Genomic DNA, 71,240 nt, shown 5'->3' on the forward strand with positions numbered 1-71,240 from the left:
AAGAGGCTCGGCGATAGCAGGCGTCAGCAATAGCGATCGGACGCTGAGGACTAAAAGTGATCAGACGTACCGATGGCACTATTCATCATCCTGGCAACACACTCAGCATAGACCGGACGTTGGCGACAAATCGACTGGACATAGGAACTGCAGCGTCTGATCCACTCTAGAGAGGTTCTAGAGTGGCAAAGTTGTGACCAGACGCGTCCGATGGCATATGACCAAACGCCATCAGCGTCCGATCAGTTGATCGCGTGCTCTAACGGTCAGGACGAAAGCAGCGTCCAGTCAGTAGCAGAAAAGCAGGATTTCATCCCCAACGGCTACTTTCTCAGTGGGGCTTATAAATACACCCCCAACTAGCCATTTGATGTGTGTGGAGCTGAGGAAACATACCAAGGGTGTTGCTACACCATTTTAGTGATCTCCACTTGCATAGTGCTTAGTGATTTATTAGGTGAATAGCGTAGGTGCTTTGCAAAGTGCTTAGTTTGATTAGACTACCGCTTATGCACTTGCTCTAGGTTTAGGTCTAGTGTTTAGTGAGGTTTGCATATCTCTTATCACTCGGTGCTTGCGTGCACCATTGTTGTACATCGGAGGGGCTTGTAGTCTTGTGAGATCACACCAACCACGTTTGTGGTGTGGCCACCACCGTGTACCAAAGGGAACAAGGCCCGCGGCGGTTTAGCCAGAAGCTTGATAGTGAATACAGCGGGGAGTGGTCTGGGAGAGGCATACTAGAGACCCACTTGTGCATGGTGAAGGCCCAGGGCTATCCATGGAGTTACCTGACTAGGAGCTTGGCCCTTGCGAGGGGCACCAATGAGGACTAGGGGGAAGCTTGTGCGCTTCTCGGTACCTCGATAAAAATATCAGAGTCATCGATGAGAGTTTGCATATCTCTACCTTACTCTTTAGCTTTCACATTTATATTGTTTGCATAACTCCTTTTTTACGGTAGAGATAGCAACACACTAGCAAAACCATAGTTGTACATTTAGATAGTTTATCTTTTGCATAAGTTTTGCTAAGGTTAGAAAAAGAGGCCATAGTTTAGAGTTAGAATTTTAAGTTGGCTAATTCACCTCCCCCCGTCACCCTTCAATTGGTATCAGAGCCAGTTGGCTCAATTTGGATCTTTGGCTTCACCGCCGTTGAGCCGACGCTATTTAGAGTGGTTAGGATGGATACCTCTAGGCCTCCGCACATTGATGGCACTAACTTCCCCTACTATAAGGCTAGAATGGCTTGTCACCTTGAGGCGGTAGATTTAGGTGTTTGGAGAGTCACTCGTGATGGGATGAAACCCATTAAGAATTCTGATAAACCCACAAAGAGTGAGAAAAAAGAAATTCATTTCAATGCTAGAGCTAAAAAAATGCTTGTTTGAATCTTTTAGCATGGATGTGTTTAACTAAGTGTTCACCTTAAATACGGCTCATGAAATTTGGTTAAAACTCCAAGAGCTCCTTGACGGCACAACTAATGTCTGTGAGCAAAAATATTGGCTAGCTAAACAAAACTATAATTCCTTTAAAATGAATGATGATGAGCTTGTTTGTGATATATATTCTTGTTTGATTCTAATTATCAATGAGCTCCATTCAATAGGATTAACAAAGCTAGATGATGCGAACATCGTGAGGAAGATCATCTCCGTGCTACCACAAAAGAAATATGCAAGCATCACACCATCCTTCACAATATGGAGGACTTGAGCACCATGACTCCGGCCATAGTCATTGGCAAGATAGTGACATTTGAAATGTCACGCAAGATGGGTCAAGAAGAAGCCTCTTCATCAAGCATAGGCAAAGCTCTTGCATGTAGTGAGAAAAATAAGATGAAGGGCAAGCGAGTTGAGACCAGCTCAAGCTCCTCAAGTGAAGATGAAGAAGAAGATGAGGTTGATGATGATGATGATTCAAGTGATAATGATCAATCTTCCTCTTCCACCTTCGACCTTGATGAAGAATCAATCAAACTTATCAACAAGGTGGAGAAGATGATCCAAAGGCTCAATGTCAAGGGTGTGCCCATCCAAATTCAAGATTTCATTTTCACCAATCAAAGAAATGAGCAAAGAAAGAGAGGATGCTATGGATACGGCGAGTTGGGCACTTTGTTGAAGTTTGTCCAAACAAGCCCACACCCAAGACAAAGAAGAAGGCGTGCAAAGACAAAGCCCTCACATCAATAAGGTCATGTGATGATTCTTCAAGTGAAGAAGAAGACCATCACTGGAGGCGAGGGCACATGCACTCATCATCAAGCACCTCACATGTGTGCCTTATGGCACGAGGTAACAAAAAGTCTATCCCTAGTGATAGTGACAATAATAGTGATAGTGATGATGAGCTACCTTCTTATGATGAAATTGTACAAGAAAATCTTAACTTTGCTAAAGTTTGCACTAGTTAACAAAAGAAGCTTGAAAAATTAAAAGAAAAACTAGATAGCTCACAACAAGCTTATGCTACTTTGCTTGAACAATATGAAACTTTTGCCATTCTTAATATGGAGCTATCAACTAAAATTGAGCAACTTGAGACTAGTGCAAACACAAATAATTGCACAATCAATGATGAGCAACTTGTAAAGAAAAATAAAAAATTAAAGAAAAAGTTAGCTAGCTCACAAGATACTTATAAAAGTTTGCTTGCTAAAATGGAAACTATGTGCAAACATTGTGATGAGCTAACTAATAAAGTTGCTAATCTTGAAGCCATCGGTTCTACCCCCACCGAGGCACCTAAAAATAAAGGTTCAATTTTTGACATGCCTAAAAAGGATGTCTCTACTTCTTGCAATGATTTATGTTTAGACTCATCCTCGTGCAACCAAGTTTGTGATGAGAAAGTTGTTGTAGATACATGCACACAAGAGGTTGCAGTGGAGAATGAGCAACTCAAGCAAGAAGTGGCTCGCCTCACCAAGGACTTGACTCAAGTGAAAGGCAAGAAGAAGCAAGCCCAACTTCATCAAGATAACACTGTCAAGGGAGTGAAGAAGCTTGATGAAGGATAAACCGTGGTTTGCTACGTATGCCACAAGGAAGGCCACAAGTCCTATGAGTGCAAGGTGAAGAATGGGGGAGGAGCAAAGAAGAAAGGGAAAAAGCAAACAAGCTAGCTCTCCAACACCTACACTAACAAGGTGGACAAGAAGGCCTCCACACCATACTTGTTAAAGAAGAAGAAAAATGATAAGGTGGTGGCTATCAAGGTGAACAAGCAAGCCAACAATGGGGTCAAATGCTTTTGGGTGCCAAAAGAGATTATTTCAAATGTGAAGAGCACCAAGAAGGTTTGGATCTCGAAAGAGAAGTGAAAAGTCCAATGGACTTCGGGGAATTTGGAGACTTGGCAAAGTATGGGTGCATTTCATGGGGTGCATCACATTGGATCATGTCAATTGCCAAGTGGGTTAGTGAATACTATGGACCCAAATTCCCCTTCCCATGTTATGTAACTAGATTTAATTTCTTGCACTTTCAATTAGCATCTAGTTCCTTTTCATGCCTAGGTTTGCATTTGCATGTTTAAATCCTTTCAATTGGTATGCATACACTAGGTATATCTTATGGTAGGCTTGCTCGGTTTCACTCTTAACCCTTGGAGCAAACCTACATGGTTTAAATTGTTTAGGAGCATGGCACATAGCTTGTTTTACAATTGTTTATCTAATATGTGCCCAAGTTCAAATTGTAGATAATCTCTCCCAAATATTACTTTCGAAAATGATTCTCACATTCATGCGATATCATCTTTCAAGTGGTATTTTTTATTCTAAAATCAATGTGCATGTCTCCTACAAGTATTCCATACTTATGTGCACAAATTTAGGGGGAGGTTACCCTACAAGTTGGATGCTTTGAGACTAACACCTTTTCAAGCTTATCATGTGTGTAGTAGTCTCATTACAAGGAAAATGGAGTCCCTGGAGTTAAGCATCATACTTCAAATATCCACCACCTATTGCAAGTGGTATAAATTAAATTGGTTTCCACATGTGGTTTTTCTAAACCGATATCATCATGTTGATTTCACTTTGGTATTTATATGCTTTCTCCATGCATTATATAGATTAAACTCCCTTGAGCATTAATTTGCCAATTATGCATAAACTACATTCTCCATCATATGTATGCATATATTTAGGGGGAGCTTAGTCTATGTAATGTGAGAGTCAAATTTTGTGACCTATTCCACTCCACATATAAAGGATCATAAAGTTTGACCCTCCCTTGTGCTACTAATGTCTTCCTTTTTGGTGTTTGATTCCATAGGGGGAGAATTTGTAGGACCAAAAGCAAGCATTAATTTGTAGGACCAAGTCCATGGTCCGAGAAAGGGAGGATAGTGGATTATGGAGTTAAGGGGAGGCTTAAATCCATAATGCCACATGGGGACATTTGCAAGGGCAAGATAAGTTTCCAACGATGTTTACATGTGATACCTTTTAGCTTTACAATTGGTATCTTCAATTGGTATTTTTTTAGTCTTACAATTGGTATCTTTTAGCATCATATAACCTTGCCCTTTGTATTGCATCCTAGCAAGTAAATAGTTTTTAAATTCCAAAATTTTTATTATTTGCTTATTTTGGTCGTGTTGTCATCAATCACCAAAAGGGGGAAATTGTAAGGAAAATGGACCCTAGGCCCATTTACTTTGGATTTTGGTGTTTGATGACCAACACAACCAAATTGGACTAATGAATTTGCAAGTGATTATTTTGTAGTTCAATAGGGTGCGAGACATGACTTGGACGAAGGCGACATGGTGATCCCACGATCAACACCATAAGCAAGAGCCTAAAAGCATCAGAGAAGACCTAAGATATCAAGCAAAGTCCAAGCACAAAGATAGGAACCAAGCCGGACGCAAGATCGTAAAGAAACGAGCTTCACAGTAGTGACCGGACGCTAGCGGCATAGCGACCGGACGCTCCGATCAAGAGGCTCGGCAATAGCAGGCATCAGCAATAGCGACCGGATACTGAGAACTAAAAGTGACCAGATGCACCAATGGTAGTGTTCATCATCCCAGCAACACACTCAGCACAAACCAGATGCTAGCGGCAAATTGACTAGACGTAGGAACTACAGTGTCCGATCGACTCCCGAGAGGTTCTAGAGCGGCGAAGTTGTGACCGGACACGTCTGGAGGCATGTGATCGGATGCCATCAGCGTCTGATCAGTTGATCATGTGCTCGAACAGTTGGGATGACCGAACGCTTCCGGTCAGGACGAAAGCAGCATCCGGTCAGTAGCAGAAAAGCGGGATTTCATCCCCGACGGCTACTTTCACCATGGGGCTTATAAATAGACCCCCCAACCATCCACTTGATGTGTGTGGAGCTGAGGAAACATACCAAGGGTGTTGCTACACCATTTTAGTGATCTCCACTTGCATAGTGCTTAGTGATTTATTAGATGATTAGCGTATGTGCTTTGCGAAGTGCTTAGGTTGATTAGACCATCGCTTATGCGCTTGCTCTAGGTTTAGGCCTAGTGTTTAGTGAGGTTTGCATACCTCTTACCACTTTATGCTTGCGCGCACCATTGTTATACATTAGAGGGGCTTATAGTCTTATGAGATCACACCTACCGCGTTTGTGGTGTGGCCACCACTGTGTACCAAAGGGAACAAGGTCCACGGCGGTTCAGCCGTGAAAGGATCAAGATGCCCAAGAGGGGGGTGAATTGGGCTAATTCTAAAATTCTTTGCAATAATTAAACCTTACACTTAGCCCACTTCACCCCTTGTGCTTAGAAAGTGTTTCTAATGTTCTACCGCACAAAAGTTTTGCAACCTAAGTTCTAATCTTACTCTTGCATGACAATTCTATGAATGCAAAGACAACAATTGAATTGCTCAAAGTAAATGCTTAAAGTAAAGAGAGAAGGAGGAACGCGATGATGTTTTACCGAGGTATCGGAGAGTCGCCACTCCCCACTAGTCCTCGTTGGAGCACCCACGCAAGGGTGTAGCTCCCCCTTGATCCGCGCAAGGATCAAGTGCTCTCTATGGGTTGATTCTTTGACACTCCGTCATGGTGAATCATCCACAACCACTCACAACTTGAGTTGGGTCATCTACAAGCTCCGTTGGATGATCACCAAGCCGTCTAGGTGATGGCGATCACCAGAGTAACAAGCACGGACTCTCGCTTGACCATGCCAAGCCTAATGAGAAGGGTGGATGCACACTTTGCTACTCATGCTTTCACTAATGAGGCCTTAATCTTGGATTCTCAAATCTCAATCACCTCACTAGGACCTTGCTCTCCTTGGCACTCTCAGGGGTGTTTCTCAGCTATTGAAATGAGCTAAAGTAATCTCTTGAGTGAATAGAGGAAGTATTTATAACCCCTCATTTAAAACAAACTGTTATGTGCCACTACGGGGTGACCGGACGCTCCGGTCAAGTTGACCGGACGCTCCGGTCAGTTCTCCCTGACACCAAGCAGTTAAGTTGTGACCGAACACTGACCTGCGTCCGATCAGCACTGACCGGACATGTCCGGTCATGAAAATTGTTCTCTAGAACCTTACTGATGTTGACCGGACTCTAGCACCCAGCGTCCGGTCACTTTGCTGCTCAGCGTCCGGTCAGTAGCCGGAACCTGACCAACGCCCGATTAGCACTGACTGGACATGTCCGATCAGGATTCTCCCTCTCTGGAACCTTACTGGTGTTGACCAGACTCTGGCACCCAGCCTTCGATCACATTTCTCTCAGTGTCCGGTCACAACCAGATGACTTCACCCTAATCAAATGAACTGACCGGACTCTGCGCCAGTGTCCGGTCACACCAGAACCAGTGTCCGATCAACATTTGACCCTCCATTCACTTCCAACTCGAAATCATATGTGAATGAAGTTTGCTCCAATTGATCTAAGGGCTACTTCAGAGCTACCTAGTGCTAGTTTTGACAAGTGTGCACCATACCTAACCCACTAGACTCACCTAGGTTAAGCTACTCGTCCATACCCCCCTTAATAGTACGGCCAAAGGAAAAATAAAGTCCTAAACTACTCTAAGTGTCTCTTCAACACCAAACGACACTTAGAACTAGTCCATCCTTAACCTTGTCGTCCATCCTTTGAAAACCAAAACGATTTCCATCATAGGGGCATGACAACCATGATTGCCCAATCAATTGTCATTACCATGACCTAACTTAATTGCATCTGCAAAACACACGTTAGTCACAATAATCTCGTATTGTCATTAATCACTAAAACCCAACTAGAGGCCTAGATGCTTTCAGACCGTAAGCTTGATAGTGAACACGGCGGGGAGTGGTCTAGGAGAGGCACACTGGAGACTCACTTACGCATGGGGAAGGCCTAGGGCTATCCACAGAGTTACCTGACCAAGAGCTTGGCTCTTGTGAGGGGCTCCAATGAGGACTAGGGGGAAGCTTGTGGGTTTCTCGATACCTTGATAAAAATACCAGAGTCATCGATGGGAGTTTGCATATCTCTACCTTACTTTTTAGCTTCCGCATTTATATTATTTGCATAACTCCTTTTTTGCGGTAGAGATAGCAATACACTAGCAAAACCGTAGTTGCACATTTAGATAGTTTATCTTTTGCATAGGTTTTGCTAAGGTTAGAAAAGAGGCCATAGTTTAGAGTTAGAATTTTATGTTGCCTAATTCACCCCCCCCCCCTCTTAGGCGTCACGGTCACCCATCAAGAGCGAGGGAGAGGAAAACTCATAGATTCATTCATAAATCTGAGGTGTGATGTTGAACTAGAGGCCTTCCAATGTGGATAAGGAGGTGTTAGCTACCTTCACCGAGAAGGGGTTGCTCCCATCAAAGGAGGTGGCGCATTGGAGGGCTCCTGCTCTACGGGAGGTTGTTCCGCAACCCTAGGCTGACAAGGTCATCTCCTTCCTTGCCTTCCATGAGCGCAGGCTTAGGTATCCCATGCACTGGTTCCTACGTGGGCTCCTCAACGAGTGAGGCCTAGAGTTGCAGCACCTCAACCTGACTGGGGTACTACACATCACTAGTTTTATCACTGTCTGTGAGGCCTTCCTCGGGATGGATCCGCATGTGGACCTCTTCTAGCGGATTTTCAGCGGGCAAGCCCTGTTCGAGGGGAAGCCGCCTAGAATCACACCGGTTGGGGGGTTTGCCCTATAGAAGAGGCCAAACTTGTTAATCCCCTACCCCGCATACTCCCCCTATGACTCCAATCGGGGGCAGCATGGTGAGTGGTTCTACATTAGGAACCCGGCGGAGATGCCATTCCCGATGTTCACCGAGTAGAGGCCAGAGAGGAGAGAAAGCTGGTCTTGGGGTCCCACCCATCGGGAGAACAAGCTAGAGATTATCGAGACAGAGCTTTGGAGGCTCATGAGGCATGGCCTTGATGGGTTGTGAGTCTTCCATACTTTCTTCCACCGTCAGGTCACCCCATTGGCAGAGAGAACACGGCCAATGTGGGAATACTCTGGCCTGGTGGATCTCGACCGCGCATTGCCAGAGGAGTCACCAAAGGATGAAGTCTAGAGTCATCTTGATCAGGTGCTGTAGTTGAGGGATGAAGACTCCCTCGAAGGGACGCCCAGTCCCCTTCATGCCGTGAAGCTGTCCAATTTGGTATGCTTTTTTTCCCATGACCTTTTCCTTCTTGTTTTGATGTTTTGATTAATTTTGAGTTGTCCATTTTGAAGGTACTCATGGGCTATAAATCCCGACCACATCTTCCGAGAGGGCCAGAAGGTGGGGTTTGACAATCTGTATAGAGGGAGCACACGCTTGCTAAAAAGAAGAAAAAAGCCGAGAAGGTATAGAGGAGATTCGATAAGGAGAAGGAGATCAACCAGCGGGTCTAGGGGGTGAGAGCTAGAGAAACATGGAGGCAGAGCTCGAGTCAAAGGAGCCCATGGAGATGGGTGACGACACAAGTGCCTTGGAGGACGAAGGAGACAGAGGCGCTTCTATGACCTTGATGGAGCACTATGAGCCCACGGCCGCATCTATCGGTGGCAGGCATGATACAGAGATGCACAGCGATGTTCCTAAGTCGAGGAAGCACCCCATGAGCGAAGACACCATCCTTGAACAAGAGGCAAAGCAGGTGCAGTCACTGTGCCCTTCGGAGGCATTGTCGGCTCTATGGCCCCCTGCTCTGAGTGTGGCATAGCATGCCAGTCGGTCGGGGAGACATGAGTGTTCCCCTATGTCTTTGGGGTTGACACATGTGCATGACCCCTAATGGGGAGATACCTCGCTAGTTGCTTTGGTGGTTTCACCATGAGCTGGCAGTCGTGGCTGTTCGTGGGCCGATTGGGGACCAACCGGGTCACGTCCTCCCTTGGCCGATGCGAGGGGGCGTGGGTCTTGACCCACGAGCGATCCTCGTTTGGTTGACTCATCGTCAGCCAGTTGGGGCTTCAGGGCTCTACCGCTTTCGTCTAGGTATGAAATCATGCTCCCTTTTGTTCTCATAGTTGAGTTTTTGAGTGTGACTAACCTGCGCTTGTTTGACAGCGGCCAAGGGTTTTCGGTACTAGGAATCTCCCCACCTCCCATGTGAGAAGAGTGGAGACCCAGCCTATAGTGGGTCACAACAAGTAGTGGAGGAAGCAGGTTGGTGGCCACGCGCCCGTCCTTAATGGGGGTTGAGTCTTCCTGATCGGTCGTGAGCTTGGTGGCAGCGGCAGCGGTGGTGATGACGGCGATCCTCATGGTGACGGCAGAGGCTAGGTCAAAGGTGACTCTCGCGGTCCCTCCCCAAATGGTTGTGGAGGAGGAGAGGAGGGAAACTAGGCTCCCTATCTCGCCTAGCGGAGGAGCGCACGGTTCACCTGCCTAGTCAGAGCTGGAGGGGTTCAGATGAACCATGGCTAGGCTAGAGGTAGAGCAGCCATTGGCGAGCCATGGAGTCCTAGTGGTGGACATCCCCTTCTCTGGCGAGGAAGACACTAGGGTGAAGCCACCAGCCATCCTGCCATCCCGTGAGTTGGTGATGATCCGATCATCGCATGATACTGCGATGCTGGATCTTCCAGCTAGTCAGGGGCAACCCACGAGCTGGTGTGTCCTTGCCTCGATGAGCCGAGAAAGGCCTAGTTCATCCTTCATGATGAGGAGGAGGTGAAGCTCTAGCACCTACTCAGGAATAGAGGACCAACGATGGAATCTGATCTCACCCTTACCAAGGCAAGGCTCGAGGAGGCCTTAGAGAGGGTTGAGCTCGTCCATTAGGCCATGACAGTCGACCTACCATGCGTTGCAAAGGTGAGTTTTCTACATTCTTGGTGTTATCTTTGATACCTGGGCTTTTAAATGTTTCTCAGCACACCGGCTTCTTGTCTTGCAGGACCTAGAGATGATGTTGATTCGTAAGTCTTGATTTCTTTAGGAGGAGCATGGTCGATTGGAGCAAGAAGCGATGGTGTCATGATAGGTTGACGAGCTTAGGCACTAGCTAGAGTCCACCCACCGTGAGTCTCCAGACCGGGTGACCGAGGCAATGGGAGCATGGGCGGTGGAGCTACATGCGGTTGAGTGGGCGACTGCTGCTGAGCAGGAACTTGACACGGCGAAGGCCCAGTTAGCGAAGACCGAGGCAGCACTCTAGAAGTCTAGAGGTAGAGCAGAAGGCCCAGTCAGACGTTGAGGAAGAAGTGGTCGCACTTTGGGGGTAGATGCTTGGGGCAGAGGAGTCGAACGCTCAACTACTCGAGAGGGTGACCCAGCGAGAGGAAGGGCTCTCTATTCTCAAAAGCACCCACCTTGGTACGTATCTGATGCTATCGGGGGCCATAATAGAGTTAGAGTAGAAATTGTTAGTTCATGTAAAAGATGAGTTCATGGGGAGCCCCTGTGTGAACAATTTTACATTCATGAATATTTTAAGTTTGTTTTGTGATGAAATCACTCATAAGGGGAAGCTTGTCCCATCCGTCCTTGTTTTTACCCTTGCGTAGCTTTGTTTTTTGTCCTTTCCTTTTCGCACCTACCCGTTGACCCATAGGCTGCAACCTTAAGAACCCAAGCATGGCCCACAAGGTTTAGCTGCTCGTAACCATAGGTCGTGGCAGGGTGTGATCGGCCGGGAGGTTGCATGTGTTGGTGAGAACCTTAAGAAACAACATAATCGTTCGACGTTCCATGTGTTGGTGAGAACATTGCCGTTGTCGTCCTTTTGCCAGTAGGCGCCTAGTCAGATCACCTTGGTCACCATGTAGGGTCCTTCCCATGGTGGAGAGAGCTTATGTTTCTCTTTGGTTGACTGGGTCCTCCAAAGTATGAGATCACCGACCTCAAGGATCCTCCCCTTGATTTTTCTTTCATGGTACCTATGGAGAGTTTGCTGGTAATGAGCAGAGCGGATGACGGTCATCTCATGAGCCTCCTTGAGTAGGTTGACCGCGTCCTACTGAGCCTCCATGGCTTGGTCTTGGTCAGAGGCCTTTACTCTTAGGGTGCCGTGATCGAGGTCGGAGGGCAACACTGCTTTGGCTCCGTATCTAAGGAAGAAAGGGGTGAACCCTATGGACTAGTTTAGAGTCATTCTTAGGCTCTAGAGGATTGTTGGGACCTCTACAACCCATCACCTAGCATACTTTTTGAGTTGGTCAAAGATATAGGGCTTGAGTCCTTAGAGGACCATGCCATTGGCTCACTCGACCTGACCGTTAGTACATGGGTGTCCGACCGAGGCCCAATCGATCTTGATGCCGTATCCATCACAGAAGTCTAGGAACTTCTTCCTAGTGAAGTTTGTTCCATGGTCAGTGATGATATAGTTAGGAACACCAAACCGATAGATGATGTCGAGGAAGAACTTGACCGTCTCTTCCGAGTGGATATTGGTGATGGGCTTCGCCTCTATCCAATTGGTGAACTTGTCCATTGCTACGAGTAGGTGAGTGAAGCTGTCTGGGGCCTTTTTGAAGGGTCCAACCATGTTGAGGCCCCAGACCACGAATGGCTAGGTGATGGGGATGGTCTGAAGCTCCTACGCCGGTAGATGAGTTTGCCAAGCGTAGAACTAGCATTCTTCACACCTGTAGATAACCTCCTCTACATCTAGGAGTGTAGTGGGATAGTAGAAACCTTAGCGAAAGGCTTTCCTAACCAGTGACCTTAGGGCTCCATGATGTTCGTAGATTCTAGCATGGACTTTGAGGAGGAGTTGTTCCCCCTGGTCGGTCGAGATGCACTTCATGAGTACTCCCGATGAACTCTGTTTGTAAAGTTCATCGTCGATGGCAATGAACGTCTTGGCACATCTAGCGATTCATCGCACTTTAGTCCTTTTCTAGTGGGAGAACCTCCTAGAGGAGGTAGATGAGCAGTGGTGCTCTCTAGTCGACCGGATCGAGTGCCATCATGGTGATGTTGGCGGGCGATGTTGCCATGGAGGCACCAAGGTTGGAGCCCCTGAGCATTTGGTTGGGGTCAGGGCACATCAGGGGGTCAAAGCCCCTGGGTACTAGATTTGTGTTAGAGTGGGTCTAGGTCAGATCCTTCAAAACACAGGCAGACGACTCATGAAGATCATTGATGAAGACCCCATCTGGAGATAGAACCCGCTTGGCAGCCAATTTTGACAGGAAGTCGGCGGCATCATTATCCTTTCAAGGGACATGATGCAGTTCGATCCCTCAAAACTTGTCCTCAAGCTTACGCACCTCCTAGTAGTATGCTACCATGAGAGGGCTCTTATAGGAGGACTCCTTCATGACTTGGTCAATGACCAGCTTCGAGTCACCGTGGACATATAGCCACGTGGCGCCGAGCTCGATGGCAATGCACAGTCCGTTGATGAGGGCTTCATACTCCACGGCATTGTTCAAGGCTAAAAAATAAAGATGGATCACGTAGCAGAGCATGCTCCCATCTAGGGAGATCAGAACTACTCCAGCCCTTGAGCCAGATGCCATGATCGACCCGTCGAAGTACATCGTCCAGTACTCATGGATGACATCCGGGGTCGGGAGCTAGACTTCTGTCCATTCAGCGATGAAGTCGGCGAGAGCCTGAGACTTAATAGTGGTATGGGGGATGTACCTGATGTCGTGGCCCATGAGCTCAAGAGCCCATTTGGAGATTCATCCCGCGACGTCGTGGTTGCGGATGATGTCTCCCAGTGGGTACAAAGTGACAACGATGACTTCATGATTGGTGAAGTAGTGTAGGAGCCTCTAGGTCGCCATCAAAATGGTGTATAGAAGCTTCTAGGCCTAGGGGTAGCGAACCTTGGCGTCGACGAGTATCTCACCAACAAAGTACACCGGTCGTTGGACTGTTAGGGGGTTTCCTAGCTACTCCCTCTTGACGATGAGGGCGACGCTCACAACACGGTTGCTCGCCATGATGTAGAGGAGGAAGGATTCTCCCCATTCGAGAGCGACAAGGACTGGTGCCAATGTTAGCGATGCTTTGAGGCTTTCCAAAGCCTATTGTGCCTCCTTTGTCTAGACGAATACGTTTGTCTTCTTGAGAAGTTTGTAGAGAGGCATCCCTCGTTCGCCTAGTCGGGAGATGAACCGGCTCAGGGCAGCCAAACAGCCGATAAGTCTTTGCATGCCCTTGACGTTGCGTATCAGGCCCATGTTGGAGATGGCCATGATTTTTTTGGGGTTGGCTTCGATGCCATGCTTAGACACGATGTATCCGAGCAGCTTCCCCTTCGAAACTCCAAAAACATATTTTTTGGGATTCAATTTGACGTTGAACCTTTAGAGGTTCGTGAATGTTGTGGCCAGGTTTACGACCAGGTCGCTAGCTTGAGCCATTTTTACCACTATATCATCTACATAGACAGCGATTGTTGGTTTTGGCCGCTTGACTTGGTCAAGTTGGTCCGATGGGTTGATTTGGTCAGCGAAGCTTTGCTGCATGCACCGTTGATAGGTGGCACCAGCGTTCTTTAGACCAAAAGGTATGGTTACGTAGCAGTACAAACCATATGGGGTGATGAATGAATTCATGACTTGGTCGGACTCTTTCATTGCGACCTGGTGGTAGCCTGAGTAGGCATCTAGAAAGGAGAGGATTTCACATCTTGAGGTGGAGTCGACTATCTAGTCTATGCGTGGTAAAGGAAAATGGTCCTTTGGACATGCCTTGTTGAGGTCAGTATAATCAACACACATTCTCCATTTCCGATTCTTTTTTCACAAGAATATGATTAGCTAGCCAGTCGGAGTGGTATACCTCTTTAATGAATCCGGTTGCTAGGAGTTTGTAGTGCATGCTCGGTGACCTCCCTTGGTATGCCTAGCATGTCAGAAGGTTTCCACGTGAAGACATCATGATTGGCGCGTAGAAAGTCGGCGAGCTCGCTTTCCTATTTGGCCGGGAGCTTGGTCCCGATCCGCACCGTCTTAGTTAGGTCAGTGGGGTCGATCCCTACTACCTTGGTTTCCTCAATCGGATGGATGGCACTTGAGGAGGTTGGCTCATTGCAGTCAAGGGCTGCTGGAGTCAACGAATTCCCAAGCTCCAGGAGCTCGGTGGAGTTGATGACGGCAGTGGAGAGCTCATAATGCTTGCAGTCGCATGTATAGGCATGAGAAAAGGTGCTACCCACAATGATGACACCGTTTGGTCCCAGCATCTTTAGCTTGAGATAGGTGTAGTTGGGGATCACCATGAACTTGGCGTAGCATGGTCGCCCCAAGATGGCATGGTAGGACCTCAGAAAGTCCACCACCTTGAAGATTAGGACCTTCGAGCAGAAGTTGGCTCGGTCGCCAAACGTGACGGGCAAGTCGATCTTCCCGAGTGGGTATGCCTGTGTCCCTGGGATCATGCTGTGGAAGGGAGAGCTCACTGGGCAGCGCTCCGACCGGGGGATGCACATAGCATCGAGGGTGTCGTCGTAGAGAATGTTGAGGCCACTACCTCCATCCATCAGCACCTTGGTGAGGCACTTCTTGCGGACGATGGGGTCGACGATGAGCGGGTAGTGACCTAGTCGGGCGATATGGGAAGGATGGTCTCTCTGATCAAAAGTGATCGGGGAGTCCGACCAGCTAAGGAAAGAGGGGATGGCCTACTCGGTGGCGCTTGCCTCTCTATAGCGTACCTTGTGCTGGCGCTTGGAGTGGATGGCGTCGGATCCCCCAAAGATCATGAGGCATTCCTCGAAGTCGGGGAAGCCATCTTCATCCTTGCCTACCATGCCTCCTTTCTTGGCCGCCTCCTCCTTGCCTTCAGTCACAGACCCAAGATCTGAGACCAGGGTAGTCCTAGTAAAAAAATTTCATGTGTAATACTATAAAATCCAAACAAAAAGTTAAGCAAACATAGCTATAAATTAACCAAATTATGATAATACATTTAAAAGGTTCGAAACTTACATAAATACTCCCTCCATACTGGTAAAGAAAGTCGTTTAGGATATGATTTAGCATACCAAGGTGTGATTAATTAAGGGGTATTTTCCCCTTATTAAAGGGGTATTTTTCCCTCCATACTATAAACTTTCATAGCTAGACTGGTAAGCGTGCTGCAGCCTGAGACAGGAGGTCCCTGGTTCGATCCATCTCGGGCGTGTTATTTTTTTGAAGAGCTTGTGGATTTGCAGTGTCTTTGGCCTAGGCTAAGATGAGAGTGACTGTGGGCTAGTTTCTGAAGAGTAGTAATAGAATTTTTGGCTAAATTTGTGGGTAGCTGTGGGGTGTACGACCCCGGATACCCACGGCAGACCACATGGGCTGTGCCCCTAGGGGTGGCCCAGCCCACAAGACAAAGCCTTGTAGGGCACGACTCTGTTCGGTGGCTCCCGCAAGACACCGGGAAGATATCCTGAAGATACTACGAGATCTGTTAGGATATGTATGATCCTAAGATTCCTATAATCGGTTATTACTTTTTGGTTATCTCTCAGATCTAATCGACTTGTAACCCTACTCCCCGGACTATATAAGGTGGGTAGGGACCCTCTTCAAACTCACACAATATCATACGATAGCTAATATAAACCAACAGACCACAGGAGTAGGGTATTACATCATACTGACGGTCTGAACCTATCTAACTCGTGTGTCTCTGTTGACTTCTTGTTCTTGATCTCACACTCCTCTACCGATCAATCTACCTTTGTGGGATACCCCTCAGAGGACTGCCGATGATATTCTATCGATAGTAGTCCTGGGCCTACCTAGACTACCCACTGGGTCCACCACCGCTTGCCTTTCCCCTCCTTTGGCTTGCTAGCTTGCCATAGAAAGCGCTTGAGGTGCTCACAGTCCTTGTAGAGGTGCTTGATGGGGTAGGCATGGTTGGTGCATGGAGTCTCCATGAGCTTGTCGAAGTGGTTGGGCTAGCCCTGCTAGGGCTGCTTGCCCACTCGGTCGACCGCAGCGACCAAAGCTAGGTTGGCCGGTCGGCGCTGATCCTTCTTGTTCTTCTTGCCCCTTTGTGTGGAGGGGCATTCACCTTGGTCCTCGCGCTTGGCCTTGCCCCCTGTCTCGACCACCACTGAAGATCGCCCCGACCGCCTCCTTGCCGGAGGCGTGGTTCATGGCGATGTCAAGCGGGTCATGGGTGGTACGAGGCTTCACACAACCGAGCTTATGGATCAAGGACTCGTAGGTTGTCCCAGAGAGGAACGCGCTGATGACGTCCACATCGATGACATCAGGGAGGGAGTTGCACCACTTTGAGAACCTACGGATATAATCCCATAGGAACTCATTGAGCTCCTGATGATAGCTCTTGAGGTCCTAGGAATTCCCAGGACGGACATATGTCCCCTGGAAATTTCCAACGAAGACCCTCTTGAGATCCGCCTAGTTGCGGATGCTATCGGGGGGAAGAAATTTGAGCCATGCTCGAACATGCTCCCCCATATAGATGGGGAGGTACTACATGATGAAGTGGTCATCATCCACTCCTCTGGCTCAGCAGGCGAGCTAGAAGTCTTTGAGCCATATACCGGGGTTTGTTTCCCTAGTGTATCCTAGTGATGTTGGTGGGCAGTCAGAAGCGTTGTGGGAACAGCGCTTTCTAGATGTGATGACCAAAGGCCCATGGCCTCGGGCCATCCAGGCTAGGGCTCAAATTGTTTGCTCGACCACCATGCATGGGGTGCATGTCCCCACACTCCTCGATGGTCAGGCCAGGGCCCGCATCGCCTGGTCTCACCGCCATTCGAGAGGCGTTATCATCGTGCCAGGCATGGCATCGATTATTGATGATGCTGCGCACATCATGGTTCGACCAGAGCCGTTCGTGCATAGGTGGTCGGTGTGGAGTGGGCACCGGATTGGGCTATGGTGCAGCCATGGCTTCCTGCTCCACGCTCGGCAACTGCTGTGGTGAGTGGATAGAGTGATTCAACTATGTAGCCCTAGTCCCTCGGTTGGGCAAGAGGTCACGAGCCGATGTCGTGATGTAGAGCTCTCCGCTTGCTGAACGGTGGTAGTCTCCACCAACGCTCGGAGGTTGTGGTGGATTGCCTATTCCTAGGGGTCGACAAGCTCAGGGAGGCCACACAGAAGCATCGCCGCAGTAGCGATGTTCTGGCTAGCCCAAGCAAACTGAGGGGGGTCATCCCCTCTGTCTAGTATGTTACGCTGGACCTGATGGGCATGACCCCGAGCACCGCTCACCGAGTTACAAGCATGTGGCGCAGTGTGCTACGCCGAGCATGCCAGCGCAGGTGGCGGTTGGCTCTGCCGCCTTTGTCGTAACTCCTCACCGTGCTCTTGCACACACACGAGGGCCTTTGCACAGAGGTCCAAAGGGGTGTGAGTTTATAGAGACTCCGCTACCATCGGTGGCTATCCTGGGGCATCAGCCATAGCACACTCCCAGGACAGAGGGTGGACAGGTGCCATGACATCGCCGATGCTAGAGCCATCGCTTTTGACCTCGTCATCGTCAAGGTCGTGAAAGGAGGCGGGACCATAGCTCGCCATCCCCATGAACTCAGACATGAGAGGGGGCGGCATCAACATCCTTTAGAGTCCTCACGCGCATGCGTCCATGGGGGACGCAAAGCCGTAGGGGAACCGATCGCATAGCGGTCACGGTGAGGACAATGGGGTCCCTCCGGAGAGTCAGCAGAAGGTGTTAAATAGTGAGTAAAGAACGATATGTACATCACTTACTGTCGGGTTTGAGCCCAGCATGGGCTTGAGGCAAAGTGTGGGTGTCTCAACGTTGAGGTCGTCGAGTGGCCCATTGCAGTTAGGGGAGGGCGCTCCTCCTCTAGTGGGCGCTAGGACAAGCGCCTCTTCACGAAGGCAAAGTACACTGAGCTAGTTAGCAACAAAGTCTAGACTCCCGAAGAGGAAGGTCTAGAGTAGCACAAAGACGGGAGGAACTCACATCCCATCAAGTGGGAGCGTGGGAAACTCTAGCGAGCCAAAGCGAATCGTATCGCTCAAGCCCGCCATGCCAAAGATGGTGGAAAGGTGGGCCATCTGATGACCAAAGGCATGAACGCATGGCGTCCTCCCCACGGACGACGCCAACTGTTGGTGCAAAAAGTGACCAACAAGTAAATATTTGTAGTTTTGCTGTGCATTGTGATCGGATGTAGCCTAGTACTCAATGACATAGGATTTATACTGGTTCAGGCAACATGCCCTACGCCCAGTTTCAGTCGATCGGTGACTTTATTCCTAAGCCTAGGTGCTCAAAGTTTATTGTGGGGTTACAAACGAGTAGGAATGAGAAGGGGTGTAAGAGGTCCGGTCGGACTCCGATCTGAGTGGCCGAGAGTGACGGATGCTCTAACGTGCGCTAAGTATTAGAGCATATGCTCTGTGTAGCTATCGAGTTCTAGAGCTATTGAGCTGTTCGAGTCCTCAGGTCGTCGAGTCCTCGAGTTGTCTAGCCCTTTCTTTTCTTTTTTTTAAGAGAGCTTTTAGGAGAGAGCTCATCCCCTTTTATAGTTTGAAGGGGATGGCCTTACAAGTCAGAGAAAGAGAGAGAGTGTATACGTATGCTACCTAGTCTTGTTGCCCACGCTGTCGGATGCGAGACGGTTATCGGTGCCCACAATATTGTTTATGTTCAGACGCATCTGGCAGGTTCTACCGTGTTCGCCTGGTACAGCAAATGTTTGTGTTCCGACACGTCTGGAAGGTTGTATAGTGCCCATCAGGCATGGCCTGGTGGCACCATCCTGCAGGTGCGTAGGGCATGGCAGGGTACGGTCCTCGGTATTACAGTTGACTTGAGCGCCTTACCTTATCTGCTCCGCCTGATCCCTGGTCCCTCACCGAATGGGCGTCCCTGGTCAGTCGTTCCCAGTCGGTCCCGACCGTGTAGGTCGGAAAAGAGCAACGAGCAGAGGTATGACGTATCCTCGGTCGGAGAAGGAGGTCGGAGTAGGACTACGGTCCCACCTTGGCCAGGCCTTTCGGCCGGGGACCGAATTGTTGTCCCGGCCTGTCATTATGTACACGGGCCGGCCCAGGCGTGCGTTGTCGTTGCGCCACCTGCTGGGCCGGGTTTTACAGGGAAGCAGGTCCATTGGGGACCCTGAGTTTATGAACCCGATAGAGTCACTCTAGTTTTTTTGTTCGGTTGAAAGGATTTAGTGAGATGAAGTGGATGCGAGTTTTAACACCATTAGACACAGTAATCTGTGGACCTGCTTTCCATCGTCTAGATGCATTTAATCAGAAATCGCCATTCGTCGCCAAGAGCCCGCCATGTCTCATTGAAGATCTCACTTAGCTTGTGGTGCCATCGGGGAGCTTGTGTCGGGCTAGGGAGCCTTCGGGGCGCTAACCGCCATCACAGAGCTTGGGGCACTGTTGGGGAGCTCGTGGGCTAGAGAGCTTCATGCCCGGAGAAGCCCGTGTCGGGCTAGGTAGCTCGCCTACGTCGGGGAGCTCCACGCCAGAGGAGCCTGCGCCCGAGGAGCTCCGTGTTAAGGAGCTCGCCCGCGTCCAACCATCTCCTGCCAATGGCCTACCCAGCCTCACCACGCCCCATTGTCGCCACATGAGAGCTCGGCCGCCTAGTAGTAGCGGAGAGGAAACAGAGAAGGATGTCGTGAGGGTGGAACGAGCTAGTCCAGATTATATGAAATATTCTAGGTAAGACGTTTCTGACTCTGCGAGTCTTCCAACCAAACACCTGTAATAGTGGGCTAGTCTGGTTATGTACCAAATACTACCCTAAAATACTAGCACTCACCATTTCCCAGCAAGTACCTTTTTCAGATAAACCCATATAACAATACATATCGTTTTAAAACATTAAATCTCAATATACGAAATTAGTAGTGATCAAAGTTTCAATGAATTGACTGCTGGCATCCAAAAATATCTTAGCCTTCCAGTTTCACATTATTCCAATTCGCAAAAAAAATTCACAGTATCCCACCTTCTGTCCACGGTCAACCTTGGAGCTGGTTAACTTTTTTTTTTTACCCGTCATAACCTTTTGTGAACACACACGACTACAGGACTCACTGTTTCTCAACTTAAGCGTAACCTGTTTCAAAAAAAAAAACTTACACGTAACCGCGCTGCTGCGTGAATCTTTTCCTGAGCAGGGAGGCCTGGATCCGGCACGCGCGCCCGCCTAACCACGGTTTTACGTTTCAACGCACGCTAATCACTCGCTCAAACCTTTGTTTATCCCGCCCTGGTTAGCATTCAACCTACTCTGCCGATCCACGTCTGCAAACGCACCGAGAGCTCAACCACCGCCCGCCTTTCGGCCGAGGCCGGCTCGCGTCGCTGTCCAGAGTCCAGCCCGGGCCAGCCCGCGGCCCCGTTTCCGCCCCCGGCGTGGCGCCGCCACCGCCCTCCTCAGCGCCGCCACCACCTCGACCCGCTTGCGTTTTTGGCTCCTTCCGCGAAGAGGGAATCGATCAAACATTTCCCCTATATAGAGAGAGATGGGAACAAGGCGGGAGGCAACTGGTCGGTGCTCGCCACGCCACCTTTAATTTCCGCCTCTGCTGCTACTAGCTCGCTAGCTTGCTCAGACACCTTTTTGGACGCTCGCTGCTCCCGACAAGACCGCCCGCCATCCTGCTGCCATCACAGATCGGGATCTCGCGGGGCTGCGATTCATTCGCCAATCGCCAGGTGCGTTCTTGCTCATCCTTGACTGACTCCATGCGACCATGCCAGGTTCTCGGCTCGTGAGCTTCTTTGTTGTTTCAGTTCCTTCTGCTGGTGGATTGGATGGTGGTGCTATTGATTAGCTACTCGAATATTTTGTTGGTAACTTGGAGTCCCCGTTATGTTGGCTAGAACTGTCCACTGTCCAGGTTCTAGATTTGGTTATGTTAGCTCAGTCAGTCAGTCTAGTTGGTTTTGTGGAAAGAATAGCTTTGAATTCCCTGCCATCTTTAATCCAATTCTCATGCTCCGTGGCGTTGTCCTTACAGCAAACTTCTGATGTGTTCGTTAGGTACTACTTCCTGTTCCAAGTATTCATGTGGCATGATTGGTGCGCGTTTATTTGAATTTATGCTTTCCAATATTCTCTCGGTGGTCGGTATCTGTCAATTGCCACTAAGTTTGGTGCGGGGCGCTTTTAGTTTATGTATATCTAGTGGTTTCCAGCCTGGTGTTTGGGCTCCCTGCCTTTTATCCATCTATGATTAGCTTTAATAGTTCACCAAAAATATTCTCAAGGCAGTAGCCGTACTGAGCTTTGATACCAATTGCTCACATAGGTTCTTGTCAGTTTTTATCACGCAGTAGATGTCACATACTTCTAACATCATACCGCACACTTCAATTTGTTCGTTAACTTGGTTTGGTTCCTTGCAGCCATCCTACTCCAAAGCCACTGTTCTGAAGATTTGAGACACTTCTGGAGATGGGTACAAGGATGCCAATCTTGCCCCGACTACCGAGCGCACTGTCCACGGCGTTGCTGGAGTGGATCCTGATGCTCCTGTTGTTCATCGATGCGGTTTACAGCTTCTTGGTCACTAGATTCGCCCGTCTCTGCAGATTACCAGCGCCATGCCCTTTCTGCTCAAGGCTTGATCACATCCTGGGCAATGAGAAACCATGCTTCTATAGGGAGTTGATCTGCAAAACCCACAAGTCGGAGATTTCATCCTTGGCCTTCTGCAGCCTCCACCAGAAGCTCACGGGAGCCCAAAATATGTGTGAAAGGTGCTGTGGGAAAGTCCCCGATGATGATAAAACAGATGAGACTGTGATGGATGCCAATATACTTGATAGCAAACAAAGAATTGATGATGCTTTGAATTCCCCTCGTGAAAAAGTTTGCTCGTGCTGTGGACAGCATTTTAAGCAACGGAGTGTAGCTTTGTCCTCTAGAAAGAATGCAGAACTAGAGCTTACTGGAGCGTTTGGCTCACCAAAAACTTACACAGAGTACTCTGTAGTATGTCAAGTGGACGAGCCTTTGGAGCCTAAAGATATATACCACCAAACTGACTACAGGTCTAATGAGCGAGACGGTCTGCTACAGATGACATCTGACTCTGAGATTGAGGTCCCTTGTGCCAATGATGTGAAAAGTTCACAATCTCGTGAAGCCAGTGTTATGGACGAAGACTTACAAGAAGATACAGCTTGTGAGCAACCCATTCTTCCTTCCCCTGTGGTGATCAAGGAATCTGAAATAATTGTCAAGAAGGAGCCCAGTGTTGAAGACACCTGCAATACATCTTTGGCGTGTCCTGCTGTGGATGATCATCCAAATAGCGGAGGTGATGTGGACCAGACGGGAGAAAAAGAAAGCCAATCCAGAAAATGGGCACACCGGCACGATCCTGTACTTGTTATAGAAAATTCAGGTTTAGAAGGTAAATTTTGCTTCACAAACTGGAATGATTGCCTCTACTGCCACTTCTTTTCAAATGATAAATTATATGATTGGGTGAATAATCATGCAGATGCTGGCATTTCACAAATTCCAGTTTTGCCAAGTGATGAGCTACCACAGGTTCCTGGTGAGATTGAACCATCTCAGAGCACAAATGAAGGCAACGCTGATCCATATACATCTCAGTTCACAATCCTAGAGGAGCACTATGCTGTTTCAGAAGAAGGAAATATAAAATGTATGTTTTCTTGATTCTTGATTACAAATGAAATGGTGTTTAGCATTTCTCCACTTACAGCAAAAATTTGCTAGGTATTCTGGAACAAGTTCATGTGCCAGAAATTACTGGAAGATCAAGTGGTGAGTTTCATCAGAGAAGTGCGTCAGCAGCTGATCCACATACGAATGAACTGGTGCTAGAGAATGCTCACCATGGTGCTTCAGAAGACGCAAATCAGAAAGGTTTAGCTTTTATTTCCCATTGGCTTTATACACCTTTGATAATTAAACCTAAATAAAGGACTTCATGTTTCCTCTGTTAGATAATTGCGGGGATATCCATGTTTCACAAGTTGGTTCTGGTTCCAAAACGTGTGGTGAAGTTAAAGATTGTACTAAGAAAATTGAACCCACTGGTGACATGGGGGCACACGAACTGATAGTCCAAGCTCCTTTTGATAGTGCTCCCAAAGATTTAATAGATAAAGGTTAGTAAAAAAATGATTTATGTCCAACACAAACATTAATAAAATTGGCCCTTTCATTAAGCTATTTTGCTCAGATTATGTGGACGAACCTCATATATCAGCAACTACTGTAGGATCAAGTGGTGAAGTACCTCAAGATCATAGTGCCACCGAGGAATACCCAAAAACAAGTGACAGCATTGTTGAAAGGAGACCATCTCTAAGCACTCAGATTAGCATGAATGAAGCCTATAGACTTGCCATTGGCAACAAGGGTAGCTTGCCATCCCCTACCTTGACGGATGTAATCCTTGGAAAGGACTCTACTTCTAGCATAAACGAAGAACTGAGGCTACTGCTATCTCAGCTCTCAGCTTCCAGGGGGCTTGAGGCACCATGGGTCGATCCAGGCCCTAGCCCACGTGCATATGGACGTGGTGATGAGTTGGTGGTACAGAACATTACCAATAGAATTTCACTTGAGAGGAATGCTTCCGGTTTGGAGTCTCTAGATGGAAGCATTGTCAGTGAGATGGAAGGTGAGAGCACCATTGACCGGTTGAGACGACAGATTGATCTTGACCGGAAATCAATACACCTACTCTGCAGGGAACTGGAAGAAGAGAGGAACGCCTCAGCCATTGCTGCAAGTCAAGCTCTGGCTATGATCACCAAGTTGCAGGATGAGAAGGCTGCAATGCAGATGGAAGCTTCGCATTACCAAAGGATGATGGAAGAGCAAGCTGAATATGACAGTGAAGCGCTGGCGAAAACTAACGAATTACTCGCTGAAAGAGAACAACAAATAGAGGAACTGGAAATTGAGCTCGAAAACTATAGGAGACAGTATGGAGGTGGAGCAATAGAGGAACGAGGCAATCAAGCGGCTTTTAAACAAGAAAATAGGGATACAGCTATGCTTGACGTTAGTGATCTTGAAGATCCTTTGATTAACACACAGCAGGGCATAAATTCCTTGGTGAGTTTGGAAGAGGAGAGGGCATATATAGCAAGTGGTTTGAGAAAATTGGAGCAAAAGCTCCAATTCTACTCCAACAACAGTGTTTCTGTTGATTTACCCAGTCCAGATGTTAAGGATGACCTCTCCGACAAAGTATATGTCATAGAAGACTTCTCGTTACACCGCCAGAAAAGCTCAATAGAGAGCAAGGAAGCTGGCTCATCGACAACTAGTGGGGAGGTTGATCTAGTTGCAGTGCAGGAAGAAATTGCAAAGTTGAACAGAAGACTGAAGACACTAGAAGGAGATCGCAGTTTTCTTGAACATAGCATCAACTCCCTCAGGAATGGCGACGAAGGTTTGATGTTTATACAGGAAATTGCTTGCAATCTGAGAGAACTGCGAGCAATTGCTATTGACAAGAAGTAGAATTCCCAAATGTGTATAATAGTCATTTTCTCAAAACTTATTTGTGCAATAGATATCGAATCAACATATGAATTGTGCATCATGTGTGTATCATCTTAATGAAAAGAAATTCTTCTTGTAAGTAGGCACCAGATACTGTTGTAATTATCTTGAAGGAAATTCATGGAAACGAATCTTCGATGCATAGAAGGCATATAATTTTTCAATCATAATTGTGTGTCACAAACAAAACCGGATAGGCTGAGACGTTCCGTAAGTACCTGGTTGTGGACATGACCTGGTAATCCGGTAGGTGCATCCTTTGTTCCAAGATGTTTGTTTTAACTTCTCTAACTTCAACTTAGTTTATATAAAAAAAAAATTCAAATGTACTCACTCCATTCCAAATTATAGACGTTTTAAGTTTTCTAGATATATTATTGCTATGCACTTAAATATACACTATGTCTAAAAACATAATAAAAGAAATATATCTAGAAAAATCAAAACGTTTTATAATTTAAAACGAAAGGATTATAAATTAAGTTATTTATAAATTTCATTAAACTTAAATAAGTTTGACTTATGACAAAACTATAATAATAACGGTATACGCTTTAAAACGTCTCTAGCCTCCAATTTTGCAGCAAAGGCGGACTGAAAATGTCTCTCGTCCTGTAGTTATCAGACGCAGATGCCGTAAAAATAATCGCATCAAGCTTCTTTCCCAAGGAGCCAATCATGTCATTATGTCAAAACACTTTTTCAAGACACATTAATAGAAAGCAAGCACTATAAAATTCCGCGAACAATAGGCGACAGGGCTGCGATATATACGCTTGGCTTGTTAGCTGCAGTTATATGCTCTTCGAACCACATAAATTAACATACAATCACAAGATAGTCTGAATGCAGGTACAATTTTACATGGTGTATTCCTTCTTTCCTATTTTGAACTTAAAACAATTCAAATTAAAGGACATGGCGAACTTTAGACTTGGCACCATGGTTTGTTACAAGTATTATTATGGGTCGTATACAGGCATCACCATTGCCCATTGGCAAGGCGATACATATAATCTGAATATTCCCCATTCACCCTCCCACTAGCTAAATTAGTATACTCTCCCATCTGCTGTGGAACTACATTAGGATTATTTGCAAGGTTCACAGCTGGATTTGGATGGCTATATGGCCAACGCTGTGGTGCAGTTGAGTCCAACCTTCCGTTGGGGTAAGCATCCAACCTATGCGGAGCATTGTGTGTGTCATCATAGGCCCTCCTGTAACCCTCATCATAGTAAGGGTCAGTCAAGTCAAACCGGACAGAACTACTTACGGAAGCTATTTCTGAGTCTGCCATATTGCCTCCTGAAGAAAATGGCAAACCAAATGTATGATACTCATGGAGGGGAGAGACTGCCATATGTGCATTGCTTTGGTCTTCATCAAGCAAGTCATTTATAATATCAATGTGAGGGAATTCTTCGGCCACTGACCCATACTGCTGGCGTGAAACAAAGCTTGCAGCAGGTATCTCCCTCTGGAGCTCCCTACTCTGTAGTTCACCCAATCTGCGCTGTTCTGTCCCACTGCTGCTTAATTGCTGATAAGAAATATTTTTCGACTGGTGCACATGCACATCACAATTGGTCATTTGCTGGTTAGGAACATCATCCTTCCACATATGTCTGTTAACATCACTGTTACCTTTCCATGAGTGCCGGTTATCAAGGGCTTCTGCCCTGCTAGGTCCAAACATGAAGCCTTGCTTACCTGGTAATTGGTCATTCCTTTCGAAAGGAGGAGCCATGACCGATGTTGCCATCGCATATGCTGACCATGGCTGTGAAACTGCAGTATTTGGGCAAACAGAAGTTGATTGCTCAAGACTTGCTGGAGTTGTATCAAGATGGCCCTTACCAAGGATTGCATTTCGATATGTCTGTGTTACATAAATTGGGGCCGGAGGTGAAGGCTCATTGTTTGGCCGTTCAGACACAGTCAGTGAACGTGAAAGCAACGGAGAAACTTGAGCTGACGGTGTAGGTGGCATAGTTGATCTTTGTACCTGTAGCAGAGGTGCATTTGTAGGCCTTGACATTGGCGTAGGAGTTCCAGGTACAGAAACAACTGAAGCCCTCTCAGAAACCGTATCTTCTCGAGTCTTGGAGATAGATGTGGACATAATCTGTCGCGATACTGAGTTATGTGAGGCAACTTCATCAGCTTGGGGTGCAGGTGATTTGGGGGCAGCTTGTATGTTAGCAACTTTATCAAGCTGTGATGTAGAAGATTTTGTGGGAGCTGCAGCTTTAGCGACTGTATCAATCTGAGGCAATGGTGATTTGGGTGGAGCTGGAGTAGCTTTAACAACTGTATCAGCCTGTGGCACAGGTGATTTTGGGGGAGTTGGGTTAGCCTTATTATCAACTAGTGGTGATCTTGAGGGCGTTAGAGGAGCTTTATTGATTTGCTGGCTTGAACTTGATACATGTTCTTCACACAAAACTTGCTCAAGTTTACTTGGAGTGGGACTGACAAGCACAGATTTGGTGTTCATGGTGGATGTTGTCGTTGCTGGAACAGCTCCATTGCTGTCGTCACTTATGGCTACAGGTACAGCCTTTGGAAGTGGTGCATTATTTGCATCATTAACAATTACCGAGGATTGCTCTGGCCCCTTCAGAACCTGGGGGGTCTTTTCTGAGTTAGATGAGGATGCTAAGGATGAACCCACTGTGGCCTCAGCAGCTGCCTTCTTTTCCAAGTGAGCCTTGAGCAGTTCCCTGCCCTCAATTTCTTTCTGAAACAAACATAAATGCAAACAAACTAATTAACTTTTTACTGGCAGCTAAATAAAGCAGCAGGATAGCTGATAGATAGAAGTGCTACAGAATATGTATAATCTTAGTAGAAGATTAAATAAGCTTTGAACTCAGGAAATGAATCACCAAATTCTTTTGTAGGACATCTACCAAGTAATATGCTACAAATATAGTCACCAAATATACGTTTTCAGAAGAAACAAAACATTTAGAATGCAATCTTCATGTATCCAGCTACAGCGTATTCACAGAGCTGGAGGTGGTTTGTGCTTTCTGTACATATACAACAGAAAAGGGAGAATTGTTGCTCTGCCAATTAGATCATGATAATCAAGTGATATATGCTATCTCGCCAAAACATATCCACAGTATTAGAGCAACAGCTCTGGTGTTTGTCCCTGCAATTGAACTATGTAGCAATCGCAATCAAATTCCAAAGCATTGTATTTATAGCATCATAGATCTGCATCTTACATTTTGTTGATTTCCCACAAAAATCCTTGAGTTTTCTACAAGTACTATAATTCAGTCAAATACAATGAAAATCTTAGCCAGAAACCATGAAGTAATGTTTTTAGCGAAAAAAAGTATCTAAAAAAGATGATCTAAAATTCCAAATTGAAAATCGGCAGCTATATCTTGAGTATATCAACAATGCAAACCAGACTCAGGGGTATAAAATTGTGATAAAGCTAAAATAAACTTAAAGAGTGCGCTCGAGTAAGGCAGATCTGTCCTTAATTAAAGTGAACATTCAATAATAATTAAAGCATAATTATAAATAGTGCCCAATACTTTTTGAGAACAGCTGCTTCACCTCATGTAGTCGTTGCCCAAGCTCACGAAGCCGATCTTTTAAGGTGAGTAGAGCGGTCTCCTGGTCACGCCTTGGAGCTGGACCACAGGCAGACATGTTGCGGTCTGAGCAGCTAGATGAGGGAAGGTCATCTTCATACTGGGAAATGATTATACTGCTGATGCCCCTGTTGCGCCGACTTCTTCCTCTGTTGCGCCAAATTGCGATTCAGTTATGATAGATTATTAAATCCAAGCTGCCAAGAGAAATATCGCAAAGTTTGGATGAAATGCTAACTGACCTATTAGGCGTTATAAGACTTGTACTGTCTAGCAAATTATTTATTTTGCCTCGTATGCTGTTCACAGCAGCAGACACAGATGTTACCAGTGTCTCGATGTCCACAGTAGAATCGTCATCTTTAGATGTCTGTGAATTGTTCATCTCAATACCAACATCATTCATTGCATTCACAGGTATAATCTTGTCACACGTGTCAGTTTGGCATACCTCTGTTGATCCACTTAGTTTGTCTGATAAATCTGAAGCACCTTCTCCAAAGTTATCAGCTTTCACAGCAGATTGCCCTACCTGCTTAGAGTCCTCCCTGTCATGATTTGTGCTTCCATCCTGACGCCTTTCTAGAAAATTTGAATCAGATTTCTCTTCTCTTTCCTTGTCCTTAACCTTACGATTGTTCTTCTTTTGTTTGGCCTGAAATTGTTAGTGTAAGCAAACAAATTTATAAAATGGCACTTAATGCAAAAGAAATGATGAACTGGGCATTAATAAGAAAGATGCCAGTAAAGTAGAGGATCAAAAAATCACTAGTTCAACATGTATTATGGTACCACCAAAAAATGAGTTCTTGACGTGCAAAGCTTCCTGGTAACTTGATAGAAGCATCTCATGATAACTTGACCTTGAGAGCTCAGAATTTAGAAATAATGTATTTTACGGATACAAATAAAAACTTAATCCAAATTACATGGTACTTGATGTGTTATGGGGCCATGGGCTTAGGGCCATCGGCTACACGGCAAGGTAGAAGCAGCATACAGAAGCAGTGCACCAACCAAAAGCAGCTCGCGTCCAGGAACTAGCAAGCTGGATTAGCATGCACACATGATTTACATGATAGTTGGCTTCAATGCATGGTTAGCTAATTATAGTTTACTAGATCCACACCCATCTGTTAGCCTTTTTTTATGAAACTTTTTTTTTACGAAACCCCATCTGTTAGCCTTATCAGTCTGTTAGTACACATGTTACAGATAGATCTATATATACAAAGCATGTCATTTCCTTTAGAATAGGCAAGAAATAAACTAGTCTCAGGACGATCAGAGCCTCCTGCCACAGGGATGAATCAGCTGCTGACAAGAGATCTCGCCATTATTCCGTACCCCTGGCGGTTCAGGGCTTCCAAATTCCCCTGGAGAGCGAATTTGCCCCCACCCTCAGTCCTCGGACCCTGACCTGAACCCAGTCCATACCATCATGGTTTTTATTCACCTTTACAACTCATTCGCCAGAAGAACAGTTGTCTTCTGTGGCTTCATTAATTTAACTATATATAAAGCAAAAGTATGAACTTTGCTTAAAGAACCCAAAAAAAAAATCTAGGAGTCACTAATCAGAGGGGCCTGTGTAGGTATTGGCTAAGCAGAGCAGTTTAAACTTGACCAAATATCCCTGAGTCGACACTGGAATTTATATGTGCTTAAAACATGATGATTCTAGTCAAAGGAAATGTGTAAAATGCAGCAGCAGTCACTTTCAGCCCCCATATTTTTTTTTCTTTTCTCGGCCACCCACTGAGAAAATTGATTGGTTTCAATCAATTAACACCAGGAAGTCATCACAGTAAATTGTCAGTAACAAAGTCGATGGCGAACCAATCTAGGCTTGAAACTCTAGACAACGACTAGGAAACTTGCCATGCATCAAGTCATCAAAACAAGACAAGACACATCGGTCATTAAGAATTCTAGCAGGAAAATAATAGTTCCATAATGCACAGATTCAAGTAGCTGGATGTTCTTCCAGTTAGGGAGCGTTCGGTTGGATGATATCCCTGGATGGGATATGGCCATCCATAGATAGGTGCTGTTTGGTTCATGGGCAAGTTGGATATGGATATCCCTGACAGGAGAATATTATCCCAGATGCTTGATAACCTTGCCACCAAAAATTTGCCGAGCGAGCACATCCATGTTTTCTAATCTTTGTCTTTAGTAAATAAATTAAGGATTATTAGTATATTATATTATTACTTAGTAATTATGATGAAGGGCGGGCCTGGTGCAAGCGGTAGAGTCTTACCGCCTGTGACCGGAAGGTCCCGGATGGAGTCGCGGTCTCCTCGCATTGCATAGGCGAGGGTAAGGCTTGCCACTGACACCCTTCCCCAGACCCCGCACAGAGCGAGAGCTCTCTGCATTGGGTACGCCCTTTTACTTGGTAATTATGATGACAAGATTAACTTTGATAAGTGTTAATATGGTGATTAGTGTATGTTTTCGGTGCCAATTAAGGTAGTAGTAGTGCTTATTAACATATTCTATGTTTAATTAGATATTATCATGACAAAATTAGTGTTAGTGTATATTTAATAGTGTATAATTAGTTGCCATTATTTTAAAATAATAGATACAATTAGTTAGCTATTCTCATCCCATCCACTTTCATCCATCCAACCAAACAGAAAAATGGCTCGCCCCATCCATCCAACCAAACAACAAGCATTGATAAACCCACCCCCAGATCCATGGATGGCCATATCCCATCTAACTTCGTCCTCAAACCAAATGCACCCAACAAACTTGTTCAAGCAAACTACAGCAGGTCAGCAGCAATGATTTCATCAAGTCACCCTGATGCCAACCACATTATATTGAATCAGGAATTAAAAAACAAGACTGGGTGCACAGAACCACATCAAGAACGCAACCTGTTTTTTCTTTGAACGCTTATCCTTTTCAGTGGCACTGCCACGCTTCCCCTTCATCTCATTTTCAAGGAGCTCCTCTTCACGAATAAGCTCCTCTTGCCTCTTCAAAGCAACAGCTTCTTGATAGGCAACCTCAATCCCACTAACATGAAAGCAAAATGTAACAAAGCAATGCATGAAATAGTAGTCAGGGCATGTCAAGATACTGGAACAGAATGAATCAAATTTTGTGTATAAAAACATTGGTAAACAAAGAACGTAAAGAACACACTTTGATGCAGAAAAGCAAAAGTTCATTAAACAATTTCTAGATAATCGGCGGCATAAACCTTCTGGTTGACGATGTCTAAACATGAGATGATACCAGAAGAAACAAAATGGTTGAAAACGTTCATAGTCTGACCAATAAACCAACCATGTGGAGCTAAGAAGATAGTAAAAACCAAAAAAAATACCTAAATATATGAGATAGAACAAATATTTCAAGTATCTTCTGACCAATCTCAGTTAGGCACCTTTCTTCACGCTCGATAGAAACTTTGTTAATTTCTCCAGTACCACCATCCTGGAAGGATGAGAATGAGAAGGGAAAAAAAACTAAGCAGCAAAACAATAATTATATTCTGCAAAATAATGCTAGCAATTTCAAGACACAAAGACCACAAGCAGAACAGTTGACAATTCGATTTATACTGCCACTTATATTACTGGAAAATGGTTTCATTTTTGCCTTCCACCATCAGAGGTAGAACTTCCAGGACTGATTGTGAAATGTAGATTACATGATTTTGGTGTTCTAGAAAGTGAAGAATTCAAGGGGAATAAGCAAGCTTGTAACAAATCTGTTTGTGAAGCAAATATTGCATTTATTTGAGTACAACCACCTGGAGAGTGACTAATTTAAGTGAGTAATTAGCTTTGAGAAATCAAAATTAATAATACAAGAAATTATACTATGATGCTTTCAATTGACACCAGTCTCTTTAGGTTATGAACTTATTAGACATCACAACTACCTAGTGTGGCCACACTTGCGACGGGTGTTCTAGCTAGCAAGTAAAATAGATTAAATGCTGGATGAGAAACAGGTGGATAAATTTTGATCAAAACAAAGTTAATTCATATCAATGTGATGAAACTAAACAGATGCTAATGTTGTGGAATCATGATAGAATTCACTTGGGGGAAGAAAATCCAATCTCAATGATAAAACTAAGGGATCGGATTAATCATATAACAATACCTACCTTGGCACGGGTTTGGGAACATTTGTCATCTTTTGGTGACAGAGATTGACAAGACAAGGGCTCTAAAGCTGCCCTCTCAAGCAAAGCTATGAAGTCACCAGCCAAAACAAACATGTCCATATCAACATGGACCATAGGTGCTGATAGCTCCTCCAAGTCCATTGAAGTTACCATTCCTTTCTTGCCATTGCTACAGCCCTCAAGTGCCTTCAAACCTGTATACAGAGCATCCATAACTAATGTTGAGGTCACGTCTTTCTCGACAAAAAAATGCTTCACCACTATTTTCAATATGATGTTGCTCTTCTCTCTGGACATGCGATGTTTTGTTGTTGGGTCAATCGCAAGCCAGAAAGCACGGAAACTGCAACAGAAAGAAGGGTCAGCATACATTATAGATTATATACAAAAAAAAATAAAATGGCAAGTATTAAACCATTCTGCGTTCACAATATTCAAAGGCCCATTATCTGACCTGGACCACCTCATGTCGTCATCAATAAGCCTGACAAGTTTCCTTCTGCGTTCGTGAACAAAACGTCGGTAAATTTGCTCTATGTTTGTCATGTAGACACGGAGCAGTTCTCGACGATAAGGGCGATCAAGGCAACGAAATGGTCTGTCTGCTTTCTCTCTCCAGTATCCAAAAACAAAAGAGATAACAGTTACAATTTGTTTTTGTGATCAATTGATGAGAACTCAACATCTCTCTTTTTAAGATCTTTGAGAAGTAAAATATCATATCAAGAAGGGTTTTTTTAACTCAGTATCAAGAAGCAAAATTCTCAAACCTAGCTGAGAACATAATATTGGTTTATACAATAGTAAACATGTAAAGAGAGGACCTCAAACATAAGGAAATCTCAAATCTGGATGAAATGCAACAGAATAAAGCTTATTGCGACTAAAAAAAGTTTGAAAGAAAGTTACTACTAAATGAGCAATTACACCTTGTAGTAATAAAGTTAGAATTTTTAATAGGACAAGATGACACAAGAAATCCATGTTTGAATTATCAAGAAGAGCACAAATTACCCCAACAAGATCATATCAACTCCAAGTGCATCATATGAACATCACTGGTATTTTAAAAGCATGGTAATCAGATTTCTTTAAGAATCGTTATGAAACTAACTACCTGATAACTTGAACTTGAGCTATGATTTCAAGAACATCGTCAACAAGAAAACCATCTTGAATCTTTGATAGCTCCATAAACTTTTTCCACCCCCAATCATGTTCCTTCTTCCAGAATTTGTGCAAGGTGTCTGCAAAGTTACTTCGTCAACTTCTGAAGCTGGCTATTTTTCTCAGAAGGAAGAAAACATCAGTTCAGCTCACCTGAATATTTAACTTTCTTTGGATCAAGGTTGCCTACAGCTATAGTAAACTGTGCAAAATGGCTCCATCCTTAAAGCATCAAGACCATGATTAGAATCAAGACCATGATTAGAAGGCAAAAGATATGTGGAGGACAAAGGAAAGGATAGGCAACATAGTAGTATCAAACCTGGGAGAAGTTTTTCATGATTAGCAACGCAAAGAAACAATGACAAGTGATTGGAGACATCGCATCCTTGAGGGTAAACTAGAATATACCTGCAAAATGAGCAAGAGATAAACTTATAGAGCATCCAAGCAGTGCGCATTACAAACTGAGCTGCTCAACAATTTATAATCCCAAATACAGAAAAAGCACAACTACTGGAAAACGATAGCAATTGTTAAGGTATAATAGTAAAGGGTTTTTTCCTTTTGTGTCTTCCATGTACTCTATATATAGTCCCTATTGGGCCTCAATAGTATGATCCAGTTTAATTCGCAGCAACTCCAGTCTGCGTGATTCCTCTGCACGCCATTCGACGGGGAAGCGTGTGTCGTCCGCGCATGCCTCCGCCCACCGCGGACGCCCGGCTCGTCGTCACCCTTCGCGGACAGCTACGCCCGCTTCCGCCCGACATTGCTATGCGAGGCCTGCTCGTCGAGGTTCCCCATCGAATTGATGCGGCCCCGCGGGGGCCATCTGTCTTCGTCCATCCGTCTCCGCCCACTCTGACTGGAATTGCTGCAGCTTTTCACCCGCCCCTGGTTGGTCAAGCGATCTGCTCTGCTCCGCTTGTGCTCTACTGCTCTACTTTGTTCTGCTCTGCATTGTGCTGCTGCTCTGATCTCAAGGATTTCTCTGTTCCGGTTTGCTATCATCGGTGCTGCTGCTAGTGTGTTGAGGCCCTCTCCTAAATTCCGCTGCATCGCTGCATCAGTTGCATCGGTGTCCATCCAAATCCAATTTTACACATCACAGTTCGTCTAAGCCGTGCGTGTCCACATATTTTGTCAGATCAGCCAACTTTTTTTTCTTTTCTTTGCGTAGCTGAGTCCCGTTGATTTAGCTAATCATCATCATCATTGATGCGACTATGCCCTCTTGTCTCTTTCGTAACCATTTTGCTACACTTCATGATCAAAGTCCATTTTTTTGTCGTCGTCGTCATCATTCTATGCTACTGCTTGCCGTTTTGCAGCAGTGATCTCTCTATTCTTCCTTTGGCTTGATTTGACACATCTCTTTTTTCTTGTCGAGTTTAAAAGTCTCCAAAGTAAGGTTCATATATGAAGAGTTGAAGAACTGTGTTGTGAAGACTCAAAGTATTTGTTGAAGCACTAGTTGTGAAGGCAGTACCCTCTTGTGGAGGAGATCATTTTCTACATCGACAGTGTTCAAGAGTTGCACGCTTCGACGACATCTTCTATTTTGGATTTTGGTGTAATTCGTCTCTTTTTTTTTCAAGTGTAATGCATCGTGTCAACTCTCCAAATGCAACGACATTGCATTCACGTTGCATTTGAGAGGGGGAATTAAGGTATAATAGTCAAGGGTTTTTCCCTCTTGTGTCTCCCATGTACTCTATATATAGTCCCTATTGGGCCTCAATAGTACGATCCAGTTCAGTCTCCCTTTATTCGTAACAGCGATAACAGCATGGCATGCGGAAATAAGATGATTTGCACTTTACATAGTGTCGGGTTCATAAACCCGGGGTCCCTCGCGGACCGACTTCCCAACAGAGGCTCGGCCCAGCAGGCAACGTTGCGGACAACGCGCAACTCATGGGCCGGCCCAAGTACCTAAACGACAGGCCAGAAGGGCGATCCAATCACCGACCGGAAGGCCTGGCCGAGGAGGAACGGTGCCCGTTTCCGACTCCGGCCCACCTCTCGGACCGGAGCGCTCACTTCGGTCTCCAGCCCACCTCCGGACGGCCTCTCCGACCGGAAGGCCTAGCCAAAGCACTACTTCCGACTCCGACCCACGTCTCCGACTGGGGATGCACCAAACCCCTGCTCACTGCTTTTCTCCAATTGGCGCATTCAGAGCCGACTGGGACTAACCGACCGGGGACGCCAGCTCGGTAAGGACCAGGGAACGGACGGAGAAAGTAAGGCAGGGCGCACAAGTCAAACCACAATACCGGGGACCGTACCCTGTACACCTGCAGGAACAATACTCTGCGACCTTCCTGGCACGACAGAACCCAAGCAGTGTTGTAGGCGCCGACATTTTCCCCTACAGTATTGTGGGCGCCATTAACTCAACTCTCATACGGTAAGGCTCACCCCACATGCCTCTGGGCATCGACAGTGTTGTGGGCGCCGGCATTTAGCGTACCAGGTGAACATGGTAAAACCCCTTGCATACCTCCAGGTATCAACAGTGTAGCAGGCGTCGACGTCTGCCATACCCGAAGAAGACAACACAACCTCCTACGTGCATCTGACATTCAACAGTATTGTGGACGCCTACCATCATCCTGTACCCGCCGACGTGGGCAACAAGGCTTAGTAGCATACGTACTCTCTCCCTCTCACTTGTAAGGCTATCTCCTTCATTTATAAAAGGAGATGCGCTCTCTCCCAACAGGTAGATTCATTAGATCGATCAAGTTCACTAATACACAACAGCAGAACCACCAGGTTCAAACCACGAGCACACACTCAAACACTTAGCTCATAGCGGAGCTCCCGTCGCTCTCGGCCCTTCCGATCGGAGTCCGACCGAACCTCTTGTACCCCCCATCTTTCTCCTTCTCGTTTGTAACCCCACTGCAAACTTCGAGCACCTGGACTCAGGAATAAAGTCACCGACCGACACAAACTGGACGTAGGGCACCCTGCCTGAACCAGTATAAACCCTATGTCATTGAGTGCTAGGCCACCTCCGATCACAACGTACGGCAAAACTACAAATATTTACGTGTTGGTCAATTTCTGCACCGACACATAGACTAACTGGTTCAAGGATCATAGAAATATGGTGGAACTAGAGTGAAGAAGAAAAGTTCTAGGGACTAAAAGGTGACCTAATAGCATGCTTTGCGCCCTAATTTAAGTTTTAAAGCAGTAGACAAAATCATTGGAAGGATACCAAGAATGCAATAAAACCAAGTAGAGAAAATCCACGATATTCCAGCAAAGGTCAACATATCACATATCAGCAAGACAAATATAGAAAAAAATCATAAATATAAGGATTTATGTTATTCTGAAAAGGTTGAAGAAGCAACCAAAACTCCATGGAAGCTGATAAAGGCCAAAAATTAGTGACAATACATAACTAATAGCAAAAGCATCCCTTCTTAACAGTGACTGAAACTTAGGCTTCTGAGTTTGTAGCAGCACTTTCTCAGAACAAAAGCGGTACAGAATAGTGGTATACACATAACTCATGCTGTGATACATTTCAACTTAATGGTTTTAACACCTCTATAGTTCCATCACCAAAAATTCATAAATAATAAAATAATATAATGGCCAGATCCTAGTAAGGCCCTGGTTACATCACCAGAATGAAAGCTAATTTGTGGTTAGTATGGAACTTCCATGTCGTCCTCAAAGGTTGTGGCCTTGTGGGAAGAGCATATGGTGTTAGCTTGCTTTGTAGCAAATCATAAAGGAATGCAATCTATGGCATTTTAAGACACTGATTTACCCAATTGCGCAGAATAGTTGTTAGGCCCATAGAATAGCAAATATAAAAATCAGTGTGATAACTGTGTATGGAAACATGGAGTGAATATTACGGCTCCAAAAACTGAACGACAAGGAATGTTTCAAGTAACAGGACAGCTATTGGTAATGATGTTGTAGATCATCAAACAGGTTCTCAACCATTTTTGAAATTTCTATAAGACAAGGTAATCAAAATAACAATTATATAGAGCCAATTCTTTCCAGTTTGCAGAGATTCATGATTCCTATCACAATTTAATGTTTAACACTAACAGTGAGGGCACTAGAGTTTTAAAACCATTATGAAAACATGTGATAGTCACACAAAACAGTGAAGAAACATGAGCCAGAGAGCACTGTACCGCAATAATAGCAATGATTGACACATGATAGGCCACATGTAATGAAGTACAACTAAGAAAAGCATGTTAATATAGACTAATAGCATATAAAAACAAAGCTAAAACACAGACATTTCAAAGTGCATTCATCACCAAACCAATAAGAAAAGTAGAAATGAGGAATGCAGAATGCCGCAGCAGCATTGGGAATATTTAATCTTACCACTTGTAGCCACCAGCTTCAAATGGTTCACTTTTCATTTCTCTCTTCTTCTCCTTTGAAAAGTTTTCAATTTTCCAAGTATATCTCCCAAATAAATCTGAAGGTCTAGGCCCTGAGATCATACAGATATGCGCAAAATGAAATGACACTGCAACATCCACTCTACTAGTAAATTAAAACAATTCTAAATGCCACAAAAGGGGAAAAGAAACACATGTGAGGAAGTGATAACAGCAAGCAGTGTGTCAAGATCTGAACTAAGAACAAGCACCTATGTTTGTCCTTTAATCAACCAGGCACAAATACTGATGCAAAAATGCTGAAGCTAACCACAGACATTGTTGGAAACAAAATCACTTTGATTCTCTCTTCAATAACACAAGTAGCTAGTAACACAAGTTTGTACTATACTGATCTTAAAGCTTCACACTACAAGCTTACACACCTTGCTTGATCTTCACAACCAAGCTATACTATCACACATACACACAAGCTTACTACACACCATACGCTAGCTTGATCTTCACAACCAAGCTCTATCTTCTCTATATCTCAAACTTTCTACTACACAGGGGGGTTCCTGCCCCTTTTATGGTTTCAGGGTTGGTTACTACAGCACTGCTACAGGAACCGACCTAATAGTACACAGCTGACATTACCCTACTTGCTAGCTAAGCAAACAACTGTTACAGCTAGAAGTAAAAGCCAATTTGCCCTATTTTTCACCCCCAGCAATTTGCTTGTTGCTTCCTGCAGTGGTAACCTTCAAGTCGACTAAATCAACTAACAACTAGCTAGTACTAGAAACTTCAGAGCTGCTGTTTTCATGTAGCTCTCTCATCCAGGAACCATCTAGGCCTACACAAGCATGTCTAGCACTAATATGCCTTATGACAAGATTAATCCTAACAGACATGATTATATGTAAGGGATCACGTTATAAATAATAACATCCTACATCAATAGGTAATTAGATTATATATGGGCATTGGAAAAGAGTTCTCAGGAAGTTAAATGTAATAACTTCGTGATTTCTTCATCACATGGATGGGAAAAAACTGCATGTAGCAATTACCCAAATGGTATACAGGTTACCGCATAAAGTATTTGAGCTAGTACCCATGGGATTACAATTTGAGACAACTGTACATGAGCACAAGCACAATGCACAATTCTAATAACACTTGTAAACCAAACCAAATCCCATAGCATACTGAGCAGCCCCATCAAGGTTTTGGCCGGTACTAATAAATTACACAATATTCAGTAACTTGCAAACCTCTCAAATATAAAGGTAACAATAAAGTAATCTAAAATATATACTTTGCAGCATCATTTCTAGGGCATTCAGTATCAGTTTTAACCAAGAGAACGGCCATCTTTAGAAGCTCCAGCGATATGCAAGACTAATGTTAAACTAACACTAAGTGCTGAGTAGCTAATTTACCATCTGACTTATCAGCTCTTATAGAATTGAATAGTGTGCACTATTCCAAGATGTAACATGAGAAAACCCCCAATTAAAGTGGAGTGAACAGAGTTAAGCATTTAGGATTTGCCAGCAGCTTTCCTGTTCTGCCATCTGAAGTTCTGGTATCAAACATTTCAAAATTTAAGTTTGTGTTTGATAAAGGGTTACGAGCGAATTGGATGCTTAACCACACAAAAGTTGTGGATTCAAAAGAGTTAACTGAATTAAGGTTGAAGTGTTATATCATAATCCAAGATTAAGCTGACCCACAAAAAGGGAAAACAATACTTTATACAAACTATACTTCCTGCAAGATGCAGAAAATAGGCCAAGTTAACCTAGCTAAGTTAGGATAGGTAACCTAGTTATTTAGTCCCGAGACACCCCTTAAGATCGGGACAGTACAAAAACCCAAAGTGCAATACTCAACGGGAAGACTGTATTGTACTGGTAAACTCTTGACATTAGAAGTGGAGCATAGGAACAAATTTTGCAAACAAAAGAAGTAAACCATGATGTTATTTTATGCTTTCTTCAAACATCAAGAAACTTATAAACCTTTCAGTTCAGAGGTTTGAATCTATGCCCATACTGACATACTGTACCATAATTTCCAGGCATATTCTGACAGCTCTGCATCTATGGATCATAAGCAACCAGTATAGACTCCAGTCCTCAGAGAAGGGTATCTGTTTTCTTTGTTGTGATGATGATATTCTACTTTTTATGGATTTAATATGTTAGACTGTGATGCCAGCAACAGGTAACATCAGAAAACTCAAAGGCAGGTATCACGCACCAGGATCATCGTCTGCACTATCGGTGTCCCAAAAGGGAGGGGATGTTGAAGGGATCCCATTATCAACATGCTCGCAGGAGCGCCACTGAGAAAGGGAATCAGCAGAGACACTGTGATCCTTGTCCCCCAACCCACTGGTGCTTGCAGCAGAATCATCCATTATGCTAGCATCAGCCATCAGCAAATCCTCGGTGTTCCAACAATTGCCTAAAGTCACAGCTGCATATAGAAACAACAAGGACAAACTCACACTAAATATAGTATAATTACAGTTTGAAATCAACAAATTCAAATGTATGATGACCTCTCAAAACTCACACTGAATAAGCTCCATAATTGCAAATTAAGCAACAGCATCCCATAAACGTGGCATAGGATTTGCGACAAGGCTAATAAAAGGACCTTCCGTTTCATATGCAAGCCCACTGAGTTTTACAGGAATAAACTGGGTAGAGAATCATCATCAAGCTAAAGTTACTCCAGCCAGGGGTGGACTTGGTGTGGGCAGGGCCGTCCCTTGGCACGTGCAACGTGTGCGACGGTACAGGGCCTCCACTTTTCAGGGGCCTCCAAATATATATAGAGTATATATACGTATATATGTATTGCTTGGTAAATAAGAACGTACAGCAGTAGCTTTGGCCTTTGGCCCATTAGCAAAGCGACGTGTACAACAATTGACCAAAGCCCAATAAACAATGGCTTGTTGCCCGGCCGCTGTTCAGTTGGCAATGTTGCCGATCCCAATTCCCCAACTGAATCAGATCGCAAATCTTAGGTCTCACGTACTACCTCTCGACGTCTCGTCTCGTGTCGCCGCCATCGCCTGACGCCGTACCGGCCGCCGGCAGCGTTTCGCGAGTGACAGGGCGTGAGCCGTGACGATCTAGCTGCAACCGCAACAGCGAGAGCGAGGCGCTAAGGCCCTGAAGGTAATATAAATCATTCATATTTATTTTTCAATTCATTCACTGGTAGCCGCGAACAATAATAAGTAGTTGATCGATCTCTAAATTTTGTTTTTTTTTATCTTTTGATCTAGACACCTACTGGAATAGCATTCAAAGATTGAAGCCATGTCTTCTACAAATCGTTCTAGAAAATTTGAATCAGGTTTTCAAAAGCGTAAGAAGAAACAAAGAATAGAGGAATTAGTCCAATCTCAGCAAGGAGCTATGGATAGATTTGTTACAAAACAGTCACAAGTGTCGTCTGATAATCCAACACTTGAGGCAGGGGCCCTGCTTGAGGAGGGGCAGGCGATTGACAATAATATTGATAATGATCCTATAGATCCTCCAGAAAATAATGTTGAAGTTGAGGAATATAGGTATGTAATATAGGTATCATTCTTGAATCTTGATATATATTTTATTGCAACATACTGCATGCTTTATAATATCGTATATTTAGTTTTTTTTTCTAGGCTAATAGGCCTCATTTCTTAGTATCGTACAGGGCCTCTAATTTTCCCGGGACGGCCCTGGTGTGGGGCATAAAGGTTCCACGGGAAACCCTTTTTTTGGAAACCAAGCTACACTGGCACTGACTTCGGCAACGAGAAGTCATGCGGTGTCAAGGGGGGGCAACTGATGTTGAATTTAACCAAATCCACGGATCGACAATGATGGATTGGATTAGTCGGCCACCACGCAGCAACACATCAATTCACAGCAAACCTAATGGAGATTGGGGGAGGATACGAAGATTCGATTGAAGATGGAACCAACTCATCCGAGCAAGCTTAGGATTACTTCCAAATCCGCGTCGGCATGGATCTCCACACCACTAGCACGATAAGGGAGCAGCGCTACGGAGGCGGCGGCGGACTGAGCTGCGGCAGGCGTAGGATCCCTCAGAGGGATGAGAGGGACCGGCGGCCTAGAGCCGCTCGGCTGCGCCGAGCTGTGTTGGTAGCCTAGGTCTACACCTGTGAAGCCTAGAGAGTAGAGCTATACCTGCGTCCACGGCGAGACGGAGCTGAGGCGGTGGTTCTCCCGCAGGGCGAGGGGAGGAGAAAGGTAGTAGACAGGGGAGAGAGAAAGGAGAGTATAGTATTTGGATTAGGAGCTTAGGGTGGTGTGATGTGTTTCTTCCTCCCGCGGTCAGCTTGCTGCCGCCGAGATGCGCGCACCCGTGCGGCGGACCGCGACGGATGGCCGGATGGGGACTACCGCAGCAGAAGGTAGCAGCGAAAGTACACACGCAAACAGCCGGGGCCGTCAAGGCATCTCTGGAATTCTGGTGTCTGCAGCACATTTTTTGTCCATGCCGACATGAAGTCCATGGCAGTAAATTTTATTACAAAATGAAATTACCATAACAACTACTACCACTATCCCAAAAAAATATAATTATAGATTTATAATAACAAGTCAAACTTACTTGATCTTAAGTTTGACCAAATTTATATAAAACAACATTAATATTTATATTTCTAAGTAGATTTACTATAAAAATATTTTTTATAATTAACCTAATGATACTTATTTGACATCATAAATATGAATACTTTATATAAATTAAATTAAATTTGAATTTATTTGACTTCTCATAAATTGAAGATTTGCATTCCTTCTAAAATAGAGAGTATTGATTTAAAAAATTCATAGAATAAAGTGCCACGGTAGGAGAAAGCTACAAATTTGATAATTTTATATGGGTTGTGATACATAGTATCGCAAAACTATGTGTATGCTCGAATTTGTATGGGATGTGAATGTGTGATGCATTAGTTTTCCATATATTTATATGAGATATAGAGTTTTCGTGATAAATATTTTTTATCAAATCCACACTATCATGATATTTTTAGTGTGTTAGATCCACAATTGTGTTATATATATGACACTTCCTATGCTTCAACTATAGTTCACTTTAATTTTTTCTCCAGATTATTTTTTAACTTTGATCAAATGATTAAAAATATACTAACATCTACATCATCAAATTAGTTTCATTAAAATTTATAAGAAATGCATAAATCTTATTGTATTTGTTGTAAGAACTTGGATCAGAAATGTAGGAATTTAGCTTATGGTAAAACTGAAATAAAACACTCCAAACCTAACTTTTTAGATTAAACAACTATGGAGAGACGCAGTGAGTATAGTTTAGCCGGTTAGATTTTTGTGGGAACCGGTCCCCACCTATTTGAAGGTCGACTTCATATGAGTGTTTATATTTTTTTAGATTTATTTTAAGATTTAATATTGTTATTCTGTAGTGCTCAAGATTTAGTTTTTTTAAGATATTCATAGATGTAGTGTGTTTATGTACTCTCTGTCCCAAAAAAATATACAATTTTAGAACAATGTCATATTTTAGTGTGCTATGTTATATAAAAATATTGATATTTATAGTATAGATGTCATTAAATTTGTATAAAATATATTTCTATAACATACTTATTTATGTATATTATTTTTTACCTATACATTTGGTTAAATTTCAGACAGTAATCGAGAATGCACCTAAATTATATTTATTTGGACGGAGTTAGTATATTTATATTTATAGGGATGAATGTATGTATATACTAGGATCGTGCCCGTGCGTTGCAACGGATAAAAAAAGATTATCATGAGATAATATATAATGACATTAACATCTAATTGCCTAAGGATCAATTATTGTTGTTCTAGGCCATAACCTTAAAACCTTTGGTCATCACTCAAATCAACAACGAACCTGACGAACAACAAACTAGTGAAGGTTCACTACAAGTGACCCGACCTGATATCAACGGTTTGAATCAAGGTTTTTTCTCCCTGCAGGGGCACTATTTATACACTTCTATAGCACTTTACATGGACAAAATTACCCCTGCAACTGCCCCGATCTAGGGAATATTCCTATTCGCCGAGGTAATCCGGTCTTCTCCATCTTCACCTCCCTCGGGTTCCAACCACCCTCGCCACAGGGCGGTGGTCCCGTCGGCCAGCTGTAGCTGCTCGGGCCACGTACCGCCCCTTCCTTAGCGATGAACAGGTGGAGAGTTCCTGCAATGCCAAAGAAAATTGCCCTGTGAAAATGCTCAACTGACCCTGTGTGTTTGCCCGATGGCCAAGCTTTCGCCCGATTGGGCGCAAGCTCCTTCTCAGCTACCCGCTCTCGCGTCGTGTGAAAGCACGTGCGACGACCGAACGCTCCCTTTCGCTCTCAATAGGACGTGAAAGGCGTCGACCACTGTACGAATCCCCCTTTCCCCAGCAAGGGGTGCGAAAGCAGATGAGTGTAGCCCAATAGTAGCCCCTCACCGCCGCCGTAGGACTTTGGTGATGGTGGCGGTGGCACATCTTCCCTTCTCGGGCCCCTGCGCCGTCCCCTTGAGGTGCGAAAAGGAGTGCAGTCCCGCTTTGGTGTGCACCATCTTTTCGCAACTCTATGCTACAGTTCTGATCTCCAGTAACATTTATGTATATTTTATTATTGTCATCGTTCATTGTTTTTTAGGCGAATCGTCGCATCGCCCATGGTCATTGGCCTTGTTTCGAAAATTGTGCCTTTTGGGGATTCGCACCTGCGATGGTTCGAAGCGCCTGAGGGGCACCAATAAGTACCCCCCTTCATATTGAAGAGCCGTGTTGCCCTTTGCCTCCTCCTCCTCAGAGCCCAGTTTCTTCTGCCCTTTCGCCTCAACAAGCGCTTGCCTTCCATTTGAGTTGCTTCGTCAAATGCTTTCACTCCAGGTTTGTTCTTTTTAACTCTTGATTTATGCTTTCGCCATTTATGTTTGGTGTGCGCACGTCTTTTCCTTCCTTTTGTCTTCCCCTTTGTTAATTTCGCCGCCACTTTAGATGGCGCCTTCGGTAGAGAGCTCATCATTTGCGTCCTTGCCTTCCGAGTCATTGAGTGGGAGCAAAAGTTCTACTAGTTCCCGTGTTGAGCGAAAAGGTCAAGATTTGCCTGCCGAGAGGGAAGACAACACTGACTGGGCGAAAGGGCAATGAGGAGGATGAGCCATCATGCCCATCTGTCTTCGCCCAATCAGAGCATGTTTCTATTGTTGATTCTAAGGAGACTCCCCCAATTGTGCTGCCTACAAATTGCTTGTTTTATCTTGGGCGGTCTAAGGTTACTCATAATTTAATCTAGGAGTATGTAAACAAGGACTATCTGTGGGCCTTGATTGCTAGCTCCTTTCGCCCTCCTGGCGATGAGGTGATACCACAACCAAGACCCTATGATACCACAACCAAGACCCTATGAGGCTATGGGCCTCGAAGAAGCGGGTCGGCAAGCAGGAGCTGAGCGTGCCGATGGGATGTGCCAGCATTCACCTACGCAACAACTAGGCGAATGACTACCCGTTGATGCGTCTATCGACCTCCAACAAGGGGTGGCATTCGCAGTGGTTTTACGTCAAGGATGACGTGGCTGCCCCCTTGCCGGCGCATTCACCTTATCGGGGTTGTGGAAGTGGGGTGTCCTAGATAAGGACAAGAAGAGGATCAAGGACCATCTCGCCGCCCTCCAAATTCTGAAGGAGAGGGGTGTTAAGGGATCGGGGATCATCGGCGCCTACCACACGTGGAGGGTGGCGCCACTGATGAGCCACGTGCTTCCCCTGTACCTGATGGCACTCGGGGCATCGCCTAAAGGGACGGCACTCACTGACGAAGCGCTCCCCCACCAAAGTGGTGTAGTGGATCAAGGAGGCGATGGAGCCTTCGAAGGACACCGCCGGTGTTGTCCTTGACTTTGTATATCCGGTGCCAGGACATCCTCCAATGCGGTCGAAACCGGGGTTCATTGATTTCATAAGTTCCCCTTTCCCATGCCTTTTCTTTACTTAAATTTCCGACCCCTTAACGCTAACCTCTAGATAGCGGGACCAGCCAAAGAGACTCGTCCTCGGGGATAGCCTGGCTCCACTACCGAAGGACCGGATCCTAGCGGCAGCGAATCGCACCACGCCCGAGTGGGATAAGAGGATGAGGGAGCTCAAGAAGAAGGAGATGCTATAGAAGCAACAAGCATGGGATCAAGGAGAGGAGACAGGCAGTGACAACGACGACGATGACGAGTTTGATGAGGTAGTTGTCGACATGGATTGGGATGTCCTGGAGGGCGAAGATTCACTGACAGACACCCAATTATCCACGCAGGGACCCTTCCTGTTCCACATGGGGGAAGTGAGTCCATGAGGCTGGTGGAGGTGGGCCAAACCAGCGGCCCATCCTCGAGGCCGGTGGGAGCCGGTGGATCCGCCGCTACACCCGGGGTGCTGGTGAAGGATCAGTGGACAGGGGGAGGCAGATCTACCGCTGCCCCCAAGGTGTTGATGGAAGGGGGGTGGCTCTGCTGTCGTGCCCCATGAGCTGATGGGGGTGGGTGGATTTGCCGCCAGGCCCGAGGTATTGACAAAGAGGGACAACTCCATTGCTGCGCCCTTGGTGATAAGGGAGACGAGCCCCCCTACCTAGGAGCAGGGGGTAGGCTTGAAACGTTCTTGCCCAAACAAGTTGGAGCAAGGATCTGGGGGTTCGTCCCCAAAACGTTCTCGTCGCCCAAAAGCGCTAGAGTAGGACACCGATTCCCCTATTTTTTCCCCTTCTTTTTTTGTTTTTCTGTTCTAACCTTATGCCTTTTACCTCTTGTAGATTCTTGTGATGGGGCCATTCTTTGGTGCTGGCGCCCAACAAGAGCGTTGCTCTTTAGGCAGGAGGGACACTGTTGCCCGACGTCGCCCCTATTTTGGGCAAGAGCGGAACCGACGTTGCGGCCTCATTGGTCGGTCAGTTGCCGCCTATGGTGGCGCCCATGCCCTCGATGGGTTAAGCAGGCGTCGGGGCTGAAGAGGCACCCTCAAGGGTTGCCGAGCAGATGACGGTGGAGGTGACACCGCTACCTACGTTGGAGCAGATGGGGTTGCCGCTCGTGCTTGTGGCATCCTCTACGGTGGGCGCGGCGCCACAAGCCAAGGCCTCGGTGCTACAAGCGGAGGTTGCCACGATCGCGCCAAGTCAGGAGCAGCCGGACACAGCCACAGTGGTGTCTAAGGGGGCGGCACAATCTGTGCCTCAGGCGGCCCAGGTGATAGAGCCCAAGGTGGGTTGGACTGAGGGGGACACGGCCGGAGGGTCCTCGAGTGCCGTGGTGGTGGTGGAGAGGACCAGCGGGGGGTCGCCCTCGGCCCTGATGTCGGGGGGCATCCGCTTGCCCAAGCGGGGTGAGCCTCCGCTCTAGTGGATGGATCCTCAAGACCCAACAACGACTCTCTTCTCACTCGATGATGATGCTGAGAGCATGGAGCAGGAGAGTCTCAATATTGGGTTTTTAGCTATGATGGCTGCCTTAAGCTAGGCCAGGGGCATCCTGCGTGATGTCATTATTCCCAATGGCTGGGTATTCGCTTGATCTTCTCCCTTGCTTTCTTCTTTCTCCACGTATTTTTGTATTTTCGTATTTTTGATACCGGTCTTCTTTTCAGTCCCTCATTGCTCATAGTCGGGACAAATCCCGGTTCCTCTATGAGCAAAAGGTGGAATGGGGCTACCTCACCGAGGAGGCTCGACTACAAGGAGACATGGGTGCGCAGCTTGCTGCCGCCTAGCAGCGGGAAGCCGAGGCATGTCGGGACGCGAAGGAGATCCATGGGATGTTTGAGGACCTATCGGCGAGGGTGAAGCAGGACAAAGAGGCGGCCACCAGGGTCCGAAAGGGAGTGGGACAAGCTGCTCTAGAAGGACACCGAGGCTAGCCAATGGGCCGCTGAGCTCCTAGTGGAGCTAGAGACGGAGCGGGATCTCAAGCTAAAAGCTAAGGACAGGTCCACGGCGCTGTAGCGGAGGGTGGATCAGGATGCCGAGGCAATTGCCTAGCTACACAGGGAGCAAGATGAGCTGCTCTAGACTGTAGAAAGGCTCCACTCAAAGCGTGGCACGGCCCACGAGGAGCACGACTAGGCCATCTAAGAGCACGACGAGGCATATCAGGTGGTCAACTCCCTCTGGGTGGATCTTGGAGTCATGGTGACCCAAAGATTGGAGGTCGAGAGCATCTCTACTGGGCTAGGTAAGGAGCTCACTGAAGTGCGGGCGATTCTTTAGGCCGAGAGTGATGAGCATGATCTTCTGCGCACCATCGTCGGGGTGGTCTTTGATGACCTAGGGGTGGCGCAGTCGGAGGAAACTAGCTCTCTTGTGGCTCGTGCCATGGGTATCACGACATAGGTGGGCTAGCTCGAGGAGGATGCCTTTCATGCTAGGATCACCCAAGCCTTCACTATTGCCTGCTCTCATTATGATCAGGAGATCAACTTGGAGGTATTGAGCCTCACGCCTGGCTATGAAGACTCCAAGCTGAATGAGATTGAGAAGGCGGTGACTTCCATTGCGTGGAACCTGGTGAACAGGCTGAAAGACATGGTTCTCCCTTCGAGGAAGTAGTTGGTTGAATAAGTTTGATAAACATTAACCTGTAATATGTGGACAAGTGTCGGTACTTTCGTGTCCAAAAATAGATTCATGATTTCGTTTTGCAATTTTGTTCCATTCATTTGAGCTTACTTTTTTCCCCTTTTGCATTCAAAAAAAGGTTTATGCGATCTGATCTTTCCATTCGTTAAGACTTGTAGGGCCCAAGGTGTTTCGAAGGAAATTTTGATTGTGCTGGTGAGCAAAATTACCATAGCCGTCTGGGCATAGGCTTTTTGCAGTCTTACCTATCTGTTCCTCCGAACCTTGTCGCCAGTCTCAATGTGAGGAAAAGGTCTGATGTAATGACTGTTTTAAACAAAGAAAGGAGGTATCCGTACCTTTATCAACCCCTGAGTGAGATCTGAACCCTTGTGGTCGCTGGGGCCAGATGTTACTAGAGATCGGAGCAAGGGTAGCGAACTTACTCTTGCATTCATGCGCACCCCTTACTTAGGATTTTGGCGATCGCTGCGTGACCGTGCGTTTGGTCTCATTGTTGGCCTAACCTTCCCCAAGCCCTCACGAGTGGTGGGAGTTCAGTCAAGGGTCGGCTTGTTTGGTGATTGTCGCCCCATCCATGGTTTCCACAACTAGAGGGGTTAAGGTGACGTCGCTTGCCTCGACAGCTCGAGTGACGCACTTTATGAGCTCGCTAACAGGGATGTTTGGATGGAATATGATCCCGTTGCTTTGTGACAGGGTCGGCAAAGCCCCTAGGTGGCGTTTCGTTGCTCCTTGGCCCACCTTCCAATAGATTCCCCCTCAATGGGGATTCTATGGGCTTGGCTAGAGGCTGGACTGAATTCAAAGGTTGAGATGACCCTATCCGCCTCAATGCGGGTTGGGCAAAGGCCGATGAGGCTCATCTACATTTTCTCCCCTGGCTCTGGTTTGTCATGAGGCGGCCCTAGACCCTTTGTGGGTCAGCCTTTGAACCTCATTCTCTCGATCTTGGATCAAGCGGCTCAAGCCCCCAAGCCCATTAGGGTCTAATAGGGGTCGGCCGTGTTTCGCGTGTCACCCCATCCTCAGTTTCCATCACCAGAGGGGCTGAGTTGATGACACTTGCCTCGACGGCTTGAGTGTCGCGCTCAATGAGCTCGCTAACGGGTATGTTTGAGTGGAATCTGGGTCCATCATTCGCTGACAGGGTCGGTAGAGCCCTCATGTGCTATTCCACTACTTCTTAACCTACCTCTCGGTAGATGCCTGAGCCGTTCGGTAGGCTCAGGTGGCCCATTGGCCTCTCCTCGACATAGATTCTATGGGTTTGGCTCGGGGTTAGAATCGAACAAGAAAGGTCGAGATGTCCCTGTCCACTTTTGAGTGGGGTTAGGCAAGGCTGCTGGGGCTCATCACGGTTTTTCTCCCCTGGCTCTGTTTGACACAAGGCAGCCTCGAGCCCTTTGTGGGCCAGCCTTCGAACCTTGGTCAGTTGCCGCTCATATCAAATGAGGCGGGCGCCGCTTCATGGTGCGACACGAAGTGTTGAGATGCGAAGATCGCATATGCAACGTTTGGATGATGGGATTGATGTGTGATTTAATTGAAACAAAAGCGAGGGTCGATAATATTACCTCGGTGGTACAAGTGATGAGTTCTTACTAGACACTTCCATGCGGGTTTCGAGTCTGGCATTTGCGATACAGCCGGCGTGACCTGCATGAGCATCACGATTCTATTTCTGTCTCTCGATGGCGATTCGAGCCGTTCGATTGACTTTTAAGCGACCTAATGGCTTCTCCTTGAAGGAGTTTCTACAGGTAGACCCCTCTAAACCCCTCTAGAGAAGGTGGATACAGGAGCTCGGAGTATGGGGAACTGTGAATTCAATTATGCTGGTGAATGAAAACACTGTAGTCGCCGGGGCGTAGGGTCTAGCGTTTTGTCCAGTTCTTACTCAAAGTTCTACACCCGCACCTCACATCTCTGGTTTTTTAAACATAAGGAGGGGGTTAGGCGATGAGGATGTCTAAACAAGTAGACACCCTTGGTAGCCCCTGAGCAATGTTCGTGCCCCTACCATTGCAGTAAGTGAACAGATGTGCTTATCTTTCAGTGTTCGTTTGTTCATCATTTTACCTAGGCCGTCTGATCGACCTAGGAGCCCCATTGGCCCCCCTAGACAGGGGTTCTATCATCGGGTCATTCCATGGTCCTGCCTGGGGAAGCGGAGAGTCGCCTGCATGCAGGTGCGCCCTGATTCTCGTGCCTGGTGAGCGGTAGTGGTGGGGCATGCCCAGGCAATGTCTTGTTTGACTAGGCGACGTCTCATCGACCAGAGCGCATCCCGTTGGTCCAGGCACGTCCCCTCGGATTCCTGCCAGCATTGATTTCCCATCTGCATTGAATAGGGGAAGGAAGAGAGTTTTTCATCCAACCTTTCACCTTTCCTCAACTATTGCACCTCTTCCTTAAATAGGGAGGGGGAGGAGAGTTCTCATCCCACTCCTTCGCCTGCTTATGAGCCGCTGCCTCTTCTTCCTTTCCACCGAATGTGTTCGTGTATTGCTGTGGTTCCTTGGTAAGAGAGGGTAATGCCAAGGAGAGAAAAACTTATGGATCCGCTTGTGAATCCGGAGCGTGATGTCGAGCTAGAGGTTATCCAACATAGATGAGATGGCGTTGGCCACCTTTGTCGAGAAGGGGCCACCTCCACCGAAGGAGGAGGTGGACTAGAGGGTGCTGAGCGTCATTGGCTTTGTTGTCCTTCATGGCGGCCATTCTTCAGCGGGAAATGCCCCCCGCGTAGATGTCGTTGTCAGGGTTGCAGCTGATGATGATGGCGTAGTCCATGGATGCTCCAGTGGAGGTACCATTGTCAGGGTTGCGGCTAATGATGATGGCATAGTCCCTGGACGCCCCAGCGGAGGCACCACAATCACCGATGTGGTGCTCGATGTTGTAGATGATAGCACCCTCGAGGATCCTATGGGGTGGTAGGACATCGCCGATGGAGAGCATGGCACGGTGACTATAGTAGTACTCGTAGTAGGGCTGGTCAGAAATTGTAACTATAATCAAATAAGTTTGTGGGGCGCCCCCCGAATGAATAGCCTTCTGTATTAATGAATACATCAGTCCTTTTCATGAAGAAATTACTTTGTAAGCAATGAATTTGTGCAAAAAAAATAAATGAGTTTTCAACTTTCACTACGACAAACAACTTTTCGTCCTTTCTCCCTCTTTTTGCAAAAGGGATTTTGGTGCCTTCCGACCCTTCTCATAGTTAAGGTCGCAAAAAACTTAGCGTGCGGGAGCGCCAACTCTTATCACGCTGGTGAGAAGGAGGCCGTAGCCATGGGGCATGGGTTTCCCATAGTCCTACCAGTTGTACTCATATTTTGTTCCCAAAATCCTAGCCTTTAGGACTTACCATGAGAAAAATTGGGAAAACATAGAGAATGTTTTGCAAAGATAACACAGAGAGTGTTTGCAAGATAAACATACTTTTATCAGCCCCCGAGTGAGGTCTGACCCCTTGCTCTTTGTAGGGGTAAGAAGTCACTAAAGATTGGGGAGTTTTGGAGACAAAACTAATAAGAAAGAGTATGCGTTTATTTAAGGGTAAAAACAACATAGCTGCTCAATGTTCCAGGCGTTGGTGATGACCTCGCCATAGACGGTTTTCAACTTGTAAGCGCCTGGCTAGAGTATTTCCGCGATGATGTAGGGCCCCTCCCAAGGCGGGGAGAGCTTGTGATGGTCCTTGTTGCTCTGTACAAGGAGGAGAACCAGGTCCCCGATGTTGAAGTCTTGGTCCCGCACCTATCGGCTGTGGTACCAACGCAACGTCTGCTGGTACTTGGCCGAACGGAGGAACGCGATGTCGCAGGCTTTGTCTAGCTAGTCCATGGCATCTTTGTGGGATGCCTTGGCTCCCTATTCGTCATATGCTCTAATTCTTAGCGCTCCGTAGTCGAGGTCCATTGGGAGGATGGCCTCGAAACCATAAGCCATGAAGAAAGGTGTGTAGCCGGTGGCCTGGCTGGGAGTTGTCCTTAGGCTCCAGAGCACCGTAGGGAGCTCGGCGACCCAGCATGCACCGAACTTGTTCAACCGGTTGAAGATCCTAGGCTTGAGGCCCTGTAGGAGCATGTCGTTTGCATGCTCGACCTACCCATTTGTTCGAGGGTGTGCGACGGCAGGCCAATTGACTCAGATGTGTTGTTCATCGCAAAATCAAATGAATTTCTTGCCGATGAACTGCATGCCATTGTCTATGATGATGGAGTTCGGTACTCTGAAGCGATGGATGATGTTGAGGAAGAACAGCACAACCTGCTTGAATTTGATTGCGGAGATTAGCCGAGCTTTGATCCATTTTGTGAACTTGTCTATGGTGACAAGCAGGTGGGTGTAGCCCCCGGGCGCCTTTTTGAGAGGCCCAACTAGATCGAGCCCCTAGACCATGAAGGGCCACGTGATGGGGATCATCTGGAGTGCCTAGGCTAGGGGGTGAGTTTGCCAAGCATAGTACTGGCACCCTTCGTAGGTGCGTATGATTTGCTCAACGTCGTCTACTATAGTGGGCCAGTAGAAGCCCTATTAGAATGCATTCCCAACCAAGGTCCTAGGCGCAGCATAGTGACCATAGACCCTATTGTGGATGTTGCCCAGCAGAAGCTTCCCCTATTCGGTAGGGATACAGAGCTGCAACATCTCGGTGGGGCTCCGTTTGTAGAGTTCGCCTTCTACAAGAATGAAGGACTTGGCGCGACGTGTGAGATGTCAAGCTTCTGTCTTATCCGTCGACAGCATGTCATAGAGGAGGTAGTCAAGGTAGAGTGTTCTCTAGTCATCTAGAGAGTCGGGCTCTATCGCTGGATCCTCTTCAAGCTCCATGACACCGAGGCCAGGCAGAGCCATCGGTTGGTCAACCCCTAGGGCTGGATCAAATGGGCTATCATTGGCCTACTCTAACCCTTCATAGTGCACCAAGGGTTTGTGTTGGTTGCTGGTGAAGACGCCCATCGGCACCGGTTCTCGACCGAACGCTGCTTTTGCAAGTGCGTCGGCCGCCTCATTGAGGCGCCTTGGGATGTGGTTGAGTTTGAGGCCATCAAATCTGTCCTCTAGTCGTCAGACCTCTTGGTAGTACATGGCCATCTTGGCATTGTGGTAGCTTGACTCTTTCTTGACTTGGTTGACGATCAGCTAGGAGTCGCCCTGAATGTCGAGGCGTTGGATGCCCAACTCGATGGCGATTCATAGATCGTTGATGAGTGCTTCATACTCGGACACATTATTTGATGAGGGGAAATGGAGACGAACCATGTACCTCATGCGGACCCCGAGGGGTGATATGAAGACCAGCCCCACGCCGACGCCCTTCTTCATCAATGACCCATTGAAGTACATCGTCCAGTACTCTTGATCGATGACCGCTGGTGCTGTCTGGACCTCGGTCCATTCCGTGATGAAGTTAGCCAACACCTAGGACTTGATCGTCGTTCGGGAGGCATATGTGATGCCTTGATCCATCAGCTCGAGTGCCCACTTTATGGTTCTTCCCATGGCATCCTAGCTCTAGACGACCTCACCGAGGGGGAACGACGTCACGACCATCACGGGGTGTGACTCGAAGTAGTGATGTAGCTTCTTCTTGGTGATGAGGACTATGTATAGGAGCTTCTAGATCTAGGAGTAGCTGGTCTTTGGGTCGGATAGTACCTCGCTGATGAAGTACATAGGGCACTATACCTTGAGCGTATGCCCCTCTTCCTCCCGCTCCACTACTAGGGCAGTGCTAACTACTTGCGTGGTGGCTGCTATGTATAGCAGGAGGGGTTCTTCACTGCTTGGAGGAACTAGGATCAGGGGCCTTGTTAGAAGCAGTTTGACCATGTCAAGTGCCTCCTGGGCCTCAGACGTCCACTCAAAGTGGTCGGCTTTCTTCAAGGGTCGATAAAGGGGGAGACCTCGTTCGCCGAGGCGTGAGATGAATCGGCTGAGGGCGGTGATCGGTGAGGCACACCATGATTCATTGAACCCCGTTTATGTTCTGAATTGGGCCTATCCTCATGATGGCCGAAATCTTCTCTGGGTTGGCCTCGATGCCGTGCTTGGAGACGATGAAGCCGAGCAGCATGCCCCTTGGGACCTCGAAAACACATTTTTAGGGTTGAGTTTGATGCTATTTGCTCAGAGTTTCGCAAAGGTTTGCTCAAGATCAGCGACGAGGTGATCAGCCCATTTGGACTTAACTACGATATCATCGACGTAGGCCTCAATGGTCCACCCAATGAGGTCCCCAAAGCATATGAGCATACAACGCTGGTACATAGCTCTAGTGTTTTTCAAACCGAACGACTTTGAGACATAGCAGTACGATCCGAAGGGGGTCATGAAAGATGTCGCGAGCTGGTCGGATTCTTTCATCGTTATTTGATGGTAGCCGGAGTATGCATCAAGGAAGTAGAGGGTTTCGCACCCCAAGGTAGAGTCGACTATTTGGTCTATGCACGGTAAAGGAAATGGATCCTTTGGGCATGCTTTGTTGAGACCCATATAGTCAACACACATTCTCCATTTCCCACTCTTCTTTCGTATGAGAACGGGATTAGATAACCACTCTAGGTGGTGTACTTCCCTGATGAATCCAACGGCCGACAGTTTTGCTATCTCTTCACCGATGGCCCTATGCTTTTCCTCGTCAAAGCAATGCAGGCGTTGCTTCACCAGCTTGGAGCCTGGATATATTTTTAAGGTATGCTCAGTGACCTCCCTTGGAATGCCTAGCATATCTGAGGGTTTCCATGCAAAGATGTCTTTATTGTCGTGGAGGAAGTCGATGAGCGCGCTTTCCTATTTAGAGGAGAGCATGGTACCAATGCGTACCATTTTACCCTTGGAGCTACCGAGATCTATGAGGACCTCCTTGGAGCCCTCTACCAATTCAAATGACCTGGTCGACTTCTTCACGTCGGGCGCTTCTTCGACGACCTCCTCCTTGCGGACGGCGAGTTCCCTAGAGGTGACGATTGCTGTGGCATGGCCGCATCACTCGACCTCGCACTCATAGGCCTGCTGGAAGGAGGTGCCAACGGTGATGACCATGTGGGGTCCTAACATCTTGAGCTTGAGGTATGTGTAGTTGGGGATGGCCATGAACTTTGCGTAGCATGGTCGTCCTAGGATCGCGTGGAAGGTTCTGGGGAACCCAACCACCTCGAAGGTGAGGGTTTTAGTCCTGTAATTAAATGGGTCCCCAAAGGTAATGGGTAGATCTATCTGTTTGAGTGGCATGGCCTGCTTCCTAGGCATGAAGCCATGGAAAGGTGCTTGGATTGGGCGGAGGCGCATCAGGTCGACGCCCATCATGTCAAGCGTCTTTGCGTACATGATGTTGAGGCCGCTGCCTCCGTCCATCAGTAGTTTGGTGAGGCGCTTTGGGCCAATGATCTGGTCGACCATAAGTGGATATCTTCCTAGGCGTGGGATGACATCCGGATGGTCGGTCTGATCAAAGGTTATGGTAGACTCCGATCACTGGAGGAAGGGAGGTGTGGCCAGTTGGTTTATGTAGACTTAGCGGCGTGTGACCTTCTGACGACATTTGGAGTCGTAGGCCACCGATCCTCTGAAGATCATAAGGCAACCATCCGGTGTTGGAAAGTCATCGTCCTTCTCCTCGGCGTCATCCGTAGTGGGGGCAGGTTCCTTCCCTGCTCTCCTTTGTTGGAGCTCCCGGACAAGAACTTCTGCTTAAGGCTGCAGTCCTTGAGCGGATGCTTTATGGGAAAGGCATGGTTTGGGCATGGCCCCTTAAGCATTTTTTCAAAGTGGTTTAGAGCACCCTCCATGGGCTTCTGACCAACCTTGCAGTCAGCAGCAGCCATGAGGGAGTCCTTGTGTCATTGCTTCTTATTCTTTCTTTTGGCAGAATGATTGGAGGTGCCTTCGTTGGCACCCTCATCCCGCCTTGCCTTGCCCTCGAGGCGATCAAAGGTTGCTCTGACCGCCTCCTCTCCTGAGGCATGGTCAGTGGCATTATTTAGGAGTTCCTTGGTGGTTTGTTGGCCCTTGCATTCCAGCTTATGAACCAAGGACTCGCAGGTTGTCCCGGATAGGAAGGCTCCTATTATGTCAGCGTCGGTGACGTTAGGGAGCTCGTTACACTGCTAGGAGAAGCGCTGGATGTACCCGCGGAGGGTCTCACCGGCCTTCTAATAGCAGTTCTTGAGGTCCCTTGGGTTCTTAGGGCATTTGTATGTGCCCTGGAAGTTTCCCACAAAGATCTCCTTTAGATCCGCCCAACTCTAGATTGCGTTGGACAGCAGGTGTTCCAACCATGCCCGGGTTGAATCGGCCAAGAACAGTGGAAGGTTGCGGACAATGAAGTCATCATTATCCGCACCACCGGCTTGATAGGCAAGCCGATAGTTTTCAAGCCAAAGTCTGGGGTTTGTCTCCCTAGAGTATTTAGGGATATTGGTAGGTGGTCGATACCTTGGCGGGAATGCAGTGTTGAGGATGTGCCAGCTGAAGGCCTGAGGCTCTGGTAGGCGAAGGCTCATGCTCTGGTCCCCGCTGCTGTCGTAGCATCCACCGCGTCGAGGATGATAGGCGTGGTGGGCTCCTTCCCTTGGGTTGCTATAGGCATGTCTGCGCGCGCCGATGGTGCTGCGTGTGTCGTGGTTGTGGCTGAGACGTTGATGTACTGGTAACGCAGCGCGCTGCCCAGCGCCTTGTGGTGCTTGGTGGACTGATGCATCCCTAGCGAGATGCATCAAGGGCATACGCTGGCTGGTGTTGGGCTCGTGTCATTGAGACAATGAGCTTTTTGCCTGCTACGCTGCTGCACGCTAAAGTAGTGTGTGAATTTCGCGGTGGGCCCGATGATCCTCGGGCGTTATGGCCTTTGGAAGGCCATGGAGCAAAGCCATCGCGGCGGCGATGTTCTAGCTTGCCCGAGCAAAGTGAGGAAGGGTTTCATCGTTGGCGATGATCCTTTGGTTCATGTCGTAGGCCACGGCACGTGCGCGCCTACCATATCCATGGCGATCGATCTCTTGATCGACCTCCGCGTACTCTTGAACAAGCTATTGTCTAGCTTTGTCTATCTCCTGCTTTTGGGCTCTCAGCTACTCCACCCCTATGTGAGGTGGGGCCATTGTCCCCCCTTTTGATCCATCATCGAGGTTGCCTGCTGGGGTAGCGTCATCCATGGAGACGATCTCATCGTGTCCCTCGGGGGTACCTACCATGAAATATTCCCAGGAGGGGTGATGGCTCCCCCTACTAGAGTCAGAGCCAGAGTCTGACCCTGGCCCTCTACGAGGAGGCCATGGAGGAATTCCGTGATGCTTTCGATCATCCCCATGAACTCGTTGTTCACAAGGGACGAGATCGTGCGTTGTGCCATAAGGTGGCTAACGGTCGCCGCGGCATTGCGGAGATCGAACAGAAGCACCATCGGGGCGCTCTGTGCGAAGTGTTCCAGAGAGGGGGTGAGGTGGTGCGGGTCCTCCCTGGATAGCTAGGGTCCAGTGGAGACGCCGGGCTAGCACTCAAGCCTCCCATAGTTGAAGCTGACGGAGGGAAGAGACTAGATGGCGGTGTGAGCCAACGCCAACTCTCCTCCCACCGTGATGATGAAGTCCAGGTCACCGAAATGCATGTGTGCGCCTAGGACCTAGCTGATTGCGTGGCTAGCCATCTGAGGCTTGATTTGGAACATGCAAAGGCCCCTACCTGGCATGCCAACTGTCGGTGTTTCGAACAAACACCAGCTAGTAAATTTATAATTATTGTGCATTAGGCCCGGATGGTGCACTAAAGGACACAAGATTTATACTGGTTCGGGCTGAATGTCCCTACGTCTAGTCTGCTGCTGCTCATGTTATCAGTACCGAAAAAGGTTCGTAGTAGGGGGTATAAACGGTCGAGAGAGGGGAAGGTCCCAAGTCTCTGATGGAATGGTCAAAAGGACGCCAAGAGCTCAGTCGCTGCTTGGTTATGTGTGTGATGTGTCAAATTGATCTCCCTTTCATGGGGTGTCCTGCCCTCTCTTTTATAGACCAAGGGGGGAGTAGGGGTTATAGATGAGAGAAAGAGGAAAAAACCAAAGGCAGAGAAAGTCCTTTGAGGGCACCGGGTCTTCCTTTTCCCTTGAGCCTGCCCTGCTGACATGGCAGACCATGCTAGGGCTAGCATGCTCTACCGATCCTGATAGGGCTAGGCTCTGACTTTGTTCCAGCGAGTGGTCATGTCCCATCCTCCCCCGGTGGATGGTGTAGTGCGGTGCATCAGGGCGCTGAGCCATGACTCTATGGGGAGTAGATGGGGAAATGACTATATGCCTATCACTGTAGATGATGTGAGTTCTTCCTTGGATTGTAGCGGTTGTCATATGTCTGTGTTAGTATCCGTGCCTAATAACTCATGGCAGCGCCTACAACACTGTGGGAAAAAAGCCAGCGCCTACAACACTATTCGAGCACTGTTAGGTCAGAAAGGGCTTAAAGTGCTCATCTCGTCGTATCCTGATGGTACCTTGCTGCAGGCATGCAGGGTATGGTCCTCGGTACTGCGGTTGACTCGAATGTCATGTCGTACCCTATGCTTGTCAGCATGAAGGAGCAGGGTGCAATCATCGGGCGAGGTGGACCCAGACCTCAGTTGTCGAGAGAGGTGGAGCCCACCCTTGTACGTCGGGCAGGGCGAAACCAGCCCTCAGACGTCGAGCAAGGGCGGAGCCCACCCTCGGACATCGGGCGAGGCAGAACTAGCCCTTAGACATCGGGCAAGGCAGAGCCAGCCCTTAGCCATCAGGCGGGGCAGAGCCTGTACTCTGACATTGGGCGAGGTGGAGCCCGCCCTCGGACGTCGAGCGAGACAGAGTCTAGCCCTCGGGGGTCGGGCAAGGCAGAACTAATCTTTCATCGTTTAGGCAAGAAGCGTAGTAGCGTTCTTGTTTGACCGAAAGCGTCAACGCTCGATGGTTATTAGTTCCACCTCTTTGGGTACCCTGGTATTAGGTCCCCAACAATAGCCCTAGAGCCCTCGAGTGATTCAGATAGAATCACCCAGGGGGTATTTTGACTTGCCAGAGGGTGCGTGCAAGCCCACCCGTCAGGTGTAGCCCCTGGGTGATTTGGATAGAATTGCCCGGGGGGTAATTTTGGACCCTTCGCGGGTAAGGCTATGAGCTTCAGTTTTTGCCAGCTGGATAATTTTAGGGAACCCTGGTATCCTGTTCATAGGGATTTCGTCTAGGGTCAGCCTGGCTGGGACTCAATTGTGGATCAAGGCTCCCCTAATTCTCATGTACCTGACTCCTGGTCGCTCATGGGCCCATCCCTCATTAGGGCAGCCATCGAGACTATTGGGCCAACCCTTAGACTACTGGGCCTAGGTGGGCCGGAGAAGAAGCTTTTTGACTTTGTATCCCCTCTATGGGAAAAGAGTCTGGTCCACTCAGGAAGGCAAACCATCCGGTGTGATTCTAGTGGGAAAGGATAGGGATTGTGGGCATGTGTCCCACGATGTGACATGGTGGTGTGTCATGGTAGGCTCAGAGATCGAGGCGGATGATTGCCCTTCTCGCATCCGTTGCCCCTATAAAACCATGAGGTTCACCCCTAGGGTTTCATACTTCGCCTCCTTTCCTGAGTGTTTGACTTGATGGGTCGAGTATGATGATCACCCACTCCCGACCAAACAAAAGTATGAAGCTGCTAAGAGGGCGAAAGGGAAGAAACCTGCCCCGATGAAAGACAAGGGACCAGCCAAGTCAAAAGGGCAATGGTGTGTTGCTAGGTAGATCTGGGCTTCCGAGCCTGGTGACGTGTAACTAGGGGCGCAAGATGGCAAGGCCTTCAAAGAAGAGCCAGAAATTTACCCTTGGTGGTTTGGATTGTGATAGTGTTGTGGTTGATACAGAAGGGGTATGTGAGGCTTCAGGCGTTGCTTATTTTTTATGTCAGAGGCTTTCGCTATCTGAATAGATTTTTGATCGGTATTTGTGGTGTCTTTATTTTTTCTAACCGTGTATCTTTTTTGTCCTTGGTTTTCTTTTAGGGTACCTTGATGTCTGGTTGGATGGCACCGAAAAGGCCTGCTGCCGTGACATCTTCCATCTTTGATGATGATGATGTTTCTTTGATGGAGATGCTGGCCTTTCCGAAGGCTGTGCCGAAGAGGCCTGCCTTGCAAGACGACGGCTCAAAGAAGCACAAACATGCATCTCTCAAGCGGAGAAAATGAAAGGGACTAACCAAGAAGGGTGTGAGAAGGTGGTTGAATAGATGAAACGCTCTAACATTCGGGGGCCCGAGACAGGTAAGAGCCGCTTTTATCATGAGGTAGCTCGACTAACTCCTAGCTTGGCGAAAGGCTTGCTTTTGGGTCATGGCCCTTTGATTCTGGGTGCGAAGGAGGGTGTCGGTGCAAAAAGTGACCAACACGTAAATATTTGTAGTTTTGCTGTATGTTGTGATCAGATGTGGCCTAGCACTCAATGACACATGGTTTATACTAGTTCAAGCAACGTGCCCTATATCTAGTTTGAGTCGATCAATGACTTTATTTCTGAGCCTAGGTGCTCGAAGTTTATTGCGGGGTTACAAAGGGAAGGGAGAAAGATGGGGGATATAAGAGGTCTGATTGGACTCTGGTCTATAGGGCTGAGAGTGATAGGAGCTCCACTATGTGCTAAGTGTTTGAGCATGTGCTCGAGGTTTGAACCTAGCGGTTCTACTATTGTGTGCGAGTGAACCCGAGGATTCCTCTATTGGGAGAGAGCGCATCCCCTTTTATAGATGAAGAGAATGGCCTTACAAGCGAGAGAGAGAGAGTATGCATGCTACTAAGTCTTGTTGCCCACGCCATCAGGTACCGCCCACAACACTATTGATGTCCAGAGGCATGTGGGGGGAGCTTTACCGTGTTTGTCTGGTATTGGACTTGATGGCGCCCACAACACTATAGGGCAAATGTTGACGCCCACAACACTGCTTGGGTTCTGTTATGCCTGGAAGGTTGTAGGGCATCCTTCTGACATGTCCTATCGGTTACTGTTCTACAGGTGTGCAGGGTATGGTCCTCGGTATCGTGGTTGACTTGAGTGCCCTACCTTACTTGCTCCATCCGTTTCCTAGTCCTCACCGAGTGGGCATCCTCGGTCGGTTGGTTTCAGTTGGCTCTGACTGTGCTAGTTGGAAAAGAGCTATAAGCAGGGGTTCGGTGCATCCTCAATCGGAGATGTGGGTCGGAGTTAGAGGCAGTGTTTGGCCAGGCCTTTTGGTCGAAGAGGTAGGCCGGAGTCAGAAGTGAGTGTTGTTCCTCTCTGGCCAGGCCTTCCGGTCGGAGAGGCGGGCTAGAGTCGGAAGCGAGCACTATTCCTCCTTAGTGAGGCCTTCTGGTCGGAGATTAGATCGCACTTCTAGCCTATCATTTAGGTATTTGGGCCAGCCTAGGAGTTTGTGCGTTGTTCACACATCGTCTACTGGGTCGAGCCATTGCTAGGAAGCTAGACCATGAGGGACCCTAGGTTTATGAACCTGACAAGAGCCCCCGAGCCCCCGGTCGATTCGGGTAGAATCGTCTATGGGATTTTTGTCTTGATGGTGGGTGAGCGCGAGCGCACCCACGGGGTAGCCCACGAGCCCTAGGGTGATTCAGGTAGAATTGTCTAGGGGGTTTCGTGTTGCCAATGGGGGAAGTTTTGTTTCATCAGCGGGTGTAGCCCCTGAGCCCCGAGGAGATTTAGGTAGAATCACCTAGGGATTTTGTCAGCGGGCGTGCATGAGGCATTTTTTAGGGACCGAGCAAGACGAAGTCACGGATCTTGACGTCGGGCGTAGCCGAGGCAGTTTTAGGGGTCGAGCGAGACAGACTCGCAGATCCTAGCGTCGGGCGTAGCCGAGGCAGTTTTAGGGATCGGGCGAGACAAAGTCATGGATCCTGGCGTCGGGTGTAGCCGAGGCAGTTTTAGAGATCGGGCGAGATGGAGTCACGGATCCTAGCATTAGGCGGAGCTAAGGTAGTTTTAGGGATCGGGCGAGACGGACTCACGGGTCCATGCATTGGGCGAGATGGGAGATCAGGTGAGTCGGAGTCGTGGATCCAGGCATCGGGCGTGTCGTGGGATCGGGCGAGTCAGAGTCATGGAACTAGGCACAGCCGAGGTGTTGGGTGTCTTGAGCCCCTGAGCCCCGTTGGGCTTTGGTAGGGGTCGATTGAGTTTTGTGCGTTACCCCATCCATAGTTTCTCACAACCGAAGAAGTTGAGCTAACGTCGCTTGCCTCGATGGCTAGAGTGATGCGCTCGGTGAGCTCGCCAACGGGCACATTAAAGTGAAATCTGGGTCCATCATTTATGACGAGGTCGGCATAGCCCTCATGTGACATTCCATAGCTCCTTAACCTGTAACCTGGCAAATGCCTGGGTCATTCCGGAGACCGACCCGAGTGGCCCGCTGGCCTCCCCTCGATGGAGATTCTATAGGTTTGGCTGAGGTTAGGATCAAATGAGAAGGTTGAGATGACCCTGTCTACTTCGGGATAGACTGGGCGAGGGCCGCTCGAGGCTCATCTGTGTTTTCTCCCCTGGCTCTGTTTGACATGAGGCGGCCTCGAGCCCTTTGTGGGCCAGCCTATGAACCCCGGTCGGTCGTTGCTCATGTTGAATGAGGCAACTGCCTCTTCGTGGTGCAACACAAAGCGTTGTGATGCATTTAACTTCATATGCAATGCCTCGAATGTATGGAATGAATGAATGCTCATATAGATGAATGAATGATTATATAAAAAATAGTGGGGGTTGGTAATGTTACCTTGATGACTCGAGTGATGGGGTTTGAGGAGCTCCAATCAGAAATGTCTGACCAGGATCTACGCTCGTTGTTCATGATGGAGTCGGCATGGCCCACATGGGGCAACCCTTTGCTCCTTACCTATCTCTTGGCGTTTGCTTGAGTCGTCCGATTGAATCTGGAAGCCCGATGGTCTCTCTAGGGCAGAGATCCCATAGTTGGGCCTTTCCAAGTCCCACCTGGGAAGGTGGAGGGCCGCCTACGCATGGTGGCGCTTTGTTTCTCGCACCCGACATGCGGTAGTGGTGGGCCATACCTAGGCCACGTCCTGTCTGACCAAGCATCGTTCCATCGGGCAGGGTGCGTCCCATTGGTCAGGGCGCGTCCCATCATTTCCCATCCGCATTGAATGGATAAAGGGAGAGGTTTTTTCGCCCCAATCCTTTGCCCTTCTTCAACTGCTGCATCTCCTCCACAAATAGGGGAAGGGAGAGGGAAAGGAGAACTCACAGACCCGTTCATGATTTTGGAGCGCAATGTCGAGCTAGAGGTCATCCAGCATAGATGAGGTGGTGCTGGCCACCTTCACTGAGAAGGGGCTGCTTCCACCCAAGGAGGTGGTGCTGGCCGCCTTTGTCAAGAAGGGGCTGCTTCCATTGAAGGAGGTGGCACACTGGAGGGTACTGCACGTCATCAGCTTCATCACCGTCTGCAAGGCTTTCATCGGGTTGGAGCCGTACATGGACTCCTTTCGGTGAATCTTCTCTAGGCGAGCCTTATCGGAGGGGAAGATGCTCAGGACTGCGCTGGTGGGGGTTTCGCCCTTATAGCTGCTCAGGTTGGTTAGCTCATAAAGTTTGACGAGACATCCTCCAGCTACAGCAGCCATACTTCGATGGGTAGCGTCCCTGCCCAGGAGCTGCCTCGACTGCATGAGATGGGTCCGGAGCTACATGCTTTTCTGCTAAGCATCTATGGGTGCGACACCCTTGAGGTACCCGTTCCGCTCGCCGAAGTCGAGGGAGCGGAACCAGGCGGGGCCCTTGCGGCGATGGTTATGTCCGGTGGCATGTGTTGTGGCCTCACCTTTGGCATCAGCCAATGCCATAGAGCGACCATAGTAGTATTTGGAGTAGAAGTAGTCAGCAAATGTAATTGTTAAGTTCATGGGGGAGCCCCCATGTGAACAGTTTTGTATCAATGATGTTGGGTTCGTAAACCCGGGGTCCCTCGGGGACCGGCTTCCACGCCAAGGCTCGGCCTAGGAGGACGGCCTTTACTTCTTCTAGATCGGTCCAAGAGTCTGAACTCAAACAGACTGGAGCACTCGCTTCAGGCCCTGGCCGCCTTCGGCCCATCTTTCCGACCGGAGCACCTCAGGCTCATGCTAACTCCGAACGGCCTCTCCGATCGGAGCACTAGCTTTAGGCCCCGTCCGCCTTCACATGGCCTCCGCTCGAAAAGCCTGACCCGATGACCACCTCCGACTTCGACCTCATTTCTCCGACCGGGATTCATAGAAAACCCTGCTCATCGCTATTCTTCGACTGGCGTGCCAGAACCGACTAGGGACCATCCGACCAGGGATGCCCGCCCAGAAAGAACCAGAAGGCGTGCGAAGAAAGGCAAGGCATGGCTCACAAGTCAACAGCACTATACTAGGGACCATACCCTACACGAAATAGTGCTCTACAGCCGCCCTAACACAAAGTATTGTAGGGGCTGCTAGAAACTCCCATCTGGTAAGCCCCCCCCCCCCCGCATGTCTTTGGACATCAATCGCAGTATGGGCTTGATGATTTGCCAAACCGGGTGAACATAGCATGGCTCCTCACATGCCGCTAGGCATCTAGAAGTATTTGTAGGTACCGGCGTCCATCCTTCCTGACGAAGATAGCTCGACCCCCCATGCACATCTGACATTCTACAGCGACATCGACAGTATTGGAGGGCGTCAACCATTATCCAGTTTACATCACCGTAGGCAGCAAGGCTTAGAAATATATGTACTCTCCCTCTCTCACCTGTAAAGCCATCCCCTTCATCTATAAAAGGGGATGCGCTCCCTCCAACGAGGGGAGATCGACTTCTTCAAGCTCAGACTCACTAGATCGACATCAACACTCCCAACCATAGGGCCACCAAGTTCCGACCGCGACCCTTCCGATCGGAGCTAACCGAACCTCTTGTACACCCCTTCCTTTCTCCTTCTCGTTTGTAACCCCACTACAGACCTCGAGCACCTAGGCTCGGGAATAAAGTCACTGACTGACCCCCACTAGACATAGGGCATGTTGCCTAAACCAGTATAAATCCCATGTCATTAAGTGCTAGGCCACTATCGGTGTGGGACCCATGGGATACCCCGCAAGGAAAGGAGAAGATCTAGTCTAACTAGAATTCTTCCCATGTAATCTTAGTAGTAGTAGTATTCTATAATCCTACTAGGAACTTTTATTGTAAATCGACTAGGATTCTGACCTCCTGACTATATAAAGAAGGGCAGGGTTCCTAGAGATAGGACTTAGACGACAACATAACACTTTACAATCAATCCAATGCAAAGGCTAACACCGACTAGACATAGGGCTATTACTCGATCAAAGATCGAGGGTCCAAACTAGGATAAATCGACTATCTCTTGCGTTAAATGTCGAGTTCCACATACGCTGAAGCCCAAACATACTGCCCTAGGTACCCCCATGACAGGCTATCGGTGGTGACACATCGACAGCTACACGCCAGGAAGGGGCTTTCGGTGATTTTGCATCCAAGAGCTCGATGGACCTTGACAACATGATCTTCTCAACTGGATCAACCTTCATCTTCGGTTCGTGGATATGCGAGGTAGGTGACAATGGCAAGCTCCAAAGTCGTCTCCTCGAAAATTTGGATCACCATGAAGACCATTCTATTTCGGAGACTAAGACAGATCAACTTGCTGGAAGATTCGCGTAGCTCACAATGTCCGATCCAACTTAGATTTCGTGACTTTGCGCATTCGACTCAAACTCAGGTTTCACATCCGAACTGGGGTCTTACCTGAGTTCTTCCAAGAAACCGAGTTCTTTTCCAATGGGGCTTAAGAACACGGCCTTGGCCTATCAAGAATACAACTCGAAATACACTCAGAGTCTTTTCAAGAAGTCAGTTCCTTTCCCATTCGGACTCCACAACATGGCAACGTCTTATCAAACATAGCCCGAAGGATTCCTTGATCCGGTGCTTAGAATGCCATGGAAAGGAGCCTAGGAAGGTCTCGTGTTAACTATAACATCTCAAGACTACATCGTCCACTGGCCAGGTTCCGTTCCTAAGGATAGCGACACCCCACTAGTCGACAACATGACAACAACAATTCTACCCTACCAAGAAGGAGACTCAATCTACGACCTTGAAGCCTCTACTAAAGTTATCAACTACTCTGATAGTGTGGAAACCGATGCCAATAGCGGAGCAATTCACGCACGAGAAGTATTCATGATTCGTTGTCCTCGATCACCATTAGTCCCCCTAGAAGCGCCCGACGTTAGGTCATCGGATGAATCTGAGTCCAACATATCACCCTTTACCTAGGGGCACGATGGTGAGACCAAGAGTCAGAGGCAAGCCAGAGAGAGAAAGAACAAATTGAAACAAGGACATCAATGCCATGCTAGGCAGCGCAAGGAAGCTTAGATCAGATATGAGTAAGATCTAGCTGAGTACAATAGAAGAAAATCAGAGCGAGAGGTCAAAGAAGGACGATCGGCGAATACACCCTACAATAAGATCCGAGAAGCACTAGAAGAACTCAGGGCGACTTCACATCCTAGTGAAAAACAAGAACAGCTCTGGGATTTTCTTCGATCAACAGTCCTAAGGACACATGATGGAAGGACCCGCTCAAGACTACCTGTCAGGTCAACATCTCATGAGCAGGAAGATCAAAATCAAAGGAAGTCCGCTTTCAAGATACTTGGACCAAGTGGAAGTCACAACAGAGAAAGTAGAAGAAACCATAGTCAAAACGACTGAGTCAAACAACCAAGAAAGGTCAGAAGCAAAGCACCTACTCGGATGGCCACACGAAATTACTCTCACCAAGACAACAGTTGGCAAGAAAGGGGTGCTGAATCAGAATGCATAGAAGCCAGAACACACGATAGATTCCCCTATTTTGCAAATAGACTTGCTTCAATACGACTGCCTCACAAGTTCAAGCCGTCCAACCACTCCAAGTATGATGGCAAGATCGAACCAAGGCAGTGGCTCAGGATTTACTCGCAATCGATTGGATTTTGTGGAGGAGATGATGATATCAAGACCTTGTTCTTTCCCATGGCCCTAGAAACCATGCCCCTTCAATGGTTTTATAAATTGAATCTAGGATCAATCAGAAATTAGGAGGACTTGCAAAGAGTTTTCTGTACAAATTTTGCGGGAATCATTACACACCCATCACCCATGCAGAATTAAAAGGACTCAAGCAGAAAGGGGGTGAAAGTCTCAGAGATTACTATCGATGATTTGGCGAACTACATGCTCAAGTATATGACATCACTGAGCGAGAAGTAATTAAAGCTTTCTCTCATGGAATTATGGCTAGGTGGCAATTTTAGGACTTCTGCAAAGAAACCCCAAGAAACAATGAAGAATTCAGACGCACAATAGAAAAGATGATTACAATAGAGGAGAAGACACGAGAAAGGTTCCTAAACAGAAACAACCGAGACAACCCGGACAAGCAAAATCATCAAAACAATAGACACCAGGAAAGAAAACATGGACCAGACAACACTATAGCGGTGACTGACAAATCAAGGAAGTTTTCCAAGCCCAGAAGGTATGACGACATTGAAAACATGCGTTGCATCTTGCACCCCAAAGGAAATCACACCATCGGAGATTGCTACACCTTCAAAGATCGATACACAAGAAAAGATGGTAAGGAGAATACCAAAGAAGGCAATTAGAAAAAAGAAGAAGACAACCACGAAGACAAGGGATTCCAAAAATCCAAGGGGGCAGTAGCAGTAATCTTTGCTAGGGTTCTAGATTCCAGAAGCAAACATCAAGAAAAGCTAGCACTACGAACCATTATGGCAGCAGAACCAACTACTCCAAGATATCTCAACTGGTCATAGTACCCAATCCAATTTTCAAGAGAAGACCAATGGACTAGTGTAGGAAACGCAGGCCATTACCCACTGGTTGTAGATCCAACTATTGCCAGTATGACTGTCACAAAAGTACTAATCAATGGGGGAGCTGGACTCAACATCATTTTTTTAGAAACTGTAAGGAAGATGGGACTACAACTCGTTGGGATGATTACACCAACGAGCACCCCTTTTTATGGCATAGTACTTGGCAAGGCAGCGATGCCACTTGGACAAATCACTTTACCGGTTACTTTTGGGACTCCCTCAAACTACCATATAGAGTTCATCAAGTTTGAAGTTGCAGACTTTGATTCATCATATCACGCAATCCTTGGGCGCCCAGCACTAGCAAAATTCATGGCGATACCGCATTATCCGTACCTGTTGCTTAAGATGCCAGGGCCTAACGGTGTCCTTTCTCTGCGGAGTGATTTGAAGCGCGCTTTTGACTACGACGTTCAGGCAATCCAAATTATAGCAAAAGCACAAGCCACCGATGGTAGAAAAGAAATAGCCACTATCGCAGTAGAAATAAGCCTAGAAGAGCTAGAGATACCGGCTAAAAACTCAGCATCCTCGCACCACTAAAAGAAGCCGACGTTAAGCAAATCGACCAGGGCATCAGTGATCCCTCCAAAACGGCAACCATCAGCACCCACCTCTCAGCAAAATAGGAAATCGCGCTCACCAACTTTCTTTGGGACAACAAAGATATCTTCGCTTGGAAGCCAATCGACATGCCAGGTGTCCCAAGAGAGTTGGCTAACCACAGAATTGATATCAATGAAGGCTTCAAGCCTGTGAAGCAACGACTATGACGATTCTCACTCGACAAGAAGGCAGCAATTAAAAAAGAAATCACAAAGCTAATGGCAGCCAGATTCATCAAAGAAATCCTCTATCCAGATTGGCTAACAAACCTAGTTCTAGTACAGAAAAAGAATATGGATGAGTGGCACATGTGTGTCGACTACACAGATCTCAACAAAGACTGCCTGAAAGATCCGTTCGGGCTACCACACATTGATCAGATAGTTGATTCAACAACAGGATCTGCCCTATTATCCTTCCTTGATTGCTATTCAGGATATCACTAGATCACATTAAAGGAACAAGACCAGAGCAAGACATCTTTCATCACCCCGTTCGGTGCCTACTGCTACAAAACCATGTCATTTGGACTCAAGAATGCTGGTGCCACTTACCAAAGAGCTATCCAAACGTGCCTTGGTGATCAGATTGGGAAAAATGTAGAGGCATATGTGGATGACGTAGTAGTAAAGACAAAGAACCCAGATACACTAATTGAAGACTTAAAGCAAACCTTCAAAAAACTGAAAAGATGGAGGTGGAAATTGAACCCAAACAAGTGTGTATTCGGAGTTCCTTTAGGACAACTACTCAGATTCTTGGTCAGTCATCGTGGAATCAAAGCAAGCGCCAAGCAAATTCGAGCCATAATAGAGATGGGCCCTCCTCGAAGTGTCAAAGCTATGCAGAAACTAACAGGCTATATGGTGGCCCTCAATCATTTCATATCAAGACTCAGTGAAAAAGGGTTACCTTTCTTTAAACTGCTAAAGAAGACAAACAAGTTTGAGTGGATAGAAGAAGCCAACGAAGCTTTCAAGAAGCTCAAGGCATACCTCACCTCCTCGCCCGTGCTCACACCTCCAAAGAAATACGAAGACATGATGTTGTACATTGCGGCAACTTCTACTGTGATCAGCACAATGATTGTCGTAGAAAGAGAAGAAGAAGGGCATGTATATAAAGTACAACGCCCTGTATACTACATCAGCAAAGTACTGTCAAAATCAAAAATCCAGTACCCGCATGTGCAAAAACTACTCTACGCCCTCCTGATCACTTCACGCAAGCTTCGCCACTATTTTGAAAGCCACAAGATTACCGTGATGACAGATTTCCCACTCGGAGACATCCTACACAACAGAGACGCAACATGGTGTATATCTAAGTGGGCAGTTGAACTTGGTGCTCTCAATATCGATTTCACCCCATGGAAGGCCATTAAATCTCAAGCCCTAGCTGATTTTGTTGCTGAGTGGACAGAAATTCAACAACCTATGTCAAATACCATCCTTGATCATTGAAAGATGTACTTTGATGGATCACTCAAGCTAGGCAGAGCCAGTGCAGGTGTTCTCCTCATTTCTCCAGACGGAAAACAACTCAAGTACGTCATTCAGATATTATGGCAAACTACAAACAATGAAGCAGAATACGAAGCCCTCATTCATGGGCTACGAGTGGCAATTACCCTTAAAATCAAGCGTTTACTCGTATATGGCAATTCAGCAGTAGTCATCAATCAAGTCAACAAAGATTGGGACTGCACCAAAGAAAACATGGGCGCTTACTGTGCAGAAATACGAAAGCTCAAAAAACATTTT

At 47.1% G+C, this 71,240-nt stretch overlaps 3 protein-coding genes across 6 annotated transcripts; 1 reads left to right on the top strand and 2 right to left on the bottom strand.

Moving 5' to 3' along the window:
* The first annotated feature begins 20,536 nt into the window (after positions 1-20,536).
* Positions 20,537-25,042, top strand: LOC136453326 (myosin-binding protein 1-like). Of its 3 annotated transcripts, none has more exons than XM_066453895.1 (6): positions 20,537-21,054; positions 21,748-22,760; positions 22,851-23,018; positions 23,093-23,242; positions 23,323-23,487; positions 23,562-25,042. In XM_066453895.1, the coding sequence occupies exons 2-6, from the start codon at positions 21,797-21,799 to the stop codon at positions 24,854-24,856; spliced, it is 2,742 nt and encodes a 913-aa protein (XP_066309992.1). In that variant the 5' UTR covers positions 20,537-21,054; positions 21,748-21,796; the 3' UTR covers positions 24,857-25,042. The 3 variants fall into 3 exon arrangements, with proteins under 3 accessions (XP_066309992.1, XP_066309994.1, XP_066309993.1); XM_066453896.1 differs by having other exon boundaries at positions 20,540-21,054; positions 23,601-25,042; XM_066453897.1 differs by lacking the exon at positions 23,323-23,487 and having other exon boundaries at positions 20,538-21,054; positions 23,601-25,042.
* Positions 25,043-25,741: 699 nt separating this feature from the next.
* LOC136450619 (TNF receptor-associated factor homolog 1a-like) lies at positions 25,742-42,452 on the bottom strand. 2 transcript variants are annotated; one of them, XM_066451153.1, is made up of 14 exons: positions 42,051-42,452; positions 40,501-40,719; positions 38,231-38,342; positions 34,170-34,258; positions 34,001-34,069; positions 33,798-33,927; positions 33,135-33,293; positions 32,660-33,023; positions 31,868-31,977; positions 31,413-31,554; positions 28,970-29,173; positions 28,761-28,888; positions 28,481-28,667; positions 25,742-27,641 (listed from the first exon to the last, which is right to left on the bottom strand). In XM_066451153.1, the coding sequence occupies exons 1-14, from the start codon at positions 42,067-42,069 to the stop codon at positions 25,881-25,883; spliced, it is 3,693 nt and encodes a 1,230-aa protein (XP_066307250.1). In that variant the 5' UTR covers positions 42,070-42,452; the 3' UTR covers positions 25,742-25,880. The 2 variants fall into 2 exon arrangements, with proteins under 2 accessions (XP_066307250.1, XP_066307249.1); XM_066451152.1 differs by having other exon boundaries at positions 28,761-29,173.
* Positions 42,453-55,925: 13,473 nt separating this feature from the next.
* LOC136455247 (uncharacterized) lies at positions 55,926-56,339 on the bottom strand. The gene has a single exon (XM_066455361.1). It carries the CDS (start codon positions 56,337-56,339, stop codon positions 55,926-55,928), a length of 414 nt encoding a protein of 137 aa, XP_066311458.1.
* Positions 56,340-71,240: the final 14,901 nt, after the last annotated feature.

The sequence above is a fragment of the Miscanthus floridulus genome, chromosome 5 (assembly GCF_019320115.1).
Source record: "Miscanthus floridulus cultivar M001 chromosome 5, ASM1932011v1, whole genome shotgun sequence".
NCBI lineage: Eukaryota > Viridiplantae > Streptophyta > Magnoliopsida > Poales > Poaceae > Miscanthus > Miscanthus floridulus.

What these genes read in the sequence shown, in the direction of transcription:
- LOC136455247 (XM_066455361.1), bottom strand. Translation starts at nt 56,339, where the DNA reads ATGGTCGACCAGATCATTGGCCCAAAGCGCCTCACCAAACTACTGATG.
- LOC136450619 (XM_066451152.1), bottom strand. An exon ending in GCTCAAGTTCAAGTTATCAG is followed by an intron (nt 33,294 to 33,797) that starts GTAGTTAGTTTC and finishes TGGATACTGGAG; the next exon opens with AGAGAAAGCAGACAGACCAT. An exon ending in TTGGGCAACGACTACATGAG is followed by an intron (nt 27,642 to 28,480) that starts GTGAAGCAGCTG and finishes TGTTTGTTTCAG; the next exon opens with AAAGAAATTGAGGGCAGGGA.
- LOC136453326 (XM_066453895.1), top strand. Translation starts at nt 21,797, where the DNA reads ATGGGTACAAGGATGCCAATCTTGCCCCGACTACCGAGCGCACTGTCC. An exon ending in AGAAGAAGGAAATATAAAAT is followed by an intron (nt 23,019 to 23,092) that starts GTATGTTTTCTT and finishes AAAATTTGCTAG; the next exon opens with GTATTCTGGAACAAGTTCAT. An exon ending in AGAAGACGCAAATCAGAAAG is followed by an intron (nt 23,243 to 23,322) that starts GTTTAGCTTTTA and finishes TTCCTCTGTTAG; the next exon opens with ATAATTGCGGGGATATCCAT.